Genomic DNA, 72089 nt, shown 5'->3' on the forward strand with positions numbered 1-72089 from the left:
AAGATGAATGTTGATCCCATCGAGAAGATCATGTTGTTGAGGTCCGTCGAGCTCCCGGATGCAAATTCGCCGAAAGCCCCTACCCGGCGCGCTAGCTGTCGATGTTCCACCACCGATAGCCTACCACGGGATACCCGGGGCAGTTTGTTCGGGCTTCAGCGTATGCAGAACTCGACGGTAAATGCAAGAGACAGTCGATTTATCCTGGTTCGGGCCCTCGACCGTGATCGAGTAATAGCCCTACGTCCAGTCGGCGTTAGCCTTTGCGTTAGATTGATGGTAAAGTGTTGCGTTGTGTTATCTCTAACTCTCTTCTGCTCTCCCGATCTAAGGAGCTCTGCCCTCCTTTATATAGTCAGGAGGCCAGAGTCCTAGTCGGTTTACAATGTAGAGTCCTAGTAGGATTACAGGGTAATATTACTACTAGGATTACATAGGAGGAATCCTAATCAAACTAGATCTCCTCTCTTCCTTGTGGGGTATCCCGTGGGTCCCGCATCGATAGTGGCGAGCACCAAACAGCCCCTAAAGCCTACAAAGGAACATGAGTGAAGGAGGATAGGTGAGAGAAACCATGCATTGAATAAGGGCCCACCCACAAACAATAGTAACGTTTGCCTGTCATGTTAAATGTCTGTAAAGAGTTTACAGCCCGTTCGGCTGGTACACAAAACTACTGTGTATCGGCTGGTTCTGACTGGTTTCAACTGATTCAATAGTGTTATGTGGAAGAGAATAAGCTGAAACAAACGAGACAAGTCGAGCCGAACAGGACCTTGTAATGATCCAGCATGCATGAAAACCACGTGATGATTTATGAGCTGATCCCCTGGGACTGTCATGAGAGAGCAAGAGCATACCATCATATCAGTGACTCACAAAGTGCTAACCGAATCTAATTATCTTATATTTTGTCCATTTCGTCATTGTTTGATTTGCTATATGCTTTTCCATGGTGCAATTTATGGCAGCACCCAGGTCTTGGCCGATGATTGGGTCATAAGTATTTTTGTTCCATGTATAATCATGTGACATGTCTCATATATGTTGTATTACATAGCTTTCAGTTCAAAAAATTTCAGGCTAAAAGCGCAATGATGATGCCTTCTCTTTATTGTTTTACTATCACTATGCAGATAACAATGAGTATCACAAATCTTCGCAAAAACGATTTAGTAGAAATGAATCTATATATATTTATAGAAGTTGTTCCCTTTTTTTTTTGATAAATATGCACATATTTCCAAAAATTTAGCATGTCCTGCATCAACACGCGGGATATTATCTAGTAAATAACAATAATCAAGTAGATTTTTCTAATAGAAAATAATTGTTTTAGGCCTTGGGAAAGTAAACATTTTAGGACATGTTTGGAATGCAGGAATTTCACAGGAAAAACACAAGAACAGGATTTTTTTTTTTTTTTGCAATCCAAATAGGCCCTTAGCCTTTAGAACTCAAGGTAACAAGTTAAAATAGAAAAAAGTTACCGGTGCGTAATTGAAGATTCAGTGAAAAGCATAGAGTGTTAGTTGAAAGTCCATTTGCAGATCCTGTTGTTGAGGTAGAACCAGCTTCACCAATAGCATATACTCTATCAGTCAGAAGAAATAGCAAGTACGAGGATAACAGAGATAGAGATAAAAGGCTTCGTCAGCTCAGACTTTGACCATGCTTCGTGCATCCTTGTAATACTCCAAAATATTTAATTTTTTATGTGAATAAAACACGCTAAAATAAATCATTGTATTTTATCAAGTATTTGAAATAACAATAAATTTTATTGAAGCTGCTATTGTTTTATAAATCAGATGTTACAACACAAAATAAAAAGTGTATGTTTTTTATATAAAATAGCTTGTGGGAATTTTTCTTATTTTTTCTCATATGAATGCATACATTAATCCTTCGACATATAATAAATAATGTGTTCCAAAATACTAAGTTAGCAAGTCATTAAATCTTGTGTCCAGTTTTCCAATGCCCCAACTATTTTTGGTGAATTTAAATTCCTATATTTAAATTCAATCAAATTCCTAGATTTAAAACAAATAGCAAATCATTTTTAAACCCTAAACAAGCTCCGGGCCACCTATTTTCCTATTCTCCTTTGTCTATGTGCTCAGGCAGTCAGGCCCATGACCTGTTTCAGCCCCTCAGGCCATAGGTAGCAGCCCACATCGTTGCCTCCACCCTAGCGCAACCCATTTGTCCAACGAAACGACCAAAAATCACAGTTACACCCAACCTCCCCCCAAGGTCAGATCGGCCTCCTCTCTGGCACAGGCCATTTGGCCGAAAGAAAATTCATAATTGCAAGGCAAAGAGAGCTCATGCCACAAAGGAAGGGATCGAAGCTGTGTGACCTGAAGAATATATAGAGCAGCAGCCCATTTGGCCAAAGAAAATTTGTACCTATCCCTCAGCCTAGAGGCAACAGTCCAGATCGTTGCCTCCTAGGCGCAACACATTTGTGGCCCAACAAAAATTCATAATTCGAATGCAAAATAGTCTCGTTTGGACCTGTATTTTGGTATCTATGGACCTGGTTTGTTGCCATTAATGCAACATGTGTGATATTGATTTTTGTTTATATGGATTGTTGGCTGAAGTGCTGTCATTTTTTTCTAAAAATTGTTAAGCTTTGCACTGATTGAATTGTCTAATTCTGTATCAAAATTGCCAAACCGTTGATATGAAAATAGAGATAAAAACTGAAATATCAAAATAAAATAGTGGTAAAAACGCACGGGCAAACTTGTTCTTTTGTCCAAAAGTTAACAGCATTAAGTGCATATCAAAGAACAGGCGGTAAAGTCTCCCTTCATTTTGAAATCCTAGGAGTAAAATCACAAAGTTAAAAAAAGAGGTAAACCATTTTACTTCAAAATGCTTAAGTGCCCCTTTAGGATTAGTCTTCCTGTTATCATCCTCGTCTTCCTTTTTTTGTCACTGTTGTGATTATTTTGCCTATCAGTTAGATTTGTTAGGCATTATAGGTTAGGGACTTAGCACTAATTCAATTTTATTATGTTTTTCTGTATAATTTTAGTATTTTTAGTTTTCTATTATAAATAGATATTAATTTGGCTGTTATCTATGCTCTTAACGAGTCCGTACATAGGTATATTCCCTCTATCCTAAAAAAGAGTCCTAATGACATAAAAAATGATCAATTGAAAGTGTCGTTTTCTCTTCTCTCTCCCACCTCTCCCTCCGCTTGCTCTTTCTCTCACCATTCGCCCTAATCTGATCCACACCCATCCAGTGTCGCTGCCCCACTGGATGCTCCCTCTTTTCTTCTCGTCGCGCGTGGGTGATGCAAGAGGTGGAGCGCACCCTAGGTGAGGCCACCAGTGAGGTCGAGGACGGATGAGGAACCCGTGCGGTTCTCCCCACGCCGGGGGAGTCATCCCCTAGATCTGCTGCTCCACCGTTGACGGAGGCCAAGTAGGCCACACGACTGCGGGGCAGGCACGACTTGCGCCTGCAGAGGCCAAGCAAGCCCCATGACTGCGGGGCAGGCACAACTTGCGCCGGTGAGGAGGCCCACTCGCCCGGATCTGGATGAGAACGAGAAGAAACGCAGGGGAGAGAACATCGAAATGGGTACAGAGGAAGTATGGGTATACCGGTCTTTTATCACTATCATTGGTTTGCATCCTTTATCCTAAAACGACTTTATTTTTGAGACGGAGGGAGCATGTGTGTATATTTTGTCGTGTTTGATGGTCCTGGATTTGTCTGAACATCTCCCTCTATATCTAAAATCATTGGCTTTATACATGATGGTTGAACCGAGGAACCGCTGATCATGGCGAACACATAACACCGAACGTCGCGCCATATCACCAATGCACACGCGAAGCTGCACGAGTTCTGAAGCAGCCCACACACGCAGTGACGCAGATCGGAGGTAGACGGCACGTCGACATCTTAGTCGCTGCGTCTGTCGATGTCGACGGTCGAGGGCGATCAAGCAGAGATGCATGGGTGATGTGGTCCATGTCCTTGGGGTGCTTGCTTGCTCTGGGTCGTCTCAGCTCTCAAGATCCGGCACAGCGCCGAAGACGCAGTGTGCTGGACCCTGGATCGGGGGGCCAGGCCATGGATTTATTATGATACGTCTATCATCCGCCCATCTGCAGACCTGCCCCTGCTTCCCCAATGTGGTGTGTTTCCTTTCTGTCGCTGGTGCAGCAGCCCGGGCCGGGACACGCCACCGTCGATTTTAGCAAAGGAAAGCCAGTAGGCAGTCACATATGATGAACCAGACTGCTCTGCTTGGAGTTGGTGTAATGCATGCATGGTGTTATCTGTAGCTAGCGTAATGCCAGACTTTGTGGTGACAGTCATGGGAACGGCTGTCTGGCCAGCACAGTCCAGACCACATTACATGCACCAAGGCATCAGGAATTGAAATCACATCACACGGCACGGGCTTCGATCACGGACGAGCACCACCCCAAAGAGCGAGCAAATTTTTTACTCGGCTGTGGCCAAGCAACAAGCAAATGACCATGCATGTGGGCACGGCACGCAGAGACAGCACGGCAGAAGCACATCACTTGGCGATGGCAGGTAGTGCGAGTAGCTAGCACCAGCACAAAGATTGGGCGGAGGAACTCATGACGGGCACGCATGGCATGGATCGCCATGCATGCACGCGAGCTCATGTGACGGACAGTGGGACTGGGACTGATCGAGGCGGGCGGACAGGTGGTGGCGACGCAGCAATGCAAGCGCTGTGTGGCTTGTGGCCTCTCGCTCACAAGTGACAAGTCACAGGGATCATGTGAGGGTTGCAGTGGCGCAACCTGACGGAACTGACAGCGTGATGAATGAATGAAGGGAAACTGCCGTCCTTCTGTTTTCTCCTGATTAATTATCTATCGGAAGAACAGAACAGAGGCGCCCGCTGGCTACTGATAACTGGCTAAGGAACCCGCGCCGGATCAGGTGAAACAAGTGGCGACTTTTGTTTTTCATTTTTCATTTTCTTTTTCCACTCGCGATCCATGGAAACTGATCCACTAATCTGGCAATGAATTACCAGAGCACTTGACTTAACAGTTATACTTAGTGGAACTAAGTTAACTGGAGTAGTATAATGGCCTTTGGCAAACAAAAAAGAAGAAAGGGTTTTTGCAATAGCAGATCGCACATGAAAAGATGCCCAATCTCAAATAATCATTTTTCTGTTTTTTGTTATTAAAAGTTAAACAACTGAACTCTCCTTATGATTGTCTGACTGTTCACATGATACTGACGCTGTAGAAATTAAACTGTCATGTTCTTGTTCGCAAAGTTCAGTGTTCTTAGCTAGCAAGGCTGCAGCCTCCAGGCGGCTCCAGGTGGTGTATCTGGTTTGAAATCCTCTTGGAATGGGGTCGGAAATGCATAGTACGTATATAAAAATCTGAATGGCACATGACTGCATTTTGTTTTATTTCGCCGAATCTATCAGTTCTCACTCGTTTCTGGTCAAAGCACAGGCACAGCTAGCCCAGGTGCCACCGGACTGCGAGCAAATCTTTGCAAGGAAAGCATCTCCACCATTACCAAACGAAAAACAACCAAACAGCTGCAGTACACACCAGCCAATGATGAAAGCAACAACATAATGAGATCCACAGATTCATTTATTCACTCTGATCCCCCGATTTGCAGTACTAATTACTCTGCACATTATTTCGATCACTGCTGCTAGTAGTACAATGGAGTACTCTAGTTTTTATTTCCTGCAGATGGCTGGACACTGTCAGGCAGAGGAAGGTTGCTCAGCTGGAGCAGAGGCAGAGCACAGCAAGTCGGGCAACCAACCAAACCGCTTCCCACCAGCCCAGCCCATGTGTGCTGCTACGACGACTACCAACAAGCAACAATGCTCCACCAGACTCAATAGCTGCAATCAATCATGGCAGCTGCCAACGCCCCCCGTCGCAGCTGGGACGCCGCATTTCCATCACTTTACAGCAGCAGCAGCAGCAACGCGTTCGCGATCAGGTCTGGTCGTCCGGCATCTTGTTGCTCCGTCGTTTACTTTTACGTTGTCCTCATCGGCGATCGTTTCTCGTGACGGCGGCAGATATGATATATGGTGTGTTTGCCGGCGGCGAATGGTGCGCATGGATCGTCGGCGTTCAGCTGCAGAGGCGGACGGTGCACGCCACCGCCTGCGCCCAGTACTTGAGCCGCGCCTTCACCTCGTCCGGGCTGTCACCTGCGGTTGGTTATCCAAAGACGCTCGTTAGAACAGATGCCGACAAAACAAAGAAGCGAGCAAATCGCCCGTCGACAAGTGGTGTTCTTGGTTGGTTCCGTGACGGGAAAAGATTCCATCCATCTTGATTGATGTGGACAAGTTGGTTTTCTCCGCTCCGGTGACCGAGGAGGGAAGCAAGCAAGGAACCCAAGTCATGGACGGCTTCCTGCTTTGCGTTGCTTACCAGGGCTGGAGATCTTCCAGTTGGTGACGGGCGGCGGCGACGGCGCGGCGGGGGTGGCATCTGGTGCGGCGGCGGCCTCGTGCTGCAGCTGCGGCGGCTTGTCAACGTCGTCCAGGTGGAGGCGCTGGGTCATGGAGTAGCAGAGCTCGAGCGCCGGGAGCGTGCCCCGGAGCTCGGGGATCTCGTCGTAGCTGAAGCCGAAGCCCAGGTCGGCGCACCCCTTGAGCTCCTCCAGGTCGTCGTCCGTCAGGCTCCGGGACCGCCCCACCGCGTCGTCCCCGCCCGCCGCGAGCACTACGGGCTTCGGGTCCCGCCGCGCCGGCCACGCCGCCTCCCACTGCGCCCCGCGCCACACGTCCTCCGCCTCCGCCTCGGGCTCGTCGACCGGCGGGGCAGAGACGGCGACCGCGCTGGCGGCGCTGCCCTGTTTGCGGCGGCGGCGGCGGTTGCGGTTGCGGTTGCGTTGGCGGAGAAGGAGTGCAGCTGGAGGCGGGGTCGGCGGCGGGGAGGCGGTGGCAGACGAGGAGGAAGATGACGCCGTGGCGGCGGCGGTGAGCTTGGGGTCGGAGACTGAGCTCCACATCTCGGCGGCGAGGTCGATCTCGTCGCTTGGACACTGAGAAGGGGGGGCGAGGGAGGCGGGGAGGTGTGAAATGGTGCTGAGTGGGTGGAGGGTGGGGGCTATTTGTACCGCCGGACGGGACGGGGGCCATTGTAGTGGGGCTGGGCTGGCTGGTAGGGGGGTGTGGGACCCGCCTTGAGGCGTGGACGAATGGAGTGGACATATCATGTGCCTGTTCATGTTGCCATGCATGGAGGAACCGAGGAGGTGGTGAATCATGTCATGTGTGCTACGCATCGAGGCATCAACCATCATGCATGGATGTTTCTAGTGATCGACAGAGATTTTTCCCTTAAAAATCGCGTTCCCTGCTTTTTTTTAATAAAGCCAGCGTTCATGCTCCTTGAGCTCGAGTAGTCCACAAAACCTTGAGCTTTAATTTTGTGTGCCTCAATAGACTTGATTGGCGAGTTGATTAAGTTATTAAGAGTCCTATCCTATCTATCTTGATTCAGAAAACGAGCTGCTTTTTTAGCTAAAGTGCTGAACGTGGCATGACGTTTTTGTAATAGTACCATGCTGTTACGATTACGACGCTAGCCTCCCTCGGTGAGTATGAGTCGAAAATCCACGCCATCGCCTTCCAACATCTAACCTATCCAAACCCCCACGGCCCTTCTCTCTCCGCTACTGGTGTTGCAGTTCACACAGTCATCACTGTCGCGAGCTTGTAGCTCGGTCACCATAATTGAGTTGTAGCTTACTGCAATACTAAGGGTGTGTTTGGTAGCGCTTCCACAGCGACTCCTCGGACAACTTCACCTCTTTCCAAACCAAACGGGTCCAGAGACTCCAGTTCCATGCGTGAAGCCGCGTAAATCTCACTCAGGGAACGTGTAGATGGGATAGGGAGCTGGAAATTGTGGCTTCTCATAGCTTCATCCTCACATCGATGGGACCAGGGCGGAAATTCCCTAACGAAAGGAGAGGCAAAGGTGGCCGCGCGGTCAGGCGGAGCGGTGCCACCACCACCCTGACGTGACGCGGAGCCACCACCGGCTTAAGGCGACGTGGTTGTTCGATGTGGAGGTGGAGTGGTAGCTCGACGTGGAGGCAAAGTGTGGCATCGGGGCAGAAGCGAAGTGCGGCGGCGGGGTGCGGCCCGGAGCAGCGTCAGGGCGGGGCTCGTGAGGTCACCGAGCGCACTTCCACGGGGCTGAAGAAGCTTCGGGCGGCCAAGCTCCGGAGGAAGCATGGACGAGCCGGCACGAATAAGGGATAAGGATGGAGCGTGGAGGACCCAGGCGGATAAGAAGAAAGCATAGAAGAAAATAAAAAGAAGAAAAAAAATAGCGGCATTACAGAGATTTTACCTTTTTATCCACTATGAGAAGCTATTTTGTCAAACATCTCACCAAAACAATTTCAACTCCACCAGCAGCCGAAGCTAAAAACAACATTTCACAAATGAAGCAGAGTTATATCAAACGGCCCATAAAATGCTCTCCATCCAGTCGTCGTCGCTCGCCATGGCTAAAATCCAACACGTTGCCGATTCGCTGCCATGCTAGGTACATCAACTAACTCGAGCTATGAAGCGGCTGAAATGAGTTGAACTTTGCGCTCATTTTCTTAATGTACCAAGTGAAGCCAATAGCCATCAGGTTATGCAAATGAGCTGCACTTGAGTCGAGCTGGGTCATTATCCACCTCTAGACGGATTACTCATTAGAACATATGCATTGATCATGTGGTCATTATGATCGAGGAGTATATTATATTATACAGTCCTTGAGCTCGACATGTCCCACTCACATAGGTGTGGCACTGTACTTTTTTGCTGACTTTACATGTGTTCCAATCGCCGAAGATTGGCTATTGAATTGCTACAGATAGGACCTTAGTTATGTGGGTAAGGTTAGAGCACGGGGGAAATCGTCTTTTGTTTTAGAACCCCAGCTTCCTCATCGTCCTCCAATCTCTCATTGTCCAGAGTCGTCTTCAACGCTCGAAAAGGACGAGATATTTTGAGTCGGCGGCTGGTGCGTCCGATCGAGGCGTGTCGATGAGCAACCTTTACCACTTGTTTCTTCCGATGAAAAACACGCGCGGCAATGGCATGGTGCAAGGACTGTGCGGCGGTACGGTGATCTTGGTGCAACACACACACACACACATTCACGGCAACCCAGTAACTTCGTCCTACTGTCTCCAGTAGGACGAGCTACTGCCAAAAACGAGACACGTAGGTACGTGCAGCCAGCACGGGACCGGAAGACGTGTGGCACTCTCGATCACAAAGTGCGAGTGCGTCGTCTTGATCTTGTGCTCTCTCTCACTCTCACCGCCGTGACCAACCACACGACGCATCCGTACGTCTGCCTGCCACTGACAATTTCAGTACCTACGCTAGCTCTGGCTGGGTTGGATGAGCATCACACATTCCCACGACCACCAGCCGGCACGCACGCATCCTCCGACGTGGCGTGCGGCCCCGGATGGCTGAGCCTGCGTTGGTGCTCCGGGAAAGCGGCTGCGCCGTGCACGGAAGCAGCGCGCGCCGCACGCCGCGTGGACGATGCTGTTTTGTTGTGAGCTGTATGCACGCGGGGCTCGCCCTTTTCCCTTTGCTGGCTTGGCGTCCGCGGGCAGGCGCTACTGCGCTGCGTACGCTCAGGCGCCCACACGGTTGGTTTGTTGCGGGGATAAACGTGGGTGTCGCGTGCCATGCACCACATTATCGTATCCACAACGTCGCGCGTCGCGCCGCTGTAGCTAGCTAGACAAGTGTAAAAGAGTGACTTTTGTCACGTCTCTTTCGGCACGTACGTACGTAGTACTCCTAGTGAAAGAGCATCGCTTGTGCATCACACTATGCAGCTCCATCGATTACGTACGTGGCACACATATAGCTCCGCCTGCCCAGGCTATATATACTTCCCTAAAAAAAACACAAGCAGCGAGCTGTGCTCGCTCACCGTGTACACCGCTCACTAGTAGTACAGCATGCATGGTCGTGTACAACATTTTATTATTATGACTTGGTAGTTGCGAACAGGGAACAGGGAACGGGACAACCTAGCTTTTCGTTACAATGCCCTCCAAAGTCTAAAGTTGCATGCGAAAGCGGGTATTGACCTCAGATTAACGGAGGCAAACACAATAAGATACCGCCTCCGTTAACCATTGTCAGCAAGGTCCACAGTTGAGCGTCCGCCTCAGTTAATGGTTAACAGAGGCGGCCATCGTAAGCAGTGGCGAAGCTAGAGCAAATTAGAGGGTGTACACTTGCCTTGTGGGTGCATAAGGATGTATTGTATGGGGGTGCATATATGGTGAAATTTTAACCAAAACTACTGTTTTTGAATTTTTTAGGGGGTGCATTTGTACCCCATGAGAGCAACATAGTTTCGCCCCTAATAGTAAGGCAACCACCTCTGCCTCTGTTCATATATTAACCGAGGTGACCGCCTTTATACGACCATGTGTGAAAAGATCTATGTAGTAGTGACGCATGCATTTGGAACGGAGGTGTGCGGTTGCCGTTGCTAGATGCCTTGATGGGCACGGATGCAAATTATTGCAGTGATGCGTCGTTGGAGGACGCCGCTGGACCATGGAAAGATATGAGTCCACCACCATGCATCATCGTTGAACAGAGAAGCTCGATCGATCAGAGAGATGGTGCCATGCATGCATGCATCACCAGCTAGCGTACACTACTGCCGGCGTTGTTCCGGCATGCACGGAACCACCACGTGCCCGGCCGGTGGACCGAAGACTGTGCGGTATGTCCTCCTTAGATACAAACAACAGGTCGGCAATAATGTTGGTGTTGAAGAGAGGACCATTCTTAGATTCCAACACCTTCGTATCAAAAACACAGCATGATGCCTCGTGCAGTATATATCAAAAGCATGCATTATTATTGTTGGGAGAGCAGAGGAGGTGCAACCGTGCAAGCTAAGGCTGTGTTTGGATCCATCCAGATTTCCATAAGCTAGTAGAAGCTGGGTTCATTTAGCTTTTGTGATTATGAAAGCTGGCTTGTGGAGTTGGTGGATGTTTGTAGACCATACCAGCTTTCTACATGCTAGATTGCGGAATCTGATCCATCCAGATTTCCATAAGCTAGTAGAAGCTGGGTTCATTCAGCTTTTGTGATTATGAAAGCTGGCTTGCGGAGTTGGTGGATGTTTGTAGACCATCCCAGCTTTTTACATGCTAGATTGTGGAATCTGCTGAAATCCAAACAGGCCCTAAGTGCACTGCAATGGACTGGTTTGGGGGGCGAATTGAACCCCCTCACATAACAAAGGGCGGCACACACCAACACTTGGCAGGTCCTTGAACTTTTTGACAATATTGTCGGACTGCAGCGAGCAGTGTGGTAGCAGCCTGTTCGGTTGGCTGGTTCGTATCGTTGCTGGTTCGTTTATATGAGAGAGAAGTACTGTTGGCTGGTTCATATGAATAGTATCCATGTGAGGGGGCTGGCCAGCCAGCCCAGCCAGCTAGCCCCAGCCGATTGGGCTGTAGGTTTACAGACTTGATCTGAATAACAAAAACAGGGATCAAGCTGATGTTGGCGAACATACTGTAATAACAAAAACAGGTCCTTGAACCTTTTCTAAATCTCACTGAAATCCACGTCTAGTGTCCGTTCCTGGGAAACTGGTGTCATTTCCAACATCCATGTGGCTGGATTATGGCCCTGTTTGGGCCCGCTTTGCTGGACCACGTTTTGATCCTAAGCCGGCTTCCTCGATAAGCTGACTTCGATTCGAATCAAAACGGCCAAAAGCATGGAGAACTTTGGGGGTGAGGAGAGAACTTGGTGCGGTTAAGGGAGGGATAAGCAGCCGTTGGATCTCGCCACACTTCCGCGGAGGAAGGAGTTATCATAGGATCTCAGCGTGCTCATCACGGAGGGTGGAGCGGCCATCGGATCTTGATGCGCTCGTCGCAGAGGGTGGAGTGGCCATTAGATCTCAGCCGCTTGCTCTAGAGCTTGGTCGCCATCCTCTGGGGACAACCACGATGTGGTCAGGATGGGGAACCGCTAGCAAGGATGGTCACTGAAGGAGAGCATGAGGTGGGCATGGCTAGCAAGGATGGCGGAAGAGGCGTGGGCGGATGGAAGAGGGCGACGTGTGGAGGGAGAGATGAATTTGAGGTGATTTTTCCCACAGCCCCCTCCTAGCGTCTTTTTGTGTTCAACTGTAAATGACCCTGTGAAGGGAATCACGAAAAAGAAGCAGCGCTCGAAGGGCACCGTTTGGGGGCCTTGGGCCGCTTTTTTTCACCCGCTGTCCAAAATCTGTTCCAAACAGGCCCTATAGCCATCTCTAATTTTGCTGACTCCTTAGACCCTCTTAAAAAAAATACAAAAGTATACTAAAAATTAGTAACAAGTCATCAGCTCAAGCATCATGCAACCTAATATTTCTTATAGTGTTCAGTGTTATGTTTTCAGTACAAAAAATATTATGGAAAGTAACAAATGACAAGCTCAAATAGGCAACCTTTATGGCTAAAGGCTTGTTTGAATCCACCCCTCTAAACTTTAGACCTCTAAATTTTAGAGCTAAAATCCCCAAATAGGTGGTCTAAAGTGCTCTAAAGTTTTTAAAGCTCTAAAATTTAGAGGTGGGGGATCAAATAGGTCCTAAATGGATCAACCGTTAATTGTTAACCCAGTTAAATTCTCGTAATTTACATTCTAAATTTACCCGAGCAAGCAAGCTGTAGTGGTACTCGATCTGTCTTGCTTAGTCCCAATTCTCCACAGTTTGGATGAAAAAAGAACAAAAACTGCATGGATTTATTTGGTATTGTATAATACTAGTCTTTTGATCACAAGCTAGGCTATTGTTGAAGAAATAGTATCACGCTAAACTATAACTTCAACTACAGAGCGCTAGCAGTGAGCAGTGGCAGTGTGGCACCCATGTCAACTGGTGAAAGGCTACAGTTGTGTCCGACTATATGTAATCGCCCCATCCCAAAATACATGTCATTTTTTTTTACTTTTAGACATCTTATTTGACTATCTGTCTTATTAAAAAAAATTTATAAATATTATTTATTTTATTATGACTTATTTTATAATTAGAGATACTTTAATAACGGCTTATTTTATTTGCAGAAAAACTGAATAAGACAAATGATCAACCATAATATCTAAAAGTCTAAAGTGTCATCTACTTCGGGATGAAGGGAGCATATGTTTGTCATGTAGATTTCTATTTAATCCTCTACCAATTTTCATATTTTTTTGTTCACAAATACCTATGAATAAAGGCATCATAGTGACCATGTGCTCGAGTATTTGACGCATCTAAGTGCCCACAATATGAAACCCATCAAGTGCTTGTTTAGTTAATCCCCAAACCAAGAGGATTGAGGGGAATGGAATCCCCTACAAGTCGAAACCCCACTCATCGTAGGAGGATTTTGACTTGTAGGGGATTTAATCCCCTCACCCCCTACAATCCCCTCGATTTGAGTTTAACTAAATAAGGCAATGGCCCCTTGCAAGAGCTTGGAAATGAAGGGATCAAATCATTCCACCGCTAAAGCATCGACATACTAGCTTTTTTATTCTTTTAGTTATTGATTTTTGTGGTTGAATTTTACTTCAACCGTGGTTGGGAACTACTAATTCATTAGGCTATAACAATCTTGGATGGGCTCCTAACTAGCTAATTATTCCTAACTAGCTAATTATCCACCAAACTCAATGTAACCAAGAAAAGAATCGGTAATTAGTGTGGAAAAGAGTCTAGAATAAAAGGAATCCAAAAGAAAGATTCTTCTTTTCTGACTTGTTCATTCAGTTCACATTTGAAATAGGCTGGGGTTATAGTTTAAACCAGACAGGATAAAGTACCGCTGGTAAATAATTTAATGGCAAGGAAGTGTAATGATGTGAATTACCTAGCCTCTTCGTAAGTACTTTTTCTTTCTAAACTGAGTCCTTCTACCTTGTTTAGGTATATAGTTTTTGTTACGTGTCTGTATATAATATTATATCTAGATACATAGTAAAAGCTATGTATTTGAAAAACTTACCATTTGAAATGAGCTGAGTATTTAAGAACTCTATGGCTGAGATCGGGCTGTGATGCATCGGCAGATGGCCCACACCCCATCCCACGCACAGCCTAGCATGTGCGATGCTCGTCAATTTGCGCCACAAGCCCACGACCACACGGTTCGGCTCGTGTGGCCACTAGGTGCATGGGACCATGGGAGTCAGTTTGGATTTGACAGAGGGTACCCGGGTCTTTTTCCTATTTTCCTTACTTATTTCTCTTCTCTTATTTGTTTAATCCGGTCCTATCTATCACACATACAAATTAGGGGTAGACAGTAGCTTCAATTAAAACTAGTGGGAGGCAAAATCACAAAGTCAACAAAAGAGGGACAACAGAACCATTTAGGTCTGTTATAAAAACCGTGGAGAAATTTCTTAGAAATTAGTTTAATTTCATTAAAAAACGTAGGATTAGGAAAAATTTTCAGCCCCACTCAAATCCATCCCAACACGTGTAGATTGCTGTGAATCCGACGACATTCAAACAAGGCTTAAATAGGGGAAAATCAGGTTTGACATTTTTTCTTATGTATTAGGTTATAATACAAACTGTGATTTTTATTTTAAAGATCTGCAGATGATGTATATCGCCACAATACTTACTGGTGATCTGATACTGTCATATGGAGATTTTGTCTATACTTTCTATCATTTGCCAAATAGCCTATCATCGAAACCAAATTTCCCATTTGCATAGTATTCGCCAAAATGATTTTTTATATAGCCCAAATAAGACTCACCTATCATTCACACTTCCTCGACCTTAAATTAGTTACCATATCAAAATTCTCCATTTACATTGAAACTTTGCTCAGCTATGGAAATAGAGATATCATGGAAATACCCACTTGCATAGTACATAGTACACAATCTAAAGACACGGGTGATGGCACGAATAAACTCCACAACAAACATCATCACCTCGTTTGAAAGTTGAGCTTCATGATGGCACAAGCAAACGAGAAGGCAAATAGCACCGCAAAGGACACAACAACAATGGCCACCCATCCCAACCAGCTATGCTTGAAGTCATAGTAGTTCTCCACAAAGACATTCACAGGGGTTCCATCCTCCATAGGCATGGTAACATCACCAAATTGCGAGATGATCAACCCATACAGTGTCCATGCAATAGGGCATATCCAAGAGTACCATCTCCACCATATAGGAATTTTTCTGAACATGGTGTAACTTGTAAGTCCAGAAACATTAGTAGTTATCGTTTCTTAAAATGATAAGGTGGAGAAAGTGGGTGTTGAGAGAGAGAGAGAGAGAGAGAGAGAGAGAGAGAGAGAGAGAGAGAGAGAGAGAGAGGGAGGGAGGGAGGGAGGGAGGGAGGGAGGGAGAGAGAGAGAGACTTACTGGCCGAGGGACGAATATCCCAGAAAAAAAGGTTCCCGATGGAGTAGAACGAGGAAGACACAATTGTGGCGATTTAATAGTTTGGCGTAAGGCCCACAACCATCATGCCATAGAATGTGAAGTAGAGCATAGTGAAGTACATGAAGAAAAGGTACCAGAAAAATTTGGCAGCCGTCCACTCAAATCCGATCATTGCATAAACTATTATTCCATATATGCTAGCCTGAACCAGCGCATAAGGGATTTCAATGACAACCTGCGAGGAAACAAGCTGAGTGCATATCATGCCCAAAAATTAAAAATGAAGAAACTAACAGTGAAATAGATTTTACCTGCCCAAATGCATATGGAAAAGCTGAGTACATGCCCGCAGCTCTTTCACGGTAAAACACTGTTCTTTCCACAGCAACAACTGGCTGAACTGAAATAGCATTTACAAAACCTATGAACAGCGATGCACCATACATTGACCCCATGGCATTGAACAAATCTTGTGGCTTCTCCCTAGATAAAAAACATATATCCAAATATTGTACAAGAAGCAAAACATGAATAACATATTGAAGGTGGGTTTGCTTCAAAATGTTCACTGTGGCATGACTTACATTTTGCCGCCAAGGTCCCAATAGATTGTACCAAAAAGAAGAGCTATTATAATAGTAAAAAGAAACCTGACGGCATTATAAGGAGGGTTCCTCCAGTATGACAAATTCTGCTTCCATAGGCAAGCAATGCATTGACTGAGAATATGTGGTAGGGAAATGGAGGTCAATTGAACCAGGTAGTGGTTTGTTTAGCTCCTCTATCAAAGCCTTGTTCTTCCTGTCAAAAGTTCAGTTAGAACCCCAATAGGAGAAATGCTTTGGAGGAGGAAAAAAGGGCAGTCCTACTGAAAGTAGATGATCCATGGTTAAACTCAAGGGGAAAGAGTAAATTATTATAACATTAGATGATCCAGTCACTCACATGTAGAGTTCAGACTTCTTGTATATGTCCCTGAAATCAACATCTAGAGTCTGTTCCTGAGAAATTGTTGTCACTTCCAACATCCATGTTGCTGCATTATAACCATCTCCAATTTTGCTGACTCCTTGTATCCCCTAAAAATGTCAAACCGTACGAATTATTAGTAATTAATTTTTTTAGAGAACAGGAGGGACTGGAGGACAGCCCCTACTAAGATGCATTAATCAAACTAAACAAAAGCAGTACAAAGCCAACACAAGGTCTCAAGAGAAAAAAAAGGAAACAAAAAAGATAAGACAAATTAGTTATCTTTTCCCCTAAAAATGTGGAACCATGAGAAATTATTAGTTACTATACATCAAAACTGATTACAAGTTCTACAGTGGTGCAAAAAATATGGACCATCCATTGGTAGAGATTGAACAGTGGAAAAAATAGAAGGTACTAAAAGAAAAGTGATGGAAAGTACCAAATAAGTGGGGACAGTTCTATAAAATGCGTAGGACCAGTACCTATATTAATATTTTCTAAAAATAAAGGGTAACTAGGTAATTTTACTGCATATTTCGTAGGACCAGTCTGCATTATATCTGCTACGGTTTATGCGCTTTGGGCCACCAAGACCCATGCTTTTTCGCTTTCTTTGTTTCCTTCTGTCTCTCTTCTTCCCTAGGTGGGACACTTTATTTTCTTTTTTTCTTAGGGAAAATTAACTATTATGCCCTTAAGCCCAAAAATTTAACTTTACTAATGTTCTTTCCAACCACGGTATTAAAAGTTCAAAAACCGATACAACCGAGAGTCTTAATATTCTAGATTTTGTTTTGCATAGTATTTATGCATGTATCAATTAAATCATCAGAATTTACGGAAAGATTACAAGAAAGTCGAGTACCATACCCCTTCTTGGCTTCGGTGTATGAAAGGTTACCTTAGTTGAATTCTCATCAATTTTCATTCATGATTCCAGCAGACATGGTGAAGACCAGAGTTCTACCATTAGTAATGATATTATAGTGGTAAATTAACATTATCAATATCCATTCTCAATATACAACTGGAGTAAAAGAACCATGAATTTATTTGGTATTATTGTGGTAGTTATCTTTTGATTAGATGGCTGTAGTAGAAGATATGGTATATATTGTATTTTATACACTGAAGTACTACCAACAAATCATTTTATTCGATCAAATCAGCCTACAAGGCGTTTTTTACTGGGACCATCATTTTTGCACCTTGGAAGCGGGTTTGGAAATCTTGGGCCCCTCTCCGTTGCAAATTCTTTATTTGGTTGGCGATTAAGGGCCGCTGTTGGACAGCTGACCGCCTTGCAAAAAGAGGACTTCCTCACTCGTCTGTTTGTCCCCTATGTGATCATGATGATGAAACAATACAGCATACCCTGGTTGCTTGTGTTTTCGCAAGGCAGGTTTGGACAGCTATCTTTCATGTGTTGGGCTTGCTTCACCTTGCACGGTTGCACCGAAGCTAAAGGATTCTCGTTTTCCTAGCTGGTGGTGCAAAACAATCAAGGCTGCTCCAAAAGAGACGAGGGACTGAATTCACTCATCGTTCTGATTGCCTGGGAGTTGTGGAAGCATAGGAATGCTTGTGTCGGTGAGGGTGCTAGTCCCTGTGTCCAAAGAGTTTTTTATCTTTAGTTTCTGAAGAGTGTATGTTATGGTGTTGGGCTGGAGCTAAGGCTCTGCAACAGCTTCTTAGTAGGTTGCTACCTTTAGCTGTTTAGGCGTTTCTTGGGCAGTGGTCGTCTGTTTTTCTTAGTGTGTGGCGCTAAGAGTCCTGTATTTGGTTCTTGGGGGAGCAGGTCGTGCCTCTCCTCCGTTATTTTTATTCTCTTCTTAATGAAATGACACGTAGCTCTCCTGCGTCGTTCGAGAAAAGAAAGTACTACCAATAACTAGCGATCGACTATATGTGGTACCCAGGTCATGCTGCTAAAGGCTACAGTTTGACACCTACAAACAGACTCTGATTACCTTGTACATGCACAGCATAGGCTACAGCCAGAAAAATTGTAACCCACACAAATATTTTTGGTTTCCAGTAGCGAGGACACAGTCTATTAAGTATTAACTATAATTTCAATGCCCACCTTTATATGGATTATGATGTACGTTCCAATTTAGTTTCAAATGTACTTCTATTCATACATTCTTTATATGGTACAGTACCAAAAATCATGAGATTATCATGGCTATATTGAACCGGAGACCTTGACACAAACAGCATAAAAGATTAGATAATCAATATCTCTACATTTGTTCTGATTAATATGAAATTTTTAGCGTTTACACCTTTTATCCTTGATTAATGTGTGAATTTCTAGGCACCCTAGGATTTAAGTAAGGCCTTCTAGGATATTGGTTAGTTATTAAGAAAAATAGATGATATCATTGACAAACCCATTGAAATTACATCAGGAATATACAGGCTCCGCAATGTAACTTTACCTCGAAATACTTTATAAGTTCAGAAGAATGATGGCCTAATGGACCAACATAGATCTCTTCTCCTCCTCGCTTCATTAGGAAAAGCTGCAAGCATTCATGAACAATGTTTTAGTTAAGGAAAAGCTGCAGCCAAATGAGTTTTAGAAAGCTACATCAAGATTTTGGAGACTTGGTATACGAAATCTCTAAAAGACCCTTTCTATTTTCGGGCGCGAATGTGATTTCTAAGTTGTGTCGAGTTGTGTGTGGCGTGTGTTGTAGGGCTCTAGCACCTTTCTTTCTTCTTAATACAATGAAGCATAGCTCTCCTGTGTTTTCTAGAAAAAAAAAATCTCTAAAAGACAAAGAGAAGTACAGAAGGTATTCCTAGGTGAAATCACACACACCTCGTCGAATGCTTCAAATATATCAATGCTCTGTTGATGAATGGTGCAGACCACAGTTCTACCTGTATCTACAGTGTTCCTTACTGCCCTCATAACTATTGCGGCTGCTCGGGCAAAGCCCAGAGGTTGGTTCATCCATAAAAATAATTGATGGATTTTCAACGAGCTCCACAGCAATGGTCAGCCTCTTCCTCTGCTCAGTCGACAGACCGTCCACTCCAGGAAGTCCAACTAAAGCATCTCTTATTTGGTTGAGCTCCACAAGGTGCATGACCTCCGCAATGAACATCTGCATACACAAAGGTAAGTGAAGCTTACCATGTATATTGAAAGGTGCTGCAGAGTATAACTATTTAATTTGAATGACCTTTCTTTTGTCTGGATCAACAGTTGCGGGAAGGCAGAGCCACGCTGAAAAAACCAACGACTCATAGACTGTCACCAGAGGTGAGTGGATATCATTTTGTTCACAATATCCTGATACACGCGTAAAGGTCTCTTGTTTCTTCGGAAATCCTGCAATTCTGATATTTCCTTCAATATACCCACCAGTCTTTCTCCCTGCCAACACATCCATCAAAGTGGTTTTACCAGCACCACTCATACTCATCAGTGCGGTCAGCACTCCTGGTCTGAAAGATACACTCACACCTTTGAGGAGTTCCAACCTGTTCTCGGTTATGCCATGTACTTTCATTTCCTGAATGTTGATTTTGTGTGGAAGATACTTAGACGGTTATGATGAATGGCTCAATGTTAACAACATAAGATGAATTATTTTCTATCTTGTTGGGTTAAAGTCTTATAGCTACCTGTGGCATGTCAACAAAATATCTGATGTTGTCAAAAGTGAGCGAAAGAGGGGCAAAGGAGAGGACCATCCCTCTTTTCATAGGGCCAGAATCATCTTCATCACTTGCAGAATTTCTGACTGCTGCTTGATGTGTACTATCTCCAGACCCCAAAATATTACCAGAAAGAACATTACCGTTCAAGTTGGCATCCTTTTCGTTCAGTACCTCTTCAGATATAGATGGATGTGACTTGCCATAAGCTGCAAAATAAGATGGAACCATGTCCGGTCTCAGGTAGAGAATTTTTCTAAAACAAGAATGGTCCATAGAAACTCACGCTCAAGGAATCTAAGGGCAAGTGTGAAGAGAGTGTTGAAGAGCAAGGTGAATCCAAGCATTGCACCAAATCCTATCCGATACCACTTGGCATCTGGAAAGAATCCACGGGGCTTGAGGATTTGCACGCCAAGGGTCTCATTGGAGATGGAGTTATTCACAATTTTATCCCAGCTGTGACCCAAAAACTCGTTCACTGCAATTTCATTTTGCACATACATCAAAGGGGAAATCCAGTAGCCCCAAATCCACCATTTCTTCACATTATCTGCCAGTTCAAAGAGAAGCAATCACTTTCATTTTGAAAAGCTTCTTTGCAGAAAAAAGAAAAAAAGAACAAACAAACAAAAAAAACTGGCTACACTAATTGCTAGGGCCAAGAAAGCAGGCCACATAGAAGGGGTCATTCCTCATCTTGTCCAAGATGGTTTGTCTATTCTTCGGATGACACAGTGATCTTTATGAGCCATGATGTTGAGAAGGCGGTAAACATGAAATTGATACTAAGCACGTTTGAGCAACTTTCGGGGCTCAAAATTAATTTTCATAAAAACGAAATATTTTGTTTTGGTAAAGCAAAAGTGCATGAGGTTTTCTATTCGTAGTTGTTTGGGTGTGGGGTGGGTAAGTTTCCCTTTCGGTACCTTGGTTTACCTATGCACACTAGGAAACTGAGTAATAAAGATTGGCAGTCAATAGAGAACAGAATTGAAAACAAGGTTAGCAGATGGAAAGGTAAGATGCTTTCTTTAGGAGGTCGCTTGGTCTTAATAAACTTGGTGCTCTCTAGCTTACCGATGTTTATGATGTCTTTCTTTGAACTCCCAAAAGGAGTATTAGAAAAGATCGACTGCTTTAGATCAAGATTCTACTGGCAAAGCGACCAACACAAGCGAAAATATAGACTGACCAAATGGGAAATTATGTGCCAACCAAAAATACAGGGTGGTTTAGGCATACATAATTTGAATTTACAAAACAAATGCCTAATGAGTAAATGGCTCTTCAAGCTGTTAAATGAGGATGGCATGTGGCAAGAATTATTGAGAAATAACTATATATATGATAAAACTATAGGGAGCTGTACCAAAAGGCCACTGACTCTCACTTCTGGAAAGGACTGATGAATGTAAAAGATAGTTTCATGACTTTTGGTTCATTCAAAGTAAAAGACGGGTCACAAACTCGTTTTTGGATGGACACCTGGTTGGGAAACCAACCATTAAAAGATAAATTTCTCTCGTTGTTCAATATTGTGAGAAGAAACCAGGATTCTGTGGCAACTGTACTTGCATCAATCCCGCTGAACATTTTCTTTCGCCGGAATTTAGGGGGTAGAAATCTAAGGGATTGCCATAGAATTATTGCCTCGTTACAAGATGTGAACTTACAGGGGGAAAGGGATGTGTTTGTTTGGGCATTACATTCATCTGGTACATTTTCTGTTAAATCTATGTATGCTGCACTAATTAACAATAGGGTCAGAGTGTTACAGGATTTATGGTAGATCAAAATTCCTTCAAGAATAAAAACATTCTTGTGGTATTTAAAAAGATGTGTGATCTTAACCAAGGACAATCTTGCACGACGAAGCTGGAATGGTGATACGAAATGTTGCTTCTGTCACCATCCAGAAACTATTCAACACATTTTTTTTCAATGTTATTATACTAAGTTCTTGTGGCGTGCTGTACACTTGATGTTTGGGTTATCACCCCTCAGTATACATGATTTATTTGTTAATTGGTCTAAGGCGGGTGGTAACATACATAATTCTTTGTTATTAACTGCAGCGTCAGCTTTATGTTGGACAATCTGGTTAACAAGAAACGAAGTAGTTTGTGACAAATGCAGACCGAAAACTTTTTTGCAGGTGCTATTCAGGGGAACCCATTGGCTACGGCAATGGGCAAGGCTGCAGCGGCGTAATGATCTACGGGATCAGCTGATTTTTATTGGGCAGCATCTGGAGACATCAGCATTGCACTTCTTTAATTCCAATGGATGGTTATTGACTAGGTTTATTGGTCTTCATTAGTCAGAACTTTACTTCCCGCTTTGTTGTCCTAGTGTCTACTTGTAAGCTTGTGATCCATGTGGGTTGTGTGCTGGTCGTTGTACTGAAGTTTGTAATAATTGGCCTAATTCCACCCTGAGGTAGATGAAGCCGGATATAAACTATCCTTTATCTAAAAAAAAAAAAGATAAACCAGTTGATTATTTACCTCTCGATAAAAGAAATCCACCAAGAACCATATGACAAGAATCACGAACATTGATAAGACATTTGAAACTATCATGTTCCTTGCTGCCCCTCCAATGAATCGGAAGAGAGACGCTGCCATCTGATTTGCTGCTAACAGGAGAAGATATTGCTTGAAGAACCTAAAGCCAAAAACTGCGGTTTAAATATATTTGTCGAGGAAAAACTATGATAAATAAAGATAACCTATAGTATTATCTGATACATTTCTTCAGAAGCATTCATAAAATTCATAAGTATACTAGAATTATTCCCAAGCAGTGTTTTAAAAGGTGGTGCTTGGCAGCATCTTAGCACAGGGCAGAGTAGCACTGCTGCATCTAATACCTAGCTAGGTGTTACATATAAGCATTCTCCTGCCTAGATGAGCGGCATCTTTGGTCTATTTAGGAAGGTGAAAGATGAACCATAGTCTTGGAAATCATATATCTATTGCATGCCAAATTTCTTTCATTAAACTTTCTCCAATTAGAATGACATTACACTAGCTTCCTAGAAAAGGTGAACCCACAAAGCGCTTGGTGGAGCCTGACTGCCAGCCTGCATAATGCCTTACTTTTTTTTTATTTTTTTTCTTAAATACAAAAGCATGTAACCTTCATATTGTTTGAACCCACACTATAACTAATCTAGAACCAATTGATGTTAGTCAAAATATAAGTCTAATAAAAAAAATACTATTCTTATTATACACTCGAAGTGAATGATATTGGACAGTTATATCTAGAGAGGTAGAAGTCCATGCATGCCAAAAGATCTATAGGGTGGTAAAAAAAGAATAGAGATGTCAGAAGAATATGCCAAGCAATCTCACTACAAATAGGTTTAGACATCACCACCTGGCTACACTTGGATCAAACCCAATGACGTAGTATGCCACAAAAACAAATGCGCCAACCTCAATAAACGAGATAGGGACCATGAGGATCCATGAAGGTATAGTGTATGCCCATGCCGGATAAAAGCGGAGGTTCCTCTGTTTGAAGAACACTGGCAATCTGAAGATGGTCAAACCAAGTTCACTCATGCCATTGAACACGACCACCATCACTATGATGATAAGCGCCCCCAGGTAGATGCCCCCGTCAGTGACTGAGTCATGATGCATCTTTGGACGGATGAAGAGGGTCATTGTAATGGTTGCTAATAAAATCAGCTACCATGTGAAAAAAACAACAAGAAGATAGTTAGCTATATTGTTGTAACTTCTAAACATATTCCAAACAATTTGTTTTGACCTGGTCCTAGTCACCTGGAAGGCTCTAAAGATGAAAACAAAGGAGTTCCTCTTTAGGAGAAGGATTTCTCGGTCGAAATTTGCCTTGAGTAGCTCCTTGGCACTGACGCCATACCTTGAGGTTGTCAGCGCAGCTGGATGGCTCTTGCTCTTGTCAAACGGAATGGCAAGCTCACTTGTTATGGCTCTGCCAGTGCGAAATGATTGGAAGGAGCATGATAGTTGCTTCACAGACACGTATTGGTAGGGCTCCTCAAGCCGTGCCCAGTACTGCTTCTGATCTTTCCTCGAGGTAACCTGCTCAATATTTGCATTTTCACAAAAGGATACTATATCACAGATCAAATATTATTCTTTGTGGAGATAGTTAATGGAGGAAGTATACGTACTTCTTGCAAGAAGTCAGCAATGCCCTTCCTCTCAGGGCACTTGAACTCCACTGATTCAAAGAATTCGAGAACATCCTCCCGTGGGTACACTTTCTGCCCATCTGAGAGCAGTATGATGTCATCAAACAGCTCGTACGTCTCGGGCGCAGGCTGCAGCAAAGATATCACGGCTGTGCCTCCAAGGATGTGGATAAACTGCCTTATTGACTTCACAATCTGGAATGTGGTCGAGCTGTCGAGTCCAGTCGAGATTTCATCCATAAACAACGCCCTTGCTGGCCCAACCAGCATCTCACCTGTATCACGTCCATAAATCAATAGATCTACAAATGTATTTATACATTTAATAATTGGCTTTAGTATATTAACCCAGTAACACGTGCTCTAGCATGGAATATAATCTTATGTTACATTAGCAAAGCCACCTTTGAAATCACTCTGAACATTTTTAGCGGATAATTTATCAGATTTTGGGAGTTAATTTGTGTGTTTTGTCTGGTACTCGAGGGTGGGGTGGTCTTTGAAAATTCAGCAATAAGTTCAGGGTGACAGAACGGACTTGACACCAGAGATAAATAATTTTCATTAACTGTATACATGATATTGATTCATAAAACTTTTAATATTCATGTAACATAAGATTCTATTCCATGCTAGAGCACGTGTTACTGGGTTAATATACTAAAGCCAATTATTAAATGTATAAATACATTTGTAGATCTATTGATTTATGGACGTGATACAGGTGAGATGTCAATTTAATAATTGGAATGTGTGGCTTTGTCTAAAATTCAAAATGATTCAAATGGATTTGAAAAACATTTGAAAAAAAACTTAACTCTCCCTCTCTCCCCTCTCCCTGCTGGAAGCCCATCCCGCGCAGCCCAGCAAGGCCAGCCGGCCGGCTCCCGCTCTCCTCATCAGAGCTGCGGCCCAGCACCATCTTTCCTCCCGCGCGACCCACCTTCTCCACCGGCCTAGTTCCCCGCTTCCCCGCTTCGCTCCCTCTCCGCAGCCTAGTTTCACTTGGGCCCAGTCAGCCGCATCACCGCGCTCCCCTCTCTCCACACCCTGTGTCACTGTCAGCCCGACCCCATGCGTCAGTGATGTCGCCTTCTTCTTCCTCGCGCCGCAGCCGACCCGGACTCTGTCCGCCGCGAGAGTCCGACGCCGTCCCGCGCCACTCCTTGCCGTGCACTCCACGTCTTCCCGCCCCATAAAAGCCAAACCCGAGCACCCGCCGCCTCCATCTAGCTCTGTCCGCGGCCGCCCCATGCCTTAGCTACCGAGTGAAAGCTCTAGTTTAATTTTGGTGAATTGATGAAACCCTAAGTGCTAACCTAGTTTATCAAAGTGATCATGAGATAGGTAGCACATTAAGTGGTGAAGCAAATGAAGATCATGACATGATGATGGTGATGCCATGGTGATGATCAAGTGCTTGGACTTGAAAAGAAGAAAGAGAAAAATAAAAGGCTCAAGGCAAAGGTATAAGTGGTAGGAGCCATATCGTTTCGGTGATCAAGACACTTAGCGAGTGTGATCACATTTAGGTTCGATAGCCGTACTATTAAGATGGGTGAAACTCGTATCGAAATACGGTTATCAAAGTGCCACTAGATGCTCTAACTCATTGCATATGCATTTAAGATCTAGTGGAGTGCTAACACCCTTGAAAATGTTTGTGAAAATATGCTAACACACATGCACAAAGGTGATACACATTGTGTTTAGCACTTGGGAGCAAGGGTTCGAAACTTCATCGGTAGAGTGTCCGCCCGTAGAGTGCGGACAGTCCGATGGTGCCACCGGAGTCCTGTACAGAAAAGACAGGGTTTCACAGAGTGCACCGGACGCTGTCCTCATGGGACCGGACACGTCCGGTGGCTAAACCTAGGCGTCGGTCAGTCAGTAGAGACTGACTGGACTCTGAGCGAGTCCGGTCATGTGTGACCGGACGTGTTTGGTCGCTCAGAGAGCTCTTTGGACTCTCTCTCTGAGTTGCACAGGACGCTGGCTAATAAAACCGACTGGACGCTACTCTGGCGCGTCCGGTGCTAATGACGTGGTGCTCGGGGGTTTGGTCTATGTGTTGATCGGACGCTGGGTGAGTCCGGTCAGGGGTGACCGAACGCGTCCAGTCATGAAAAATTGTCTCTGGATGCTTACTAGAAGTGACCGAACTCCAGACAGGGTGCGTTCAGTCATCTCTGAGCAGCGCGTCCAATCACTAGTTAATCATGAAAGACACTATGATTCGACCATCGAGATCGTGAGGTGGAAAATCAAAGGAGGGGACATGTGGTAGACATCCACGGACTGGACACTGGGGTCCTGAGTCCGGTTAGTATGACCGGCGCATCCGGTCGGTTCGCAGTGGGCTGCTCTATGAGCCCAACGGCTCTATTCGTTTTGGACTCTATTTAAAGGTGTGTAGGCCGGCTCTAGCTCGCTCTCTTGGCCATTTGCATTGACATAACAACCTTGTGAGCTTAGCCAAAGCCCTCCCACTCATCTCCATCATTGATTCATCATCTTTGTGAGATTGGGAGTGAATCCAATGCATTGCTTGAGTGTTTGCATCTAGAGGCACTTGGTGTTTGTGTTTCGCTGCGGGATTCTCTTGTTACTCTTGGTGGTTGCCGCCACCTAGACGGCTTGGAGTAGCGAGGATCGTCGAGCGGAGGTTGGTGATTGTCTCCGGCTCCGATCGTGGTGATTGTGAGGGGTTCTTGACCTTTCCCTAGCGGAGAGCCAAAAGGTACTCTAGTAAATTGCTCGTGGCTTGTGTGATCCTCATCTTGTGTTGGTTGTGTGGCACCCTATTGAGGATTTGGTGTATGATGCCAATTAGCGCGTGAACCTCCAAGTGAGTGAATCACCACAACGAGGACTAGCTTGTCGGCAAGTAAGTGAACCTCGGTAAAAAACTATTGCGTCATCATTGGATTTCGAGGTGATTGGTCTTCATTGGTATTCATTCTTGTGATTGATTGGTTCATTCCTTGACACGGCGATATAACTATCTTGCTCTCTCTCTTTACATTACCGCAAACTAGTTATCAAGCTAATTAGTGTAGTTAGTTGTGAAAGCTTGTTAGTTTGGTTAGTGTGACTCTTTAGTTAGCCTTTGAGAGCACACTAACTTAGTGTAGTGACATAGCCATTGTGTGGATAGAGACTATAGAAACTAGACTTGTAGTAGGTGGCTTGTATTTTTAGTAGGCTAGCGCAACACTTGCTTCGCCTCATAGTTGTTTAACCGGTTTGTTAAGTGTTGTTGTAGAAATTTTTAATAGGCTATTCATCCTCCTCTAGCCATTAGGACATTTCACCGAGCCAGCAACGCAAAACCCCAGCGCCGCTGTTGCCATCGCCTTGCCGAGCCGCCCGCCAACCTCGTTTGGTTCCTGCCTTCGATTTTGTTCGTGGTGAGTTCGCCATCTCCTTCTCCTTCTCCCCGTGCTTTCGGTTTGCTCTCCCGTGGCCTCTAGGGCCGATTGCAAGCACGCTGGCGAGGTCTCTCGCCGCCGGCCCTGTCCACCGTCGCCCTCAGCTCTGTTTCCAGTGCCGGCATCTCTTCTCCCTCCCCGTCTTCTAATCTCCACCGCCCATCTACTATCGAACGACTGAGATTGGTCGGTACCCTTTTGATCGACAATCTTTCAAAAGAGACCTGCAGTTTCGCGTAATAGAACCCGCCATCCCTGCACTTTTTCTAAAGAACCCCCTATACTTCTTCTTTATCATGCCCACCATCCCTGGCTCAGTTTAAAATCTGATTTTATTAATTTAAATTCTAAAATCAAGTTCCAGCTATTTACAGAAGTGCCACTGATCTTGTTTTGGACATAACTTCTTCGTTTTAATTCCGATTTGACCCGTTCAAGTTGCGTTAGATTCGTAATTGAGTAATCTACATGTTCAAGCTACTGTTAAATATATTTTCAACTTTTGAAATTTGAGGTTAGATTTAATCTATTATTTTATTAAAGGAAATCTTGTTTAATTCATAACTTCTTCGTTATAGCTTCGATTAGAGTGCTTTTTGCGTCTGTGTGTTCGTAGCAAGACATAGATTCATTTTGCAAACTTTTCATCTTAATTTTATGTTTGGTGGACTGTTTTAATTTAGATGTATTGTTTGTTTCATGTATGATTGCATGGATGCTTGTGTGGTGCTTTATGATCATGTCTAGTCGGTGAGCTTTGCGTTGGTGATATAAAAGAAGTTGGTGATCAAGAAGAAGTCCTTTGGATGTTACAATTCAATAGAAGAAGGATATGAGTTTAAGGCAAGTATAGCATGGGATCATCCTTGTTTCCTATCAACTTTAATACATTTAATTCATATTGCATGTGTCACCTTGATAGGGATTCCCTAGAATTGTACTTACACCTTGTCTCCTATGGGATATGCATTGGGTAGCTTTGCTAGTACTCAACTAAACCATGATCTTATAACTTGACTAATGATATATGCAATAAACACTAAAAGATGCTTTTTAGCAACATGGAACAAGGGAGCTAGAGCATTGGTGTTGGTGTTTTTGGACCACCGACGAGTAAATTTGTATTTGCACGGCTCGGATGGTGTGCTCAAAGGACACAAGGGTTTATACTGGTTTGGGCAGAACATCCCTGCATCCAGTTTGCTGCTGCTCGTGTTACCGGCACTTGGTTTGCAGTAGGGGTTACAAACAGGCGAGAGAGGGAAAGGATCCCAAGTCTCTGATGGAAGGAGTGAACGGGTGTTGAGAGCTTGATCGTTGCTCAGCCGTGTGCTTGTGTCATGGTCTTGTGTTTTTATCTTGTGGTTCGGTCTCATGCGGATCTGGATCCCCCTTTCATGGGGTGCCTAGCTTCTCATTTTATAGGTGAAGGGAAAGCGCGGGTTACAACAGAGGAAAAGAAGAAGAACCAGAGGGAGCCAAAGGCTTCTAGGATCACCAGGTCCTTTTACTCCTTCATGCGGGTCCCACCAATCCTGTAGATGTCAATAGGGATGGCTCCACGTTGTGACCCTGTTCATCACTAGCGCCATGCGCAAGCATCATCTACCGGTCATGGTGTTCTATTCCATCCTAGCCGACATCGTGGTGAACTGACGTGCTTGTCAGCATTCATACGAGGGTTAGGTAGAACAGCACTAGCACTCCTGGTGAGGTTCTTGACATGAATCATCAGGTATGGCCCATCATAGCCGCGGGTTACATCGAGGCATGCTAGTCTCTTCCCTAGTGTTAGGGTTTTGACCTAGGCCCATACGCTTGGACCTAGAGTGGTTGGCGGTGGTATAGGTCCCCGTCGGACAAGATGGAACCCGCACCCGAGGGGTCGGCCGAGATGGAGCCTGCACCTGAGGGGTAGGTGAGACAGAGCCTGCACCCAAGGGGTCGAGCAAGACAGAGCCTACGGCCTAGGGGTTGGGCTAGATGGAGCCCGCAGCTTCGGGGTCAGGCGAGACGGAGCCCATAGCCTATGGGTCGGGCAAGACGGAGCCCACGGCCTTGGGCGAGACCCCCATGGCTTTGAGGTCAGGCAAGACTTTTTAATACGTCTTGCCCCATCTGGAGAAGTCTGTGTGGGCCCAAACTTCCTTGCTTTGGGTATCCCTAATATCGATACCCGATAGTAGCCCCTGAGCCTACGGAGGAGTAGAATACTCCTTTGGAGGTTTTGCTGGATGGGAGGACTCTAAGGGCCATGGCCTTCTTTTTGTAGCCCGTGGCGTGTCCTAGTAGGGCGGTGGTTCCCTTTTGTCATGATCGGTCTTCTTGGGGGCATGTAACCGTAGGATCTAGGAGGTCGGGAAGATTTTTCTTGATTCCAATCCCCAGGATCTGATCGGTCCATTGTCATACTATGACCACGCATTTGCGAGTCCAACTTTCCTTGAGCCCCGCGCATAGCAGGGGTCTGATCGAGGGTCAGCTGGTCTTTGTGATGGACGAAACATGGTGCTCGGTGAGCTATTAATGGGCTAGTCTAAGTGGGGCCCTAGCTTCCTGTTCGTGGGGGACCGGCATGGGTTAGCTGGTGACTGACTCCAGACTCTTGGCGGTCAGTCCATATAGTTCTTGGATCCATTTGGCCGGTCCCAAGGGCTCATTACCTTTCTTTAAGCAAAAACCATGGACTGGGAACCAACCAAGACTTGAACGTGGGCTGGGATGCCCGTGGTGCTCGTGCGCCCAAGTACTGGCTACTAGTGGGCCCATACTTTTCCACACCTCGCTCTAAGGGTGTTCTAGAGCGGCTATGAACCCATCAGTGAGCCAGCCTTTGAACTCCTGGTCCTAAATGGGCCATTGGAGCGTTTTTAGCTCTGGATCCCTTCTTACCTGTGATAGTTCTTGGCCCATTTGAATGGGTGAACCATCATCCAGCGTGTCCTTTGAGGGCGTGGATAGAGATTGCATGCACACGATCTTTGAAGGGAGGTGACATGACATGGCATAGTGGGTGCGTGAATCTTGGCGGACGGTTTGCCTTCTCGCCCTGCTCCGCCTTATAAATAGCGGCCTCCCCCTTCATGTTTTTGCACACCAAAACCACAGCCTTACCATCTCTATTTCTCCACCTCCACAGTTCGGATCTGCCGTGCTTGCTAGTCCACCGCTAGAGCCCTAGATCTATAGCCTCCACTCCTCCGCTGCCACCTTTGCTTCTCTATAGCCACCTCCATCCTCCATGGATTCATGGTATTGCTCCGATGTTACCTATGCGTGCATGGAGGGCCTCGTCAAGCGTGGTCTTCTCCGTGGGAGGACCGATGCAGCGGAGTGGCTTGTGCCCGGCCGTGAGGAGGCACCGGTGCCGCCCAATGGCTACGTCGTCTCCTTCACGCTCTTCCACAAGCATGGACTCATGGTTCCTCCTCACCCATTCTTTCAGGGTCTGCTGCACCATTATCAGATCGAGCTACAATGCTTGAACCCCAATGGGATCCAACACATTGTGGCCTTCATCGCGATGCGTGAGGGGTACCTAGGGATCAAGCCCCACTTTGAGCTCTGGAGATATTTCTTCCCCATCTCCTTGATGAAGAAGGAGAGAAGCTGGGAGACCCTGGCGCCGATGGGTTGCGCAGGCATCCACCTCCGGGGGTAGCGGGTGGCTGAGTACATGCCCTGCTAGCTCTCTAGATCCAACAAGGGGTGGCACTCACAATTGGTTCTACCTAAAGGATGACCCTGCCGCACCCTTGCCTATCTTCTCCGAGTGTTTGATCGAAGAGGTTCCACCGTCATGGCCGTGGGGGCCACCTGTCAAGGAGAAGAAGAGGATGCACGACCTCCATGAGGCCATTGCATTCCTAAAGACCCATGGCCTCCGTGGGGCTGGTGTCATCAGGGGGTATCACATGAGGAGGGTGGTGCCCCTGATGGTGCACGTCCTCCCGCTATACGAGATGACACCTAGCGTGCAGCTCATCGGGACAACGCTCGCCCAGGGGTTGCTCCATGATAGTGAGGTCGCGTAGTGCATCAAGGAGGCCACGGGAGAGGCTAATGCCATGTTCCCAATCCTAGGGCATCCCAGGATGCGGCCAGACATAGGGTTCATCGAGCTACCGATGGGGTTAGTCTTCTGGGACTCCATCGCGCCACTGCTAGAGCATGTAGCCGTGAGGGCTATGAATCATGCCATAGATGAACAACATTAGAAGAAGGATGACAAGGAGAAGAAATGGCGGTTGAAGCAGCGAGCGAAGCTGTAGCGAGGGAAGCGGCGTCAAGGCTCATCGGAAGAGGAGGAGGAAGAACAGGAGGAGGAGGAGGATGATGGCTCCATGTCACCCATCCCATGGGATGATCTGGCTGCTAGGGACGAGGACCCACCTTTGCCATTGGTGGGCCCTTCCCATGGCATGTCGTGTGGTAGGAGGGGGAGGACGCACCCCTAGAGACAGCGGAGATGAACCGCCCCGCCGTGTCCGGACCTTCAACGACGGCCTTGGAACCGGTGGAGCAACACCACCTCGCCTTATTTGAACCTTCGACAGTGGCCCTAGAGCCAGCAGAAATAGGTCTCCCCGCTCTGTACGAGCCCTCGATGGCGCCTCCGGAGTCAGCGGGAGGCAGCCATTTTGATTCGTCCGAGGCCTCCGAGCTAAGGGAGGGCTCGAAGCGGCAACGTGCCGATGAGGAGCAGTTGGGGTTGGGCAAGATAGCCCCAAAACATCCTCGTATGATGGCATTAAGGTGAGTCAAGTGTTTTTGTCATCCTTTTGTCCTAATGAATTTTTGCCGTGAACTGACAGCCATGTCCCTTGCAGCGTCAGAGGACGTGGGACTCTCCTATGGCTCGCTCCGAAAAAGATCCTCCTTCGGCAAATGCGCCAGAAGTCGGCTGGCACCGCGCTAGTGGTGAGCGCAAGTGGCATCGGGGTAGCCACGACATTGACTGGGGAGGTGTAGATGATGGCTGCATCGAGGGAGGGCATGTTCGGGGTGCCTGTGGCGAGCGTGGCATGTCTGATCGTGTCCTCAACATCATAGTGGAGGCAGCATGGCCGGAGCCATTATCCGTGCAGGTGGCTGTGTCTGCGGTGGGGTGGACTAAAGGGGGCACACCTAAGTGATCCTTCATGGATGTTGTGACAAGGTAGGTGTCTATGTCCGTGTCACCCACCCCTCCATCACTAGAGGAGCCGCTCTGGAGGAGTTGCTGCTACCAGAGAGGTCGGTGCCGCTTGAGGTTGGCGCGGGGACATCTCGGTCTCTGGTTTGGGTGGCTTCACTTGGTGAAGCGGCAGAGGAGAGGGAATGGGGGGGAGCGTCCACATGGAGGTTAGCTACACGATTCGTGCCCTGACCACCATGCTGAGCTCGATGCGCAACATTGTCGCTCTGGTTGGCCATGTATGATATGACCATGCTTTCGACCCTTATGTTCTGCTTCCGCGCCTCTAAGTCTTGTGTTATTCATAGATCCTTATGGACCATAGCTGGGAGAAGTCCTAGTTCCTTGCTGAGGAGACACGACAGAGTGAGGGAATAGCCGCACAGCTCGCTGCTGCCCGTTAAGAGGTGGCCAAGCTTGGCCCTGCCGCCTGAGAGGTGGTCGACCTTTGAGTCAGGGAGAAGGATGCTCGTGATGATGCCTACGAGGCCAAGGAGAAGCTCACGGACCTGATCGAGAGGGCATGCACGGACACCATGGAGGCCAAATGGCTATGGAAGGAGTAGGACGATTTGCTCTGGGCCATGGAGGAGCTCTGCATGGGGACTGAGCTGGCTCACTAGGAGCGTGCCATCACTCAGCAGTGGATCGACCACCTCAAGAATGAGCTCTGGAGGGAGAGGGACCTAAAGGTTCCAATCGAGGGCGTGTCCATCGCTCTCGCCACGAAGGTCGGGCAGCGCCAATAAGAGGTCCGGTGCTTGGACACCGAGGTGACCTAGTAGCACAATGAGGTGCGCAAGCTTGAAGCGGATGTGGATGGTAAGTCCCTGGTTTCCCTTGCTGTCTTTCTTCCTGGAATCCATGGTAAGCCTTTTGACATGGTCGGTACATGATATGGCAGATCACAATGACAAGCTTGGGGTGGAGGTGGTCAAGAGCCATGGCCTAGAGAAGGAGCTCAGCAAGGTGAAGGACACCCTCTAGAAGGAGAGCGACGAACATGACAGCCTACGCGTTGTCGTCCAGCTAGTCTGCGGCGAGCTTGAGCTAGCCCTAGAGCAGGAGATAAGCTCGCTTGCGGTTTGTGCTACCCAGATCATGGACCGAGCACGTGATATGGCAAGGAGTGCACTTTGCTTTAGTGTTCACCGATCATTCACCATCGCTAGTTCTCATTACGAGAACATCGATCTAGCAACGATGAGCCAAGGCTTTGCGCCCATCTATACCGACGCCGAGCTAGACGACATCAAAAAGGAAGTGGCACCCCTGGTGCATGACCTTTCCACTAAGATAGAGGATGAGATCATCCCTGCAAGGGGCTAGTTTAGTTAGATAGGTCAGGTGTTGTGCTTGTAATAAGTGGACAACTTCTGACCCTTCTGTTTTGTCTAAACAAGCTTGTTTTTTTGTTTGAACAAATTTGTTCTTTCTCCCTTTTTATGTGTAAAAATGGGGCAATGCATTCCAACCTTTCCTATTGTTAAGACCGTAGAGCTCGAGGTGTGGGCGGGAAACTCTAGTCATGCTAGTAAGCAAGAGTGCCATAGCTGCTAGGGCATAGGTTTCTTATAGTCCGACCAGTTTTTCTCGATGTTTGTTTCCGCAAAACCTTGCCTCTAGTTTTTCAACATGAGAAAGGGTCGGGCATGGTGACTATTTCTGAAAGGGTATATGTATACCCTTATTAGTCCCCGAGTGAGACCCAACCCCTTGCCATTGTCGGAGTTTGGTTTTAGTAAAGATTGTGGAGACGATAGCAAAACTAGTAGGGAAAAGCGTTTTTTTGTTTCAGAAACATTATTCTTAGTTTTCGTACATATCCTCTCCCTAGGATCCGAGCCATCATTCTATGACCGTGCGTTCGGTCTCCTTGCGATTCCAACTTCTCTCGATCCCCTATGCATTGTAGGGGTCCGATCGAGGGGTCAGCTCATCTTTGTGATCGTCACCCCATTCGTGGTTTTTTACAACCATAGTGGTTGAGCTAACATCACTTGCCTCGATGGCTCGAGTGTCACGCTTGGTTTGCTCGCTAACAGGCATGTCCGAGTGGAATCTAGGTCTATCGTTCATAACGGGGTCAGCATAGCCCTCATGTGGCATTCCACTGCTCCTTAACCCTACTCCCAGCAAATGCCCGAGTCATTCTAGAGAACAATTCAGGTGGCCCACTGTCCTCTCCTTGATAGAGATTCTATGGGCATGGCTCGAGGTTAGGATTGAATGAGAAGGTCGAGATGACCCTGTCTGCTTCTGAGCGGGTCGGGCAAAGGCCACTGGGGCTCATCTATATTTTCTCACCTAGCTCTATTTGACGTGAGGCAGCCTTGAGCCCTTCGCGGGCTAGCCTTCGTACCCCTATCGGTTGTCGCTCATGTTTAATGAGACGACTATCACTTCATGTCATGATGCGAAGCATTGTGATGCAATAATTGCATATGTGATGCTTGGATGTATGAGAATGGATGAATGAATGCTCATGCACTAGAAAAGTAAAGTGAGGGTTGGTAAAGTTACCTCGATGGCTCGAGTGACGGGTTTGGGGTGCTCTTACTAGATATGTTTGAGTCGAATCCATGTCCATCGTTCATGATGGACTCGGCATAACCCGCATGGGGCATCCTACTACTCCTTACCCATCTCTCAGCAGCAGTCCAAGCCATCCGATCAACTTGGGTGACCCGCTGGCATAGGACTTACCTTGATGGCTCGAGTGATGGGTTCGGGTAGCTCTTACCAGATATGTCCGAGTGGAATCTAGGTCCATTGTTCATGATGGAGTCGGCATGACCCGCATAGGGCATTCTACTACTCCTTTCCTGTATCTTGGCAGCGGTCCGAGCTGTTCAATCAACTTGGGTGACCCGCTAGCACAGGACTTACCTACGGAGATAGAGGATGAGATCATCCCCCCAAGAAATTAGTTAGGTAGATAAGCTAGGCGGCGAGCTCATAATAACTGGACAAGCTCTTAAATTTCGTTATGGTCAAACATATTTTTAGCCCTTCTCCCCTTTTTGTATAAAAAGGTTAATGCATTCCAACCCTTTCCATTGTTAAGGTTGTAAAGCTCAAGGTGTGGGTGAACAAACTCTGATCACGCTGGTGAGCAAAAATGCCATAGCCGTTGGGGCGTAGGTTTCTTGCATTCCGACCAATTTTACTCAGCGTTTGTTTCCGCAACCCTTGCTTCTAGATCTTAACATGAGAGAGGTTTGGACATAGAGAATGTTTGCCAGGTGGATATACTCTTAAATGCATCCTGGCTTCTTTCTATAGTTAAGGCTTAAGAGGCTCAGAGTGCAGAAAAAACTCTGATCACGCTGGTGAGCAAAAACGCCGTAGCCTCTAGGGCGTAGGTTTCTTGCAGTCAGACCAGTTTTACTCAGCATTTATTTTCGTGACCCTCGCTTCTAGGTCTTAACATGAGAAAGAGTTGAGCATAGAGAATTGAAAGGATCAAGATACCCAAGAGTGGGGGGGGGTGAATTGGGCTAATTCTAAAATTCTTTGCAATGATTAAACCCTACGGTTGGCCCACTTCACCCCTTGTGCCTAGAAAGTGTCTCTATTGTTCTAACGCACAAAAGTTTAGTAACCTATATTCCAATCCTACTCTAGAATGGCAATTCTATGAATGTAAAGACAAGAATTGAATTGCTCAAAGTAAATGCTTAAAGTAAAGAGAGAAAGAGGAACACGGCGATTTTTTGCCGAGGTATTAGAGAGTCGCCACTCCCCACTAGTCCTTGTTGGAGCACCCGCGCAAGGGTGTAGCTCCCCCTTGATCCAGACAAGGATCAAGTGCTCTCTATGGGTTGATTCTTTGACACTCCGTCATGGTGAATCACCCACAACTGCTCACAACTTGAGTTGGGTCATCCACAAGCTCCGCTGGATGATCACCAAGCTCCCAATCACCACCAAGCTATCTAGGTGATGGCGATCACCGTGAGTAACAAGCACGAACTCTCACTTGACCACGACAAGCCTAATGAGAAGGGTGGATGCACACTTTGCTACTCTTGCTTTCACTAATGAGGCCTCTCTTGGATTCTCAAATCTCAATCACCTCACTAGGACCTTGCTCTTCTTAGCACTCTCAAGGGTGTTTCTCAGCTGTTGGAATGAGCAAAAGTGATCCCTTGAGTGAATAGAGGAAGTATTTATAACCCCTCATTCAAAACGAACCGTTATGTGCCACTATGGGGTGACCTGATGCTCTGGTCAGTTCTTCCCACCACTGAGCAGTTAAGTTGTGACCGGACACTGACCAGCGTCCGGTCATGAAAACTGCTCTCTGGATCCTTACTGATGTTGACCGGACTCTGGCACCCAGCATTCGATCACTTTGCTGCTCAGCATCCGGTCAGTAGCCGGAACCAGACCAGCGTCAGGTCAGCACTGACCAGACGCGTTCGATCAAGATTCTCCCTCTCTAGAACCTTACTGGAGTTGACCGAACTCTGGCACCCAACATCCGATCACTCACCTCTCAGTGTCCGGTCGCATCCAGATGACTTCACCTTGATCAAATGAACTGACCAGACTCTACGCCAGCGTCCGGTCACACCAGAACCAGTGACCGGTCAGCATTTCACCCTCCATTCACTTTTAACTCGCAATCATATATTAATGAAGTTTGCTCCAATTGATCTAAGGGCTTTTTAGGAGCTACCTAGTGCTAGATTTGACAAGTGTGCACCACACCTAACCCACTAGACTCACCTAGGTCAAGCTACCCATCTATACCCCCTTAATAGTATGTCCAAAGGAAAAACAAAGTCCTAAACTACTCTAAGTGTCTCTTCAACTCCAAACGACACTTAGAACTAGTCCATCCTTAACCTCGTTGTCCATCCTTTGAAAACTAAAATGATTTCCATCGTAGGGGCATGACAACCATGTTTGCCCAATCAATTGCCATTACCATGACCTAACTTAATTGCATCTGCAAAACACACGTTAGTCACAGTAATCTCATAGTGTCATTAATCACCGAAACCCAACTATGGGCCTAGATGCTTTCAATCTCCTCCTTTTTGGTGATTGATGACAATACCACCTCGAGTATGTAAAAGAGATGAGGTTTTCAACATGCTTGGTTCATATAAGCTTTTGACAATAAGAACACAAGAGTTAGGCAAGCTTATATGACCCAAGCCAACATAATGTACTCAATAGATATGAAATAAGCACGAGTACAAGAAATAAAGCTCATTTGCATCAGAGTAAAACATGAAAGCAAAGCAAATGAGCATAACCAAGTGATATGACATATAAATAATTCAAAGTAGAGAGCACACATGTCACATATCACATAAATATCACGATCACATAGATATCACTATCACATAAATATAGTTCGATGCATGAAAGTAAACACATGAATGCATAATAGTGTATCACACATAAAAAGCCAAATGTAATAGATATGCTCCTGCAAGATATGTCACTCCCCCTAAGTCTAACATACTTAATCCCTCTCCCCCTTTGTAGTCAAACACCAAATCCTAATGGTCGGTCGGTGGGGCTACAGCGGATGAGTTAGGCGATGAGGTGCGAGGAGTGAGCTAGAACTATGTGCCATCATCTTCTGATCCTGAGCTCTGAGCTGTATGACCCTCTATAGCTAGAAGCAATGCTGAAGCGGTCTGGGTCGGATCAAGAACTAGTGCGGCCTATGACTCTGCAGGTATAACTATAGCAGGCGGCTCTGATGATGCAACTGAAGAAGGGAGCATCTCTAGTCCCCGTAATAGGAGCAACTGTGGAAGGACCAGGGACATGTAGATATGGCAGAGTAGGCTGCCCTATCAACTCACTAAATATAGCACCATGGCTCCTAGAGACTAAGGTATCTAGCACAAGCAGCGGGGAAGTCTAAGCTGGTGTGAAGCCCTTCTGAAGAGGTGTGAACTGCGGGGCTGGCACTGGCGAGGCAAACCATTGGAACACCTGTTCTGTAGGTGAAGGAAACTGTGTTGCTAGTTGTCACTGACTCTGAATCCCACTAGGCTATAAAGCTAGAGTCATAGAAGTGGTGGCAGGCTGGTCAATCTGGGGTGAAGGCTGTAGCGGTGGAGCCCCAATAGTAGTAACTACATGCGGCATAAATCTAAGTAACTGCTACTGCATGAGGAGCTACTGCTGATGCATGGCCTACTACTGCTACTGTATAGCCTGCTGCTATTGCTGGATTGCTTGCTGCTATCGCTAGAACTCATCCTGCTAGGTCTGAAACTATGCAAATGTAGCTATGGTCTTCTGGGCCTGGCGAGCCTGATCCTGCCTCATCCACTCAAGTATAGCAAGTAGAGCGGGGTCTGTCTATAGTGTAGGTGGAGCTGAACTAGAGCTACCAGCCTCATGGTCATGTCATCATGGAGACATCTGAGGGATATCCTGGTAGTCATCATCTAAGCTGTCACTGGGGTCGCTCTCTACCAACTCCTCCATCTAAGCATCAAGCTCCTCCTCCTCTATAGCTGCTATACCCTTGATGGTTTCATTCTACTGGGCTATAGTCTCAGGCACCTCTAGGCAATGGCGTGACTGGCTAGGTGCACTCGGCCTGCTATGACGGAGCATCTGGGTCATGTTATAAGCTAAAAACTCTATAGTAGCACCAGAATACTCTGCCAACATCTTAGGTGGCCTCACTGTAACTACTCTGTGAATCAAGAATGTAATCCAGTGAGCATAGGGCAATTGTTGGTGACCTCTGAACCCCTCTACAATAGTATCCTCCATCTCTAAAAGTAAGAGATCCCAAATATCAAATACAGTCTACTGCATTAGAGAGTTCAGTAGCCATAGCTGAATGCGAGTCAAACCCTTGTGATATCCCATCCTCGGAAGCAGGGTCCTCCTCATGATAGCATCAAGCACTCTAGCTATAGGAGTGAGGTCACTAGGTGTCCTGCTTGACCCCTCGCCGAATAGCTTTGTGAAGCAATGGTGGACCAAATCTGTAGGAGGCACAAGACCACCGTGAGGGCATCTAGGAGGCACAATCTGACCATAGCAAACCTCATGTAGCTGGACGGGTTGCTCCTGAAGTATGAGAATCTTCCTGACCCTAAAGCTCATTAGCCTATAATCTCTGCCTCTAAATGCAAAGTGAATGAACCTATTCTGCGAGTCAATCCATAGTGTAGCATAGAACTCATGGTCCCAAGATGGAACATATCTGCCTGTCCGTCCAAGTAAGTCTGTCAGCCCTAACAAGTAAGATAGGTAAGGGTGAATCTACTCTTCAGCTGCTGCTATAATGGCCTCAATAGAACAAATCCTTTGAAACCTGAATGTTGCCCCACTGTTAAGATATGCATTATAAAAATCCTCCTACAGTGGTGTGTAGAAGCCCTCTAATGCACCCTCATCCCTCCTCAGTGAAAACCACTCCTCAAACTACATGAACCTAAGCTGCTGCACCTGCTTGGCCATGGCGGCCCTTAAATCTAGATGAGTGACTAGACACGGACCCTATGGTCTAGGAGGCAAACGAGAACCCCTCCGCTGTGTCTCTAGCCTTAGTGTCACCTGGGTACGGGTACAACTAGAGCGGCGAAGCTATGGTGCCTGCTCTATCTCCTCAGCCTGCTTAGCCTGCTCTCCCTCCTGAGTCTGCTCTGCTGGCTGTGGCTCCCCCTAAGGCTGAGGCTCCTCCAAAGCAACACAACATCCCTCAAGCATGACAGTCCTAGCTGGACTACCATGACGACGCTCAACCTGCTCAATAGCTACCCTCTATGCTGGTGAAAGCTAATATGCAATCTGTACTCCACTCCTAGCACCTCCTCTCTCTGCACAATCTATAGCGACTGCGACTGCTGCTGCTCTCTCTGTGTCAGCATCTATATACTTTCTCTTCTTTGTCGCTAGCTTCTTCGTTGCCTTGCCTTTCACATCAGTAGGCAAGTGAGGCAGAGGCCTCAGATCCTCATCACCTAGATACCTCTGGTGTTCTTGACATGAGCCATCTGGAACAATCTACTACCTCGGACAAGAAACAACTATCACTAACACTCCCGAGGCTTGGCCTCGATCCGTACTCATGAGCTTGACCTAGAGTTGACTGACAACTGCCAAAGTGACATCAGAAACACCGACTTGCTGCATGTTAGAATAGATCGAATATATGAATAATTTCAATATACATATAGAATATGAAACCCTAAGAAGCAAGCATTAGATATGAAATTGGAAATGAGGGCTTGCTACCTAACAAACCAGCGAATCGAAGAACAAGGAATGGATCACGGAGGACCACCGAGACAGCAATTAGGGTTAGGATTGGCACTGCGCGGTGAGTCAGCCGTGGAGGTGCAGCTAGGGTTCCGGGAGCCTCTGGTGGTGCTGTTGTGGCAAAGTAGGCGCAAGAGGTGGCTTTGGTGGCGCTGAGGGCGGGCGTTGGCATAGGGCGGTGCTGCTGTGGCGGCATGGAGCAAGGCACGAGCATGGTGGAGCTCTACTGCGTGGCTCGAGAGCAGTGTGGGACAGCGGTGTTGGAGCGTGGTTGAGACGGCGCGTGACAGCGGCGCTGCGGACGGCGAGGAAGAAGGCTAGGGCACGAATGCGGCGATGTTGGCGTGGGCATAGGCAGATTAGGTCATGGCGGTATGGCGGTTGGATTATATGGGGTCCTCGTGATGGAATAGAAAAGGAAACAGAGAAGAATCCAGATCCTGCACGATTACTATTGACCAGACGCTCCGGTGGCAACGACCGGACGCTGCCACCTAGAATCCGGTCGACTCTAGAGAGGTCCAAATCCCCTAGAGTTACAACTGGACGCGTCCGATCACCACTGACCAGACATAGCCAGAGTCGGGTCAATCCTATCTTCGTCTTCTTCGCTTGACTGGACGTAGTAACACCTTCTGACCGGACGTAGGGAGAACACTATTTTAGCATCTGGTAACTCCTTCTCAGCAATAGTTCACCACCCGTGAACTGACTAGACGCAGGGGAGCAGAGTTCGGTCCAGTGTCCGGTCGCTCCTTTTTAGCAATTCTTCAAAGTCCCTTCAAGCTGCCTATTCCCAATCAAGTCCTAACTTCAATAAGATCCAAATAAACACCAATTGGGACTATTGTGAGTGACCTCTCGCAAACCCTTAAAATTTTCAAAATATTTTACCTTAGGCTATAATTATTTTTAAGAAAATAGGCAATAAAAGGGTGATTGAAGAGAAACGACAAAACAACATTCATGCATATGCAATGCAATACTTGAAAGTAATTCTTGTTGCTTGTCAAGTTTGATCCAAGGTTAAGCTTCTTCACACACTTTTTGGCAGTTATCTTAACCATGTTAGATAAGCCCTAAGTGCATTACCACAAAGTAAACATGTTGTATATTACAATGCAATGCAAGGGACAACACAAGCTCATTTTCTAGTGAAGCTGCTAAAGTCAAGCACAATGAGCTCATTCCTCAACCGACAAAAAGTTGCCTCATCTAGCGGTATACCAAAGATATCCGCCAATTGATCCTCAATCCTTACACCTTCTAGTGAAATATCATTCTTAGCAACATGATCTCTAAGAAAGTGATGGCGGATATCTCTGTGCTTGGTGTGAGAGTGTTGAACTGGATTATTAGCAAGTTTTGCCGCACTCTCATTGTCACACAAAAGAGGTACTTTTTCTAGAACTACACCATAGTCTAGCAAAGTTTGCTTCATGTAAAGTATTTTTGCACAATAAGCTCCCACGGCAATGTATTCTGCTTCGGCGGTGGACAAAGTCACACTATTTTGTTTCTTGGAGGACCAAGACACAAGTGATCTACCAAGCAAATGGCACCCTCCAGATGTGTTTTTTCTATCAACTTTGCAACCGGCATAATCCAAATCAGAATAGCCAACTAATTTAAATATAGCTCCTTTGGGATACCAAAGGCCAATGCTTGGTGTGTGCTTAAGATACCTAAGGATTCTTTTAATGGCAATCAAATGAGTTTCCTAAGGATTAGCTTGAAATCTAGCACACATACACACACTAAACATGATGTCAGGCCTAGATGCGGTTAAATATAACAAGCTACCAATCATAGAGCGCTAGAGAGTTTGGTCAACCGTGTTACCTCCCTCATCTAGGTCGAGATGTCCATTAGTTGGCATTGGTGTCTTGATTGGCTTACATTCATCCATTTTGAATCTCTTGAGAAGATCATTAGTATATTTCTCTTGAGAGATGAAAATCCCTTCTCTCATTTGGTTGACTTGAAAACCAAGAAAGAATGTAAGCTCTCCAATCATTGACATCTCAAACTCCTTCGACATCAATTCACCAAACTCTTTGTAAGAATCTTCATTTGATGATCCAAAGATGATATCATCAATATACACTTGACAAATGAAGATATATCCATCAAGCTTCTTGGTTAATAGTGTGGTATCGACCTTCCCAATGGTGAAGCCCTTCTCAATGAGGAAGTCCCAAAGGCGCTCATACCAAGCTCTTGGGGCTTGCTTAAGCCCATATAACACCTTGGACAACCTATAAACATGATTAGGATATCTAGGGTCTTCAAACCTGGGAGGTTGATCAACATAGACTAGTTCATTAATAAAGCCATTTAAAAATGCACTTTTCACATCCATTTGATATAGTTTCATTTCATGATGTGATGCATATGCAAGGAGGATATGAATGGCTTCTAGTCTTGCAACCAGTGCAAAGGTCTCTCCAAAATCCAAACCTTCAACTTGAGAGAACCCCTTTGCAACTAGTCTTGCTTTGTTCCTCACAACAACGCCTTGATCATCTTGCTTGTTATGGAACACCCACTTTGTTCCAATGACTCTTGAACCTTATGGTCGCTCTTCAAGAGTCCAAACTTTATTGCGGGTGAAGTTGTTCAACACTTCATGCATGGTGTTTATCCAATCCGGATCTTGAAGAGCTTCTTCTACCTTAGTAGGCTCAAAGCAAGAGACAAAAGAGTGATGTTCAATAAATGAAGTAAGCTTTTGAGAGCGAGTCATTACTCCCTTTGATGGACTCCCTATGATGAGATCTTGTGGATGAGCTTGTAGTAGAGGTGAATTTCTTCTATCAACCACTTGAGGGGGAGGTTGTGGAGCATCAACATCTTGTGCTTGTGTCACTATTTACTCATGGGAGATATGAGTATCTTTATTTTCTACTCTCCCATCTTTATCACCATCTTATGGCACATTTGATGAAGAAGGTGGATTAATCACTTGTACATCATCTTCATCATCTTGTTGTTTGATGTCTCCAACCAGAATGTTCTTCATAGCCTCCCTCAATGGTTCATCACCTACATCATCAAGATTCTCATGTGCTCCTTGGGAGCCGTTAGATTCATCCTAATAAGTTTCTTCAACCAAGCCGGTGGCATGATTAAATACTCTATATGCTTTGGACTTTGATGAGTAACCAACAAGAAAACCAATATCACAACGTCTTTAAAACTTCCCTAGGTGTTGCCACTTCTTGTAGATGTAGCATTTGCAACCAAACAACCTAAAGAAGGAGACGTCCGGCTTCTTCCCATTGAGCAACTCATAAGGTGTCTTGCCAAGAAATTTTTGAAGGAATAGGTGGTTGGATGCATAACATGCGGTGTTGATAGCTTCTACCCATAGAGCTTTGGGAGTGTTGTACTCATCAAGCATTGTTCTTGCTAGTGTGATCAATGTCTGGTTCTTTCTCTCAAGTACACCATTTTGTTGAGGAGTATATGTTGTAGAGACCTCATGCTTGATCCCAACTTCATCACAATAGGCTTCAATGTTTGTGTTGTCAAATTCTTTCCCATTGTCGCTTCTAATCTTCTTGAGCTTCACTTCAAACTCATTTTGTGCTCTCTTGGCAAACTTCTTGAAGCATGATGCAACTTCAGATTTGTCATGAAGGAAGAACACCCATGTATATCTTGAATAGTCATCAACAATCACAAGACAATAAAGATTTCCTTCCAAACTCTTGTATGTTGTTGGTCCAAATAAGTCCATGTGAAGGAGCTCTAGCACTCTTGTAGTTGACATGAAAGCTTTTGTAGGATGAGTATTTGCAACTTGTTTGCTGGCTTGGCATGCACTTCAAAGCTTGTCCTTCTCAAACTTCACATCCTTCAACCCTCTCACCAAATCATTCTTCATTAGCTTCTTGAGTGAGCTCATCCCAACATGAGCAAGTCTTCTATGCCATAGCCACCCAAGTGTTGTTTTGGTGAATAGGCAAGTCTTCAACTTAGCATCTTTGGAGGTGAAGTCCACAAGATATAGGTTGTTGTATCTAAATCCCTTAAATATCACTTGATCATCATCTTTATTGGATACAACCACTTCCTTCTCGGTAAATAGGCATTGAAAGCCAAGATCACAAAATTGTCCAACGGATAGCAAGTTGAAGCTCAATGAAGCAACATATAGCACATTTGAGATTGAATGATCATTTGATATTGCCACTTTGCCCAATCCTTTAACTTTGCCCTTTGAATTATCTCCAAATGTGATTCTTTCTTGTCCATCTACTTCTTCATCTAGTGAGGTGAACATATGAGGATCACCAGTCATATGTTGTGTGCAACCACTATCAATTACCCAATGACTTCCACCGGTCTTGTAGTTCACCTACACACAAGAGATCAAGCTTTAGGAACCCAAACTTGTTGAGGGCCCTTGACTTTCTCAATAAGTGACTTTGCAACCCAAATTTTCTTAGGCCTATTCTTGTTGGGTGGTCCTAAGAACATAACTTTTATCTTTCCACTAGAGTCCTTTCTAAGCATGTAATGAGCATTGAAAGCAAAGGGTCTAGCATGCTTGGGCAAGGGTTGTGGCGGTGGAGTTTGACACTCTTGGGCAAAGTGGCCTTCTTGTCCACACTCAAAATACCTCTTTGGCTTTGGCTTTGACTTGTGTTGTTGTTGTTGTTGAGCTTGAGCCTTCATCTCTTGGTTTGCCAAATACCCAATGCCACTTTTATCCATCTTCATGATGGTGTTCATAAGTAGCTCACTTTGAAGATGCTTTCCTCTTGTGAACTTGCTCAATCCAATCTTGAGATGCTCTTTCTCTAACTTGAGCTTCTTGTTCTCTTCCTTGAGTGCATCATTATTTTTCTCTTCCTTGAGTTTCTTGTTCTCTTCTTTGAGCTTCTCATTCTTAAGAATCAAATCACCATCAAGATCAAGAGTCTCTAGCACTATAGTGTTGGTGGTTTTGAGCTCTTCAAGATCTTTCTTGAGCTTTTTAGTATCATGCTTGAGCTTGACATACTCATCATAGTTGTTGGTTTCAACCACTTGCTTGCCTTTGCTACTAGATCCTTGCTCAATGCTCTCAACAATTAAATCATCACATGATGTAGCTATATCAATCTTAACAACATCGTTAGTAGCATCATATGGCTCATTGGATAAAAATTCTTGAGCAATAACAAGATTATCATGATTGATCTTGTGAGATATATATTCTTCTTTTAGCATATTATGGCTAGTGATGAGCTCATTATGTATCCTCTCAAGTTTATCATATTTATCTTTAAGCTCTTTCTTAGAAGATTTGAGCTCCTTGAGTTTGGATGACATAGCATCATTTACTTCTCTAAGCTCCACATGTCGTAGAACCGACCAATTTATAAGAGCATAGGTACAATGGTAGCCCGCAAGCGGTCGCACTGTCATACTTGAGCCCATATAAACCCGGTAGTCTATCGAGTATCACGATGGGACTCGATAAATGATTCACAACATACAAGATCATACATGATTCAACATACATGTCACATATTACATAAAGTTCGCAAATACATTTCCATCATCAGAGTATGAAACAAAGTTATTACAAACCAAGTTTGATAGATAATAGCGGAAGCAAATTAAGTTTGAAAGTAGCATTTGCTAACATAGTTTAGTACAGTGCCAACATACAATCACAGTCCACAAAAGCATAAAGAGGGATTAATAAAGAAGCCTGCCCAAGGCTTACTCCTCATCCACAGCGGGATAGAAGCAACTCTTGCAATACCCATGATAAACCATGCCATCTGCAACAATGGGAAATAAAACCCTGAGTATGAGAAAGTACTCAGCTAGACTTACCCGTCATAAACCAGAAATAAAATGACTCCAAGGATTATGCAAGGCTGTATTAGTGGAGATAGCTTGACAACATTTTGCATGAAAAGCAATTACTCAGTTATACCATTATAATTCTGTTATCAAATTAATTATGACTATCCATCTCTAAATTAGCAACTATCCTATGCCAAACATGTGGTATATCATTTTAAGAGCATGCAATAGTAACCATAGCAGGTATTGTAATTCCATGTTTATCTGAACCATCATGTTCCATAATACAGTTACTACGAGGTTGGAGCTAGCCAAGTTTCTCACTATCCGGGAGAGATGGCGGTTCGAATCGATTTCAACCAGCTGGGAATTTATTCCTAACACAAACCTAGGTCTACCAGCCATGGTAGCCTTAGGTCACCTTTGGTACAACTCAAGTACACATTTCACGGGTTCACCCAGTGCCGCACAATCAGGGACACCAAATGCTAGGATGTTCAGGCCCAGCCTGCCCTTGGGCTCAGTCTAGCTCCTTGCACATCCTTACTACCATCCAGAGTGCGCACTCTTATAGAGCGGGGCCCGGCCTGAGTTGAGCTACTCGGCTTCGCGATCGAAATGAGTTATCCAGCCAGCTAAGTGATAGGCATGCGTTCAATCTTGTCAGAAGTACCAACAACAGTACGGTCCTTAATCGGCACAGACGGAATCACGTGAGTCAACCAACCATAGACTCTGTCCGGCCTCGATTTACATCACCTCATGGTTCTTTTCCACGATAGCAAATATAGCCAACCGTGCTTCGATATCCACCTATATCTCGCAGGTGACAGGAAATCACCCGACTTCTACCGGTCTAAGCATGTCTAAGCATATATTTGATCCTAGACTTACATAGGGTTAAAGGTAGTATTTCTAGACAAGGAAATCATATGCATCAAGTGGTTCCAATCAACTCTTATAACCTAATGCATCAATCATAAAGGACTCGAGTAACATTTTGTAAATACTGGGAGACTTAGAATGCTCCGGGGCTTGCCTTTCAGAAAGGAAGTGGGGCAGTGGTCAGGGCACTCTAGAAGCTCTTTTGGGGTCTGATCCTCGCCTTCAGGAGCTGCGGCTTGAGGAATCTCCTGCTGGTCCCTTCCTCTCCTTCGTTGAACTCTAGCAACGTTATCTCCTCTGTCGATCCTAGATGCATGAGTATGGCATAAGATATTGCGAATGCATACATGCTGATAAGTATAGTATGATGATACATAATGAATGGATTCTTGTAAGTATTCTTAACAGCATGGTGTTAAAGTAATAACAAGTGCATCACATTTTACTGAGTATGTGCATATCTCTTCTTGATTACTTAATCAAACATTTCAACAATTCATTTACTATACCACAAAACAGCAGCTAATTGTTTTACTCATAACTAAAGTTCTACTTATCCAAATGATGTGATCTTAGACTTTCTGGAAATCTTATAAAATTATATACAACTTTCTTTTAGTACTCTTACTGTAATTTAAGAGTTATATAGGGCAAACAAATCATTCAATCAAATCTGTTCAGAAATTAAACCTTTCGGACAGCAAACTTGTAACTGCTAGAACTCAAAAACCTTAAGCCCTATGACTGTGAAAATTTAACACAAGGTAGATTAGTAAGTTATCTACAACTTTGTTATTAACAAGTTTTACAACAGAGACCATTATCCATATGAAATCATCCACACAATCAAAATTATACATGCAGCCTTGTATTTAAATGATAAAGCGATAATTAGTTATTTGCATACAATGAATGGCTTCTAAGACTTACCATTGACATCAATAGTTACTATGCATCATAAGAAATATAAAAAACATCATGCTTAATCACAATCTAATTATTTAAATGCCTTTATTAATTTAATTAAATAATTAGGGTAAATAATAAACATATACTAAATGTACATCATAAATTCTCAGAAATTTACAGTGGCTTACTAGTGCTACCAATAGACTACTATAAAAGTTTCATGCCATTTTACCAAGCAAAACATCCTATGTAAAAATAACAAGGCATAAAGGCTTAAAATAATATAAATAGGAAACCCTAGTGAAAAGTGTCAGGCAATGGATTTTATATTTTTATTAGTATCCATATGGTACTAGGACAACCTCCAATAAATTTCATGAGTATTGGATTCATAAATAATTTATACAAATTCACACAATGATCACCTAATTATAAAAGGAAAATCTATAACTCAAAAACTATTCATGCACTAACTCTCAAATTTTTACCATAGCTTATACTTATCAAGAAAAGCTCACCATATAAATTTCATAATTTTTAGAGCAAAGGAACTCTAGATATAAATTAAACAATTTTGCATACATTTAAAAACACATTTGAAGTTTCATTTTAATTCTTCCAGAAACTCTACTACAAGTGCTAATATTATTATTTTCCTAAATACTACACTTCACTAAGATTCTAACAAAATTTGAACCACCAAATTTGGATCTACCAAACTCCAGATATAAATTTTACAAAACAACATAAAATCTGGAATTAATTGAGCTATCTTTCTGAACTGAGTCACTGACAGACTGGACCCGCTGGTCAGTTGACCCTACGTGTCAGCGAGACAAAACAGGGCAGCGGCACTGGATCGATGTGGCGTGGCTAGAGTTCATCGCCGATGAGTCCTCCGGCGAAGACAAGTGGACCGACATGATCTATAGAGCATAACGCGTCTAGTGACCTAGGTGGTGGCAGTGCAGGTGTGGCGGAGCGTGCTCGTCATTGGCCATGGCGGCACGGCGGCACTGCTCTGTGGTGCGCCGGCCATCATTGGCCATGCCGAAGCCAGCCAAGGAGCACACGAGATCCATGGTGACCTAGTGACGCTATTTCTACTTCATAAGCTCGACGAAAGGCTCCGACGAGCTCCGGCCACGGCGCGGTGGCGTGGAGGTGAGAGCGCGGCGGAGCGGGTCGCCGTGTTCTGTGCTGGCGAGACCACTAACGGCGGTAACACCATAACACGAGCTAACACCCATCCTAACCATGCCCTAACGCAAATAACCAGAAGCAACGCGCGTGTGTGCCAAGCGGTGGCGAGTTCGCCGTGGAGGCGGCCATGGCAGTCGAGATCTCCGACGAGAGGGAAATGGTGAATACGCCCTCATCGAAGCTCTTCTGACACTGCAAACATGTCGAGGCGGTGGAGGTGGACGTGGCGCAACTATGGGCGAGATGGAGGCGATGGCGGTGCGGTGGAGCGCACACGAGGTGACAGCGGAGGTGGTGCTGTGCTCGACGGCGTTGCTTGGTTCCGCGGCGAGAGCAAGGGAGTGTGCTAGAGAGGGAGAGAGCGGGTAGGAGTGAGTGGAAATGGAGCGCGGTGTGGTGTAGATAATGGCTGCCAGCGTGCAGCATCGAGGCCAGGCGTCGGCCAATGGTGGCCACGCGACGGCCATGCTCTATCCATGGTCGTCCATGATAGAGCATGGCGCGCCGTCCATCAGGGTCTGAACCCGAGCCTGACAGCAGGATTTGATGGAGCTCGATCTCCTAATCCATGGAGCATTAGCGCGCACAAGCTAAATCAAAGTTGTAGCCCTATGTACCAGCTACAATTCTTCTTAAGCGATCAAGACCCAATTTGAAATGGTTAGTGAGTAAAATCATCTCAAGGCTGGCTGCGTCGGCACTGTCAGTTAACTAACGTAGAAATTTTTTGCTAAGTGTTGAAAATAGTGAATCATTGAATCTTGTGAGCCTATTTCAAGCATGTTATGAGCTAGAGTAGTCTATGACCCAAAAATAAAAGTTGCCCCCTTATCAAATACTACAACTTTGCTATAGTGACCACATCCATGCAAGGTCTCTATCATATAGTTCAAACTTGGTCAAACCCATTACATTCAAATGATGACTTGTACTTGAACTATGACTTAGTGACCAATTTAGCCCTAGCCATGAATACCAAAGATGTTCATAATGACACCCTAAACATGTTTAAGCTATTGATAAGGTTACACAAACATTTCATACATTGGTTACACATAAAGCTTTCCAGGTCAACATGCACAGCATCTCTTAAGTACTTGATCATGCAAAGTGATCTTCATGAACATTGTTGCACTAGTCATCCTAAGTATAGCTATGATGCTTAAGTGACTCACATGTACTATCTACATGTATTCACTCATGGTCATATGCATATATACAAGGAAACATAAAATAACGAGCATGTTTCATATGTTTCAATCACATGTTTCAATTGTAAAAGCTTAATTATGAATGCTTGATGCTCATGCTCATGCAATGCGAGTCAAATTATGCAAGCTTAACACCTAGGGTGTTACACCACACTTGCCTTTTCCGCTATATCACATTTAGCTAAAAGAGAATCATTCTTAGCTTCTAGCTTTTCATTCTTACCTCTAGTCTTTCTAATTATCTTAGTGTATTGATTTAGCAATTTAACAAGATCATCATATGAAGGTGATTCATATTCATCATCATCACTATCACTATGACTATCATCATTGTTAGCATGATCATCACCACTACTATCATCATCATTTGGTACCTTCCGTTCACCCTTGGCCATAAGGCATAGGTGTGTAGAGGATGATGGTGGTGGTGTCAGTGAAGATGATGAAGAGTCAATCATAATTGCGGCCACCTTCTAATTATCACTATCATCATCGGATGAGCAACTTGATGAATCAATATCCGTGAGCCAATCACCGACGATGTATGCCTTCCCATTTTTCTTCTTCTTGTGGAAGTCCTTCTTGTATGGCTTATTTTTGTTCTTCTCATTTTCATCTTCATTACTTGAGTCATCTTTCTTGCCCTTGTACTTGTTCTTATACTTGTCTTTCTTGGGCTTGGTGCATTGATGTGCTAGATGACCAAGTTCTCCACAATTGTAGCAATCCATCTCGGAGATTGGCTTCCTTCTTATGCTAGTGAAGAACTTCTTTTTCTTCCCATCAAACTTGATGCCACTCTTGTTGAGCTTCTTTAGCATCTTGGTGGTTCTTCTCACCATGAGAGCAAGACTTGCATCATCAACTTCATCATCACTTGAGCTCTCATACTCAATTCTTGCTTTGCCCTTCTCTTGGCTAGCCTTGAATGCTAAGTCTTTGTCTTTCTTCTTGGTAGAGGATGAGCCATCTTGTGGTGTGATGTGCATGTACATCTCATGAGCATTGATCTTTCCCAAGATTTGAGTCGGTGTAGCAGTGGAAAGATCTCCTTGATGAAGCATAGTCACAATATGCCCATATTTGTCAATGGAGAGGACACTCAAGATCTTCCTTACAACATTGGATGGTTGCGTTTGTGTAAGTCTGAGCCCATTGACTTCCTCTACAAGAACATTCAAGCATGAGTATATTTCATTAGCACTCTCTTTAGGAAGCATCTCAAAAGAATTAAGCTTTTTTCATAATGAGATGATAGCGTTCCTCATGCACACTCTTAGTTCCCTCATGGAGCACACAAATGTCCGACCATAGTGCATGGGCGTCCTTGTGGTTCCTCACCTGGTTAAACACATCTTTGCAAAGGCCTCTAAAGATGGTGTTTCAAGCCTTTGCATTCCATTTCTCATAGTTCACTTCATCGCCTTGAAGGTGCATGGGATCCTAAGGTTTTGGGAATCCTTGTGAGGCGGCTCTAAGTATTCCAACACCTAGAGGTTCTAAATACACCTCCATGCGGATTTTCCAATAAGGAAAATCATCCCCCTTAAAGAAAGGAGGAGGTCCATCCCTGTGAGACATCTTTCTCTAGGCGGTTAAGCCTAAATATGTGAGTACGAGGCTCTGATACCAATTGAAAGGATCAAGATGCCCAAGAGGGGGGGGGGTGAATTGGGCTAATTCTAAAATTCTTTGCAATAATTAAACCCTATGGTTAGCCCACTTCACTCCTTGAGCCTAGAAAGTGGTTCTATTGTTCTAATGCACAAAAGTTTAGCAACCGATGTTCTAATCCTACTCTAGCATGGCAATTCTATGAATGTAAAAACAAGAATTGAATTGCTCAAAGTAAATGTTTAAAGTAATGAGAGAAGGAGGAACACGATGATGTTTTGCCGAGGTATCGGAGAGTCACCACTCCCCACTAGTCCTCGTTGGAGCACCCGCGCAAGGGTGTAGTTCCCTCTTGATCCGTGCAAGGATTAAGTGCTCTCTATGGGTTGATTCTTCGACACTCCATCACAGTGAATCACCCACAACCGCTCACAACTTGAGTTGGGTCATCCACAAGCTCCATCAGATGATCACCAAGCTCCCAATCACCACCAAGCCGTCTAGGTGATGGTGATCACCGAGAGTAACAAGCATGAACTCTCACTTGACCACGACAAGCCTAATGAGAAGGGTGGATGCACACTTTGCTACTCTTGCTTTCACTAATGAGGCCTCTCTCTTGGATTCTCAAATCTCAATCACCTCACTAGGACCTTGCTCTTCTTGGCACTCTCAAGGGTGTTTCTCAGCTGTTGGAATGAGCAAAAGTGATCCCTTGAGTGAATAGAGGAAGTATTTATAACCCCTCATTCAAAACAAACCGTTATGTGCCACTGCGGGGTGACCGAACGCTCTGGTCAAGGTGACCAGACGCTCCGGTGAGTTCTTCCCACCACTGAGCAGTTAAGTTTTGACCAGACATTGATCAGTGTCTGGTCAGCACTGACCGGACATGTCTGGTCACAAAAACTGCTCTCTAGAACCTTACTGATGTTGATCGGACTCTGGCACCCAGCGTCTGGTCACTTTGCTGCTCAGCATCCAGTCGATAGCCAGAACCTAACCAGCGTCCGATCAACATTGATTAGACGTGTCCGATCAGGATTCTCCTTCTCTGGAACCTTATTGGAGTTGACCTGACTCTGGCACCCAGCGTTCGGTCACTCACCTCTCAGCATTCGATCACATCCAGACAACTTTACCTTGATCAAATGAACTGACCGGACTCTACGCCAGCGTCCAGTCACACCGGAACCTGCATCTAGTTAGCATTTGACCCTCCATTCACTTCCAACTCGCAATCATATGTGAATGAAGTTTGCTCCAATTGATCTAAGGGCTTTTTAGGAGCTACCTAGTGCTAGATTTGACAAGTGTGCACCACACCTAATCCACTAGACTCACCTAGGTCAAGCTACCCATCCATACCCCCCTTAATAGTATGGCCAAAGGAAAAACAAAGTCCTAAACTACTCTATGTGTCTCTTCAAATCCAAACAACACTTAGAACTAGTCCATCCTTAACCTTGTCGTCCATCCTTTGAAAACCAAAATGATTTCCATCGTTGGGGCATGACAACCATATTTGCCCAATCAATTGCCATTACCATGAACTAACTTAATTGCATCTGCAAAACACATGTTAGTCATAGTAATCTCATATTGTCATTAATCATCGAAACCCACTAGGGGCCTAGATGCTTTCAAGAATGTCTATCAGATAGATGTGCTCTTATCAGCCCCTGAGTGAGGCCTAACCCCTTGCCGTTGCTGGGTCAGGTGTCACTAAAGATCGAGGAGTTAATAGCTAAACTGATAAGAGAAAGCGTGCGTAAATTGAGGGTAAAACTAACATAGCTAGTCGGAGCACTTCCACGACGACGTATGGTCCCTCCCATGGTGAAGAGAGCTTGTGGTGGTTCTTGTTGCTCTAGATGAAACAGAGCACAAGGTCCCCGACGTTGAAGGCCTAACCCCACACTCGACGGCTGTGGTACTAGCGCAACGCTTGCTAGTACTTGGCCAAGCGGAGGAGGGCAACGTCGTGCACTTCATCTAGCTAGTCCATGGCATCCTTGAAGGACTCCTCGGCTCCCTATTTGTCATACGCCCTAACCCTCGATGCTCCATAATCGAGGTTGTTCGGTAGGATAGCCTTAGAACCATAGACCATGAAGAATGGCGTGTAGCCGGTGGCCTGACTAGGGGTCATCCTCAGGCTCCAGAGCACCGCGGGAAGCTCTTTGACCCATTGTCTGCTAAACTTGTTCAACCGGTGAAGAACCTAGGCTTGAGGCCTTGTAGGACCATGTAGTTCGCACGCTCGACCTGCCCGTTCGTGCGGGGGTGCGCCATGACATCCCAATCAACACAGATGTGGTATTCATCACATAATAGGAGGAACTTCTTCTAGGTGAATTGCATGCTGTTGTCCATGATGATGGAGTTTGGGACCCCAAAGCGATGGATGATGTCAAGGAAGAACAGCACGACTTGCTCAGACTTGATCACGGAGATTGGTCGAGCTTCTATCCACTTTGTAAACTTGTCTACGGTGACAAGCAAGTGCATATAGCCCCCGGGCGCCCTCTTGAGAGGTCCAACCAGATCGATCCCCCAGACTATGAATGACCATGTGATGGGGATCGTTTGGAGTGCTTGGGCCAGTAGGTGGGTCTACCGAGCGTAGTATTGACACCGTTCACAAGTGCGCATAATCTGTTCAGCGTTGGTTACTATAGTTGGCTAGTAGAAACCTTGTCAAAGCATGTTTCTGACTAGGGTCCTAGCTATGGCATGGTGCCTATAGACCCCACTATGGATATCACCTAGAAACTGCTTCCCTTATTCGATGGGATGCAATGCTGTAGGATCTCGGTGTGGCTTTGCTTGTAGAGCTCGCCCTCAATAATGACAATAGACTTGGCATGACGCGCGAGGCACCGAGCCTCTATTTTGTCCATCGACAGTGCCTCACAGAGCAGGTAGTCGAGGTAAGGCGTCCTCTAGTCGACTAGAGGGCCAGGCTTTATCGCTGGATCCTCGTCAAGCTCCATGACTTCAGGGTCAGATGGAGCCACCGACTGGTTAGCTCCTGAGTCTATGGTAGGTGGCCCATCATCGGTCTATTCTAGCTCCTCATAGTGGACCAAGGGCTTGTACTGATCACTGGTGAAGATGCCCATCAGCGCCAGCTCTCGGCCGGACACCATTTTTGCTAGTGTGTCGACCGCCTCATTGAGACACCTTAGGATGTGATTGAGCTCAAGACCGTTGAACTTGTCCTCTAGCTAGCGAACTTCTTGGCAATATGTAGCTATCTTGGCATTATGGCAGCTTGATTCCTTCATGGCTTGGTCGATGACCAGCTAGGAGTCGCCTTGGACGTTGAGCCATCGGATACCCAACTCGATGGCGATGCGTAGGCCATTGATGAGTGCCTCATACTCGGCCACATTGTTAGAGGAGGGGAAATGGATGCGGACCATGTACCTCATGCATACCCTAAGGGGTGAAACAAAGACCAGCCCCGCTCTGGCGCCTTCCTTCATCAGCGATCCATCAAAGTACATCGTCCAGTACTCTTGGTCTATGACTACTTGCGGCATTTGAACCTTGGTCCATTCTACAATGAAATCTGCCTACACTTGGGACCTGATGGCCATCCGAGGGGCATATGAAATGCCTTGACCCATCAGCTCGAGTGCCCACTTTGCGATTCTTCCTGTGGCATCCTGGATTTGGATGACCTCACCGAGAGGGAAGGACATCACGACCGTCACTGGATGTGACATGAAGTAGTGACACAACTTCCTCTTGGCGATAAGGATGATGTATAAGAGTTTCTAGATTTGTGGGTAGCGAGTCTTAGATTAGGACAAGACCTCGCTAATGAAGTACACAGGACGCTGTGCTTTGAGGGTGTGTCCCTCTTCTTCTTGCTCTACCATTAGGGCGGCGCTGACCACTTACATGGTGGCCGTAATGTAGAGCAAAAGTGGTTCCCTGTCGGTCGGAGGGACCAGGATCAGGGCCTTCGTCGAAAGCTGCTTGATGTTGTCAAGTGCCTCTAGGGCCTTGGGCGTCCACTCAAAACGGTCGGCCTTTTTAGAAGTTGATAGAGGGGGAGACCTCATTTGCCGAGGCATGACATAAAGCGACTGAGCACGGCGAGGCACCCAATAACTCGCTGTACCCCCTTTATGTTCTGAATCGGGCCCATCCTTGTGATGGCTGAGATTTTCTCTAGGTTGGCTTTGATGCCATGCTCAGAGACGATAAAACCTAGCAGCATACCTCTTGGGACCCCAAAAACACACTTCTCAGGGTTGAGCTTAATGCCGTTTGCTCAGAGTTTTGCGAAGGTCTGCTCTAGGTTAGCCATGACCTGGTTAGCCCATTTGGACTTGACCAAGATGTCATCTACGTAGGCCTTGTAAGGAAAATGGACCCTAGTCCCATTTACTTTGGATTTGGGTGTTTGATGACCAACACAACCAAATTGGACTAAAGAATTTGCAAGTGTTTGTTTTGTAGTTCATAAGGGTGTAAGACGTGACTTGGATGAAGGCGACGTGATGATCCGATGATCAACACCATAAGCAAGACCTTAGAAGCATAAGAGAAGACCCAAGATATCAAGCAAAGTCCAAGCACGAAGATAGGAACTAAGCCGGACGCAAGATCGTGAAGAAACAAGCTCACAGAGGTGACAAGATGCTGCACAGGACGCTGCACGAGATGCTGCACAGGACGCTGCACTGGATGCTGCACAGGGTGCTACACAGGCTGCTGCACCGGACGCTGCATAGGACGCTGCACTGGATGCTACATAGGATGCTGCATCGGATGCTCTAATCAAGAGGCTCGGCAACAACAGTATCAGCAGCAGTGATCGGACGCTGCACAGGACGCTGCACCGGACACTAAGTGCTAGAGTCTGGTCAACATTAGTAAGGTTCCAGAGTGTCGTTTTTGTGACCGTACGTGTCCGATCAGTGCTGACCGGACGCTGGTCAGAGTCTGGTCTGTAGAAGAAAAGCGGGATTTTGTCCCCAATGGCTACTTTCTCAGTGGGGCTTATAAATAGACCCGCCAACCAGCCATTTGAGGTGTGTGGAGCTGAGAAAACATACCAAGGGTGTTGATACATCATTTTAGTGATCTCCACTTACATAGTGCTTAGTGTTTTATTAGGTGATTAGCGTAGGTGCTTTGCGAAGTGCTTAGGTTGATTAGACTACCGCTTATACGCTTGCTCTAGGTTTAGTCCTAGTGTTTAGTGAGGTTTGCATACCTCTTACCACTCGGTGCTTGCGCGCACCATTGTTGTACATCAGAGGGGCTTGTAGTCTTGCGAGATCACACCAATCGCGTTTGTGGTGTGGCCACAACCGTGTACCGGAGGGAACAAGGCCAGCGGTGTTTTGGCTGAAAGCTTGATAGTGAAGACAGCGGGGAGCATCTAGGAGAGCCTTGCCGGAAGGCACGTCGGAGACCCACTTGCACGTGGGGAATGCACGAGGCTATCCATGGAGTTACTCGACCAGGAGCTTGGCCCTTGTGTGGGATTCCTTGTGAGGGGCTCCAATGAGGACTAGGGGGAAGCTTGCGCACTTCTCGATACCTCGGTAAAAATATAGGAGTCATCGATGGGAGTTTGCATATCTCTACCTTGCTCTTTAGCTTATGCATTTACATTGATTGCATTACTCCTTTTGAGGTAGAGATAGCAACACATTAGCAAAACCATAGTTGCACATTTAGATAGTTTGTCTTTTTCATATGTTTTGCTAAGGTTAGAAAAAGAGGCCATAGTTTAGAGTTAGAATTTTAAGTTGCCTAATTCACCCCCCTCTTAGGCGTAATGCTCCCCTTCAATTGGTATTAGAGAGGGTTGGCTCAAATTGGACCTTTGGCTTAACCGCCGTTGAGCCGACACTATTTAGAGTGGTTGGGATGGATACCTCTAGGCCTCCACACTTTGACGGCACTAACTTCCCCTATTATAAAGCTAGAATGGCTTGCTATCTTAAGGCAGTTGATTTGGGAGTTTGGAGTGTCACTCGTGACGGGATGAAACCCATTAAGAATCCCGAAAAACCCACAAAGAGTGATGAAAAAGAAATGCATTTCAATGCTAGAGCTAAGAATTGCTTGTTTGAACCATTTAGCATGGATGTGTTTAACCAAGTATTCACTTTAAATACGGCACATGAAATTTGGTTAAAACTTCAAGAGCTCCATAATGGCACATCTAATGTCCGTGAGCAAAAACATTGTCTAGCTAAACAAAATTATGATTCCTTTACAATGAATGATAATGAGCTTGTTCATGATATGTATTCTCATTTGAATCTAATTATCAATGAGCTCCATTCAATAGGATTAATAAAGCTAGATGATGCGGACAACGTGAGGAAGATCATCTCTATGTTACCACAAAAGAAATATGCAAGCATCATCACCATCCTTCACAACATGGAGGACTTGAGCACCATGATCCCGAGAATAGTCATTGGCAAGATAGTGACATTTGAAATATCATGCAAGATGGGTCAAGAAGAAGCCTCTTCATCAAGCAAAGGCAAAGCTCTCACATGTAGCGAGAAAAAAAGATGAAGGGCAAGCAAGTTGAGACAAGCTCAAGCTCAAGCTCCTCAAGTGAAGATGAAGGAGAAGATGAGGATGATAATGATGATGATGAAGATTCAAGTGATGATGATCAATCTTCCTCCTCCACCTCTGACCTTGAAGAAGAATCAATCAAACTTATCAACAAGGTGGAGAATATGATCCAAAGGCTCAATGTCAAGGGTGTGCCTATCCAAATTCAAGATCTCATTTTCACCAATCAAAGAAATGAGCAAAGAAAGAGAGGATGCTATGGATGCGACGAGTTAGGGCACTTTGTGGAAGTTTGTCCAAACAAGCCCACACCAAGACAAAGAAGAAGGCATGCAAGAACCAAGCCCTCACATCAATAAAGTCATGGGATGATTCTTCAAGTGAAGAAGAACACCGTCACAAGAGGCGAGGCCACAAGCACTCATCATCAAGCTCTTCTCATATGTGCCTTATGGCACGAGGTAACGAAAGCTCATCCTCTAGTGAGAGTGATAGTGATGATGAAATGCCTTCTTATGATGAAATTGTGCAACAAAATCTTAATTATGCTAAAGTTTGCACTAGTCAACAAAAGAAGCTTGAAAAATTAAAAGGGAAGCTAGATAGTTCACAAGAAGCATGCAAAACTTTGCTTGAACAATATGAGAACTTTGCTAATCTCAATGTTGAACTATCTACTAAAATTGAGCAACTTAAGGCTAGTGCAACAACAAATGCATGCACAATCAATGATTAGCAACTTGTAAAGAAAAATGAAAGATTAAAAGAAAAGTTAGCTAGCTCAGAATATGCTTATAAAAGTTTGCTTGCTAAAATGGAAACCATGTGCAAACATTGTGATGAGCTAACTAATAAAGTTGCTAAGCTTGAAGCCATTAGTACAACACCCACCAAGGCATCTAAAAAGAAAAGCTCTATCTTTAACATGTCTAAAAAGGATGCCTCTACTTCTTGTAATGATTTATGTTTAGACTCATCTTTGTGCAACCAAGTTTGTGTTGAGAAAATTGTTGTAGATACATGCACATAAGAGGTTGCAAAGGAGAATGAGCAACTCAAGCAAGAAGTAGCTCACCTCACCAAGGACTTGACTCAAGTGAAAGGCAAGGCAAAGCAAGCCCAACTTCATCAAGATAACACCATCAAGGGAGTGAAGAAGCTTGATGAAGGACAAACCGTGGTTTGCTAAGTGTGCCACAAGGAAGGTCACAAGTCCTATGAGTGCAAGGTGAAGAATGGGGGAGGACAAAGAAGAAAGAGAAGAAGCAAGCAAGCAAGCTCTCCAACACCTACACCAATAAGGTGGACAAGAAGGCCTCCACACCTTATCTTTTGAAGAAGAAGAAAAATGACAAGGTGGTGGCCATCAAGGTGAACAAGCAAGCCAATAATGGGGTCAAATGCTTTTGGGTGCCAAAGGAAATCATTTCCAACATGAAGAGCACCAAGAAGGTTTGGATCCTGAAAGGGAAGTGAGAAGTCCAATGGACTTCGGGGAATTTGGAGACTTGACAAAGTATGGGTGCATTTCATGGGGTGAATCATGATGGACAAAATCATTACCAAGTGGGTTAGTGAATACTATGGACCCAAATTCCCCCTCCCATGTCAGGTAACTAGATGTTATTACTTTCAATTGGTACTTTCTTCAAGTGGTATTTCTTACAAATTAGCATCTTATAGCATTTAGTCACTTTTTGTGCCTATGTTTGCATTTGTATGCTTATATCTTTTGTCATGCATACACTAGGCATATCTTATGGTAGATTTGCTCGGTTTCATTCTTAACCCTTGGAGCAAACCTACATGGTTTAAAATTGTTTAGGAGCACGACACATAGCTTGTCTTTTGATTGTACATCTAATATGAGCCAAAGACCAAATTGTAGATAATTTCTCCCAAATATCATCTTTGAAAATGATTCTCACATTCATGAGAAGTCATCTTTCAAGTAGTATTATTGATTCTCAAATCAATGTGCATGACTTCTACAAGTATCCCACACTTGTGTGCATAAATTTAGGGGAAGGTTAATCTACAAGTTGGATGCTTTGAGACTAACACCTTTTCAAGCTTATCATGTGTGTAGTAGTCTCATTGCAAGGAAAATAGAGTCCCCAGAGTTAAGCATCATACTTCAAACATCCACCACCTATTGCAAGTGGTAGAAATCAAATTGATTTCCACATGTGGTATTTCTAAACCGATATCCTCATGTTGATTTCATTTTGATATTTATATGCTTTCTCCATGCATTATATAGACTAAATTCCCTTGAGCAATAATTTGCCAAATATGCATATGCCTTTCTTTCTATCATATGTATGCATATATTTAGGGAGAGCATAATCTATATAATGTGAGAGCCAAATTTTGTGACCTATTCCACTCTAGTTACAAAGGATCACAAAGTTTGACCCTCCCTTGTGCTACTAATGTCTTCCTTTTTGGTGTTTAATTCCAAAGGGGGAGAATTTAGAGGACCAAAAGCAAGCATTAATAATTTACAAGTGCTAATGGTCCAAGAAAGGGAGGATAGTGGATTATGAATTGCCTATGTAATGGGGAGAATTTGTAGGAAGCAAGGCTTAAATTCATAATGCCACATGGGGACATTTTGCAAGGGCAAGATAAGTTTTTATGTAGTATCTTTTAGATCTTACAAGTAGTATCTTTTAGCATCATCCCCTTGCATTGCATCCTAGCAAGTAGGTAGTTTTCCATTTTCAAAATTCTATTATTTGCTTGCTTTGGTCGTGTTGTCATCAATCACCAAAAAGAGGGAGATTGTAAGGAAAATGGACCCATGTCCCATTTACTTTGGATTTTGGTGTTTGATGACCAACACAACCAAATTGGACTAAAGAATTTGCATGTGTTTGTTTTGTAGTTCAATAGGGTGCAAGACATGACTTGGACGAAGGCGACGTGATGATCCGATGATCAACACCATAAGCAAGACCTTAGAAGCACAAGAGAAGACCCAAGATATTAAGCAAAGTCCAAGCACGAAGATAGGAACTAAGCCGGACATAAGATCGCGAAGAAACAAGCTCACAGAGGTGACAGGACGCTGCACAGGACGCTGCATCGGACACTACACAGGACGCTGCATCGGACGCTGCACAAGATGCTACACCGGACGCTACACAGGACGCTGCACCGGACGCTGCACAGGACGCTGCACCGGACGCTCCGATCAAGAGGCTCAGCAACAGCAGTGTCAACAGCAGCGACCGGACGTTGCACAGGATGCTACACTGGACGCTGAGTGCTAGAGTCCAGTCAACATCAGTAAGGTTCCAGAGAGTCGTTTTCGTGACCGAACACGTCCGGTCAGTGCTGATCGGACGCTGGTCAGAGTCCAGCCAGTAGCAAAAAAGCGGGATTTCGTCCCCAATGGCTACTTTCTTAGTGGGGCTTATAAATAGACCCCCAATCGGCCATTTGAGGTGTGTGGAGCTAAGGAAACATACCAAGGGTGTTGATACACCATTTTAGTGATCTCCACTTGCATAGTGCTTAGTGTTTTATTAGGTTAGCGTAGGTGCTTTGCGAAGTGCTTAGGTTCATTAGACCACCGCTTATGTGCTTACTCTAGGTTTAGGCCAAGTGTTTAGTGAGGTTTGCATACCTCTTACCACTCGGTGCTTGCCTGCACCATTGTTGTACATCAGAGGGGCTTGTAGACTTGTGAGATCACACCAACCGCATTTGTGGTGTGGCCGTCACCGTGTACCGGAGGGAACAAGGCCCGTGGTGTTTCGTCCAGATTCTGGATAGTGAAGACGGTGGGGAGCATCCAGGAGAGGCTTGCCGGAAGGCACGTCAGAGACACACTTGCACGTGGGGAATGCCTGAGGCTATCCACGGAGTTACCCAACCTAGAGCTTGGCCCTTGCGAGGGATTCCTTGCGAGGGGCTTCAACGAGGACTAGGGGGAAGCTTGCGCGCTTCTCGATACCTCGGTAAAAATACCAGAGTCATCGACAGGAGTTTGCATATCTCTACCTTGCTCCTTCGCTTCTGCACTTACATTGATTGCATTACTCCTTTTGTGGTAGAGATAGCAACATATTAGCAAAACCACAGTTGCACATTTAGATAGTTTGTCTTTTGCATAGGTTTTGCTAAGGTTAGAAAAAGAGGCCATAGTTTAGAGTTAGAATTTTAAGTTGCCTAATTCACCCCCCTCTTAGCCGTCATGATCCCCTTCAGGCCTCAATGGTCCGCTCGATGAGATCCCCAAAACACTCGAGCATACATAATTGGTACGTAGCCCCCATGTTCTTCAGGTTGAATGGCATTGTGATGTAGCAGTATGATCCGAATGGGGTGATGAAAGACATTGCGAGCTGGTCAGACTATTTCATCGCGATTTGATGGTACCCAGAGTACGCATCAAGGAAGCAAAAGGTTTCGCTTTAACACCATGGTGTTAAGGATGTATTTGGCATTGGCATTGCATGAGCACAAGCATCATTAAGCATTCATGAGCATGATCATGTCAAACTCTATCTTCAATATCTTGCTTATATCACATGTGATGCCTTTAAAATTTATACCTAGGCTAGGGTTTTCATGTGATCAATGTGTAAAATTCTTGTGGGACCCTAGGAGTACCTTTAACATGTTTAGATTGCCACATGGAACAACTTTGGTATTCATGGTTTGGACCCAATTGGCCTCTAAGTCATGGTTATAGTGTAGGCTATTATTTTCAAGTTGCATGTTTGACCTAAGTTGAACTAAAGCATAGAGACTTTCCATGGCTATACACCCTTAAGAAAAGCTGTAGTATTTCACTAGGGTAACAACTTTTATTTTTGGGTCAAGACCTAATTCAGTGCATAGCATGCTCCAAAGCAGTCAACAAGTAGCCTAGAAATGATGTTGCCACACTTAGAAATTTTGGCTAAGTGTTAATTGTATTTTTAGTTTCAAGTGACCTACTTTGGAGCTTTGTATTTTGAAAACTATGGTGATTTAGATGTTTCTCCGTAAAGCAAAGTTGGAGTTTACATGTAACTCTACAACTTTTGTAAATGGAGTTTTTACAAAGAATGAACAGATTAGGAGATAGAGGTGGATGAACTTGCGCTATCAGTCGGGCCATGGGGGGGGGGACTGAATCAGCTAAGCTGATTCAAATCAGTGTGGATCATGGTTGACCGCGTGCAGCATGCACCCCACCGTGTGGTGCCCATACGCTGCCATTGGCCCCGCGATGCCGTGCCAAAGTGGAGGAACCGGGCGACATGCTACTGCTGCTCCCATTCCATCTCTCGCTCTCTGCTCTCTTCTCCACGTCGAACCGAGGCGACCACACCCGCCATTGTTGCTACCACCATGCTCCACCCACTTGCGCACCATCATTGCTACACCACCACCCCATCTAGCTCACCAGCAGCTTTGCCATCATCACCTCTTCCACCCTGACATGCTAGCCCAACTTGCCGAGCCAGGGTAAGGGCACATTTCGCATCGCCGTCGCCTTGAACTCATCAGAGCACCACCACACGCTCAGCTCACTATTGCCACATCATTCCACCACACATCTTGTCCTCTTCTTCTTTGGTCTTTAGCCTCTTTGTGGTCCATATGCTTAGGCAGGAACTATGTTAGATGCTACTGCATGGTCGAGCGAGAACACACCGTTGCTCCTACCATGGCCGCCATGGCCGTGAGCTTGAGCTCGCTACAGCCAGCCATCTTGGGGTCACTCTAGTCCCAGCTCTTAGGCTAGAAGGAGACTCCCCTCTCACCACCAGCTAGCCAGAATGGAGAGCCCTAACACAGCGCACCGTGCACCACCGCATGGCCATGCACGTGGCCAAGCGTTTCCACTATGTCACCATGGCCTAATCCTCGTCGTAGTGTTGCGATAGGTCACTAGGATGGAGTAGCCATCCTCACTGGTGCATGCCATCATAGGAGATGGCCAGTGCACCATAGCATAGCTCCGCCATGCCGCCATCGCCGCCGGCGAGCCATCTCCGGTGAACCCTAGGTAACGTATTCGCCACCAACCGACGCAGCTTGGTGAGGGGAACACGTTGGTGTCACCATCATCGTCGTTTGTCTCGCCCCTAGCGAGATAAGGCTGCCTAGAGCACCTCCTCTACTCTGGTATCACTGATGCGTGGGTCCTACTGACCAGCGGGCCCCATCTATCAGTATGTGTATTGATTGATTTCCTTATTTGTTTTCACAGATTTGAATGCAAGTTTCAAAAATTTATATCTAGAGCTAGGAGTGCCCAAATGGAGTGAACCAAATTTTGTTGGATTAATCATGGAGTGTAGTTTTTGATAAAAATATAAAACCAACTGTTTGGGATGTTTTTCTAGGAGAATTAAATGGAGCTAGACAAGTGCTTTTAAATTGTTTTTGATCTTGTAAAATACATAACTTGAGCTAGGAAAGTGATAAAATTGTGATTCCAATTTTGCTGATCTTGTGTTGGCTTGCTCTAGTTAGGAAAAATGTTGAATTTCTAGTAAACTTGATTGGAGTAGGGTCTTTCTATTTATCTTTTAATAAATGGTGTTTTCTGAGGAAATTCATAAGGATAAAAATAAGTAACATATTGCCATGCAAATTTTTGTACAGTGTTAATGGTTTTTAGGGAAGCAAAGAAAAATATGAAATCTATTGTTTGACACTTTTCACTAGGCTAAACTATTTTTGCTAAAATAAGCCTATGCAACTTGTCATTTTTGTAGAGATGGCTATACTTATCCAAATGGAATTAAATTTTTACAGTAGACTTTTGGGGTCATATGTAGGATACTGTAATTTTCTTAGAATTTATGGTGCACTTTTGGTATATTTTTCTTATTTCACCTTAGTGTCCAAATAAATTCATAAAGGCATTTAAATAATTCATTTGGGCTTGACCATCATAATTTCTAGAGTGTGTATGATGCCTATGAACCGTTGGTACCTTTGTTTCTGCCCAATTTTGATTGGTGGTATGCAGGGAAATATTAATTTCTCTAAAATTTGATTATAGAACTTGTTTTGGACATATTCTATTGCTAGGTGCTTTGCATAGGCAAAATAGAGTTTACTGTAAAAATGGTTAGTAACAAAGTTGTAGGGAATTTCTTTATCTAGCTTGTGTCAAAATGTTAGGGCAATAGGCAAAATGGTTTGGGAGTTATGGCTGTTAGAAGTTCATCTCCTGAAATGCTTACTGTCTAGAATTTCTAGACAGACCTGAGAAGTTTACCTATTTTGGCTCGAAAAGTTGTAGGAAATTTTATGCGCTTTCCAGAAAGTCTAGGATCATAGCATCTGGTTGAGTAGAACTTCAGTTATGATTTAAACTTGTAGCTGTTGTGTTGTGGTCTAGAAATGTACTTAGTGTGGATTCTTGAAATTTCTAGAGAAGAGATATGCACATACTCAGTAAATAAGAATTTAACCTTGTTATCATCCTAATGACCTAATATGATAGTCATCATTTAACCATGCACATTAGCATGCCATGTCATCCATGACCCTTCATATGCATTCATGATTCTCACTTTTTTGCATATGCATGCAATAGGTGCGACAGAAGAAATCACCATGTTGGAGTACAAGGCCGATCCCTAAGAAGAGCATCAGGAAGTGCAGCAATAGGAGGCCCTAGGAGAAGGCGAGCCCGATGGTGAACGGTTGCTAGAGTGCCTAGATCATCAGCCCTCAACCTTTGTGAAAGGCAAGCCTCGGAGCATTCTAAGCCTCCTATGTTTTCAAACTATCAACTTGAGTCCTTTTATGTTGATGCATTAAGTACTAGGAGTTGGTTGGAACCACTTGTTGCATGTATCTTCCTTGATTAGATATATATATATATATCTTAAATCCTATGTAGGTCTAGGATCGAATATATGCTTAGCCATGCTTAGTTGATAGAAGTCGGGTGATTACCTGTCACCTGCATGATATAGGCTGATAACTAATCATGGTTGGCTATATGTGCTAGCATGGAATATAACCATATGTCAATGAATAAAGGAGACTGCGAGGGATCATGATAGAGAAGCAACAAGGCATGGAGGGCTTGGGTGCCTATCTATCCCCGTCTGTGTCGATTAAGGACCGATTCGCTGTACGTCCTCATGTCATGTTGAACGCATGCCTAGCACTTAGTTGGCCAGATCTGGTGATACAACCGCAAAGCCGAGTAGCTCAATTTAGGGTAGGCCCCCATAAGTGAAAGTACGCACACTGTCTGCCGCTCGGCCTCGCGACGCCGTCATGCTCAACCACGTCTACGCCGCCATGGCCGGCTCCCGACAAAATGCTCAAGCAGCCGTGCCCTCCTTGTACTGCTACCATCAGTCAAGCTATGGCCAGGTGTGGTCCATGGCTTGCCGTGTCCCTATAGCTCGCCATCGGCCCCTCCCCGCCGCTGCCAGCTCTCGCGGCCAAGCCCGGTCGACCCCAAGCAATGCGTTGCTCCCTTGCTGTAATAAAGAAAGAGCGAAGGACCGCGGGCAGGAATTAGAAGAAGTGGGAGGGTCTAAGTGCGAAGCCATGACTTAGTTGAATAGTTCCGGAAAGGATCTTTTTTTTCTAGTTTAATTTGTGAAAACTACAGGGTCCCCGATGCAAGATCTACATCCCTTTTCTTTGGTTTTTGCAGATTTGGATGATCAACTTTCCAAAATCATAGTAATTAGTAGAAAAATCATAAATTAGTAAATGAGGACTTTTTGGAATCCTTGTGAAATTATCTATGCAATAAATCTATAATATGACAGTTTTTAGTTTAAATATTTTTCTCTAAAAATAGATTTATGGAGTTAAGTTTTTAATACTAGTTATGTCTTTTCTTTTTCATAACTGTAGTTGTTTTGCTCAGGTAAATGTGAAATTTTTATGGCAGTCTACTTATGATATGTGTATGATGTGGTAAGAATTTTTGAAGTTTAGGCTTGATAGTTTAAGAGATATAAAAATAACAAATGACCTATGTTGCTTTGCTCCTATTCTAAATAGGTCTGCATGTTTGTATTAATTAGCAAAGTTAAGTTATGAATCATGCCTTGATGTCAATATATGAGTTGTATTACTTTTCTTAAGATTTTCAAAAAGCTAATTAGCATAATTTTTGGTTAAGTAGATTTTTAGTTGTTGTTGCTTAAATTTCTGTGGTTGTTTCTGCCCAAACCCAGAGAGGGTTGCCTTGTTGGTATTGTGGGGTCTTTTTAATAGTAGAATTAGCTCTAGGTGTTTATACCAAAGTTGTTTAGAATTTGCTAATATTTCTAAAAAGTCTAGAACCACATTTATTGGACATGTAGAACTCTAGTTATAGTTGTTTAGAGTGGCATGTCATATTCTATCCATGTTTTGGACAGAGATGTATTTATTGGATTAATTGACATTGTTAACTATAGAATGATCTTAAGATGAGAAAAAGAAAGTTGTAGGTAACTTCATGAGCTCTTCAAAAAGTTATGGTTCATGATTGTTGGAGGTCAAAAAGTCCAGTTATGCTTCTCTGAAGTTCCTATCAATTTTCTATACCACTGCTGTTTGGGCTGCATGTGCAGTTTTACTCGTGTAATTATTTTCATGGTGTAAATGATATTGGCTGTGGTTTTGGTGAATACAATAGTTGTAGCTAATTTCATAATATTGCTTGTGTTCAAATTTCATGACCATAGGCCTAATAATTTAGGTGTTATGAATTTGACAAATGATCTATCATGTTTGGTCTATGCTCTGTGCAGATTTGAAGAATTGCATTGTTTGACCTATTTAAGTATGAAATCATGTCTTAGTGAGAATATAAGAGTTATAGTTCTTTCCTTAAGCTTTCCAAATTATCCTATATCACCCCTTTTGGTGGTCTAAATCTCTAGTTATAAGCTTGTGAAGTTGCATGGCTAAATCTGTCCAAGTCTGGATAGAGGTGATCAATTGTGCTTGATTGACCTTGTCAATTATGGAATCACCTTGTGATGATAATAAACATGTTTTAGATAATTTAATAAGATTTCTAGAAGGTTAAGGTTCATTCTTGTTTGATGTCTGTAACTCCAGTTATGCATTTTTGAAATTACTACTACTTTTCTATCCTAGTTCTGTGTAGATCTGAAACATTAGCATGGTTGACCTTGTTAGATTTTGAATAAGCTTTTGGTGATAATAACAATGTTGTAGGCAAGTTCATTAGCTTTCTAGAAAGTCTAGGATCACCTTCTTTGGAGGTCTGGATCTCTAGTTATGGTTAAAACAGGTGACTGCTGTGCTGCTGTCCAGATTTCTATACATGTGCTAGGTGATTGCTTTAGCTTGCTTTTGTTTTGGCTAAACATGTTGGTTAGTTCTTGATCGATGCATGTGTGCAATATCTGAACTTAAGTTCGCTTGTGTGCCATGCCTAATATGCTTGCTATCCCTCTATAATAGGTTGAGTGATGTTTAGTTAAATAACTCTAGGTGCCTATGTCTTGCATGGTCTTATGTTTGCCTTGAATGCTATTATGTGATGCATCTCATATTACCATTCTTCATATTCATGCACTTGCATCTTGCATTTCATCTAGCTACGCTAGATGAACCATGTGAAGGATGTGGTGTTGGAGCCAAACTCGAAGACGGTGTATGGTGGACCTATCCCAAAGATTGAAGTACCCCTAGAGTACATGCCTGAATGGGAGATGATCGCCAAGTGAGTGTCGTCTAACAAACACTAACCTAGTTTTGGATTCCAGGCAAGCCCCAAAGCATTATAAGTCTCCCTATTTTATTAATGTCACCTAAGTTACTCATATTGATGCATTACGTGACAAGAGTTGTTTGGAAACACTTGCTGCATATTACCTTTCCTTGACCAGAAATATCTACCATGAATCCTATTTAAGTCCAGGAACGCTTACTATGCTTAGACCGGTAGAAGTCGAGTGATTTCCTATCACCTATGAGCTATAGGTGATAACTTGATCATGGTTGGCTATATTGTGCTATCGTGGAACATAACCTGGTGTGTTGATTAATTAGAGATCGGATAGAGTCTTATGTTGTGGTATAATAGTGATTTCGTCTGTGCGTTTAAGGATCGGCCATTGGAGGTCATCTTGTCATGTTGACCGCATGCCTCTCATATAGTTGGCCGGATAAGTCATTCCGATCATGAAGCCAAGTAACTCAACTCAGGCCGAGGACATGAGCAGTTAAAGTGTGCACTCTAGAGGTAGTAAGGATGTGTGGAGAGCCAATGGCGTAAGCCCAAGGGCGGGTTAGAGTCTCGAGCCCCCTTAGCAGATTGGTTGTATCTTTGAGGGTGCGGCATTGGTCCTACCCACGATTGTACTTGAGTTGTACCAAAGGTGACCTAAGACTACCTTAGCATAGGTATGTCTGGGTGTGTGTTAGGAATAATTACCCAGCTGGGTAGGAATCGATTCGAATCGCCATCTCTCTTGGATAGTGAGAACTTGACTTGAGTTCCTTCATCGTAGTAAATGATGGAAATGTTGGTTATGAGATTATGAAAGAACTCAACTGGATATGGTTATTATTGTGATGACTTAATGGTACCAATATGTTTGGCATAGGATAGTGCTAATGTAGTATGAGATAGGATTAATAACTGGTGATTCACAATTAAAGAGATATTAGATAACTTATGCTTTTTATGCAAATAATGTCTACCGGCTCTACTTATAAAGCCTTGCATACTCCTTGGTGTCTTAGTATTTTAGTTGGATGGGTAAGTCTAGCTGAGTACATTTGAGTACTCAGGGTTTATCCCACCATGTTGCAGGTGAATTTCTTGGCCTGCTGATGTGGGTGGCTAACCACCGGTGGGCTCGGTGACTCTATATTTATTTCTCATCTATATGCTTTTGTTAGAGGATGTCACTTATGCTAGCAATGTATTTGTAACTTATATTTCTATAATCATTTGAAAGTTATGTTGTTTTCACTAATCGGTTTTGAATCCCAACCTTGTACTATTATTTGTGAACGCTTTTGTAATATTATTTCCGCTGTAACTCTGCATATGTGATGTGTATTTCTCTAATCACGTGATCTTGGTTATGATGTTGATTTACCGAGGTCCTTCATGACACTCGGTGGACTACCAGGTTTATATAAGTGAAAGTATGTGCGTGTCAACGTGTTACCGGGGACAGCCATACTTGATCTTGTATAAATTGGGCGGTTCTATCATAGACTCAAACCCTGCATCTTCGACTGACTCAATAAGTATGTCGGGTGAAGGGTCGTAGAGGTCCCAACGATCCTCTAGAGCCTAAGAACGACCCCGAACTGATCCATAGGGTTCACCCCCTTTTTCCTGGCCTACGGAGCTAAAGCAGTGCTGCCCTCCGACCTTGACCACGGCGCCCCAAGAGTGAAGGCCTTCGATCACGACCGAGCCACGGAGGCTCAGCAAGACATGGTTGACCTGCTCGAGGAGGCTCGCGAGACAACCGTTATCCGCTCTGCTCGCTACTAGCAAACTCTCCGAAGGTACCACGAGGGAGGATCCTTGAGGTCAGAAACCTCATGCTCTAGAGAACCCAATCAACCAAGGAGAAACACAAACTCTCTCCGCCATGGGAAGGACCCTATACGGTGACCGAGGTGATCCAACCGGGCACCTACTGACTAAAGGACGACAACGGCAATGTTCTCATCAACACTTGGAACATTGAACAGTTACGTCATTTCTTCCCCT

General features: G+C 44.7%; 1 protein-coding gene and 1 pseudogene across 1 annotated transcript; both read right to left on the reverse strand.

The window, feature by feature from the left end:
* Positions 1-5621: 5621 nt before the first annotated feature.
* On the reverse strand, positions 5622-7089 carry LOC136508895 (uncharacterized). Its single transcript, XM_066503674.1, has 2 exons — positions 6450-7089; positions 5622-6223 (listed from the first exon to the last, which is right to left on the reverse strand). The coding sequence occupies exons 1-2, from the start codon at positions 7030-7032 to the stop codon at positions 6144-6146; spliced, it is 663 nt and encodes a 220-aa protein (XP_066359771.1). The 5' UTR covers positions 7033-7089; the 3' UTR covers positions 5622-6143.
* A 7938-nt stretch (positions 7090-15027) lies between these two features.
* Positions 15028-25592, reverse strand: LOC136507434 (ABC transporter G family member 35-like; annotated as a pseudogene).
* Positions 25593-72089: the final 46497 nt, after the last annotated feature.

The sequence above is a fragment of the Miscanthus floridulus genome, chromosome 15, assembly GCF_019320115.1.
Source record: "Miscanthus floridulus cultivar M001 chromosome 15, ASM1932011v1, whole genome shotgun sequence".
NCBI classification, from domain to species: Eukaryota; Viridiplantae; Streptophyta; class Magnoliopsida; order Poales; family Poaceae; genus Miscanthus; species Miscanthus floridulus.

Coding starts and splice junctions, on each gene's coding strand:
- LOC136508895 (XM_066503674.1), bottom strand. CDS start 7,032: ATGTGGAGCTCAGTCTCCGACCCCAAGCTCACCGCCGCCGCCACGGCG. Junction 6,224..6,449: donor CTGGAAGATCTCCAGCCCTG/GTAAGCAACGCA, acceptor AACCAACCGCAG/GTGACAGCCCGGACGAGGTG.